This window comes from Bubalus kerabau, chromosome 7 (genome assembly GCF_029407905.1).
Source record: "Bubalus kerabau isolate K-KA32 ecotype Philippines breed swamp buffalo chromosome 7, PCC_UOA_SB_1v2, whole genome shotgun sequence".
Taxonomy (NCBI): domain Eukaryota; kingdom Metazoa; phylum Chordata; class Mammalia; order Artiodactyla; family Bovidae; genus Bubalus; species Bubalus kerabau.
In genome coordinates this window covers 79,188,899-79,260,987 of record NC_073630.1, presented here as the reverse complement: position 1 = coordinate 79,260,987, position 72,089 = coordinate 79,188,899, and the positions used below count along the sequence as shown (strand labels likewise).

General features: G+C 38.2%; 1 pseudogene; it reads right to left on the bottom strand.

Annotated features, from left to right (window-relative positions):
• Window positions 1-34,720: 34,720 nt before the first annotated feature.
• LOC129657083 (condensin-2 complex subunit D3-like) lies at window positions 34,721-61,887 on the bottom strand (annotated as a pseudogene).
• Window positions 61,888-72,089: the final 10,202 nt, after the last annotated feature.

Here is a 72,089-nt window from a genome sequence, read left to right as displayed (position 1 = left end):
CCAATCCATCCTAAAGGAAATCAGTCCTGAATATTTATTGGAAGGACTGATGTTGAAGCTGAACCTACAATACTTTGCCACCTTATGCAAGGAACTGACTCATTGGAAAAGACACTGATGCTGGGAAAGATTGAAGGCAAAAGGAGAAGGTAACAGCAAAGCATGAGATGGTTGGATAGCATCACCAACTCGATGGACATGTGTTTGAGTATACTCTGGGATTTGGTGACGGACAGGGGGTCCTGGTGTGCTGCAGTCCATGGGGTTGCAAAGAGTTAGACACAACTGAGTGACTGAACTGAACTGAAGCTTCAGGATGTATAATTTTATTTTGCCTGAGTTGAGGAGCACAACATAAGCATCTGCGAAAGATCCAGGATTATTGCTTATCTATCCTAAAGGAGAGCAGTCGATCAGCATATCTGCCTACAATTTCCATCCATCTCTACCACCGCCATGCTGACTGTTGAAGTACACTGTGTTGTGCTTAGTGGCTCAGTCATGTCTTTGTTACCCCATGCACTATGGCCTGCCAGGCTCTTCTTTCTATGGGGATTCTCCAGGCAAGAATACTGGAGTTTCTTGCCATGCCCTTCTCCAGGGGATCTTCCCAACCCAGGGATCTAACTCGGGTCTCCCAGACTGCAGACAGATTCTTTACCAAGTGAGATACCATGGAAGCACTAGTGTTCAAATATATCGCCCATTTCACCTGCTGTTCCTTTTAGCACTTTATCTCTCTGTGTAAATTCATCTCATTCTTTTTCAGTCTCTACAAAATTCTATAGAGCAATACTTCTTACTTATATTATACCAGTAATATGGACACCCAAAGATTTTTGAAATACATATTCAGAGTGAGACTGGAGATTGTCCATTTGAGGAAAATTCCCAGGTAATAATGATTCTCATTTCCAAAATTCAAGTGGCAAGTGTGTGTGTGTGTATATATATATATATAGAGAGAGAGAGAGAGAGAGAGTGTATTCTCATCTTGCCCACCATATATAAATAAAATACTTTTACTTTTATTTGGTTGAAATAGTGAAAATCACTATGCATATTTTTAGCATTCTGGTGGAGAAGGTTTATTGTTGATTTTGCTTTATTTTATTTAAACTTTTTGTTTTTTGTAATGGAGGCACAGTGCTATGGATTAAAGCTACCAAAACAGAGAGCTGGTCTTTGTTTTCATGGTGCATGTCTTACAAAGAGACATACATGTAATCCACAAGGCAGGAGTTGAGTTGTATAAGAGCACAAATTAGGAAGTTAATGTATGTGGTAGTCTCAGGTGGATAGCAAAGGGAATCAGCCCCTCATATATTTGTATCAATTCTCTCCCAAAGCCCCTCCAATCTAGGCTGACAGGTAACATTGAGCAGAGTTCCCTGTGCTATATAATATGTCCTTGATCAGTTCAGTTCAGTCACTCAGTCGTGTCCGACTCTTTGCACCCCATGAACCACAGCATGCCAGGCCACCCTGTCCATCACCAACTCCCAGAGTTGACCTAAGCCCATGTCCATAGAGTTGGTGATGCCATCCAACCGTCTCATCCTCTCATCCTCTTCTGCTCCCAATCCCTCCCAGCATCAGGGTCTTTTCAAATGAGTCAGCTTTTTGCATTGGGTGGCCAAAGGATTCACAGGATTATCTTTCAGGATTTGAAATAGCTCAACTGGAATTCCATCACCTCCACTAGCTTTGTTCATAGTGATGCTTCCTAAGGCCCATTTGACTTCACATTCCAGGATGTCTGGCTCTAGGTGAGTGATCATACCATCATGATTATCTGGGTCATGAAGATCTTTTTTGCACAGTTCTGTGTATTCTTGCCACCTCTTCTTAACATCTTCTGCTTCTGTTAGATCCATACCTTTTCTGTCCTTTATCGAGCCCATCTTTGCATGAAGTGTTCCCTTGGTATCTCTAATTTTCTTGAAGAGATCTCTAGTCTTTCCCATTCTGTTGTTTTCCTCTATTTCTTTGCATTGATCGCTGAGGAAGGCTTTCTTATCTCTCCTTGCTATTCTTTGGAACTCTGCATTCAAATGGGTATATCTTTCCTTTCCTCCTTTGCTTTTTGCTTCTCTTCTTTTCACAGCTATTTGTAAGGCCTCTTCAGACAGCCATTTTGCTTTTTTGCATTTCTTTTTCTTGGGGATGGTTTTGACCCCTGTCTCCTGTATAATATCACAAACCTCCATCCATAGTTCATCAGGCACTCTATCTATCAGATCTAGTCCCTTAAATCTATTTCTCACTTCTACTGTATAGTCATAAGAGATTTGATTTAGGTCATATCTGAATTGTCTAGTGGTTTTCTCCACTTTCTTCAATTTCAGTCTGAATTTGGCAATAAGGTTTTGATAATCCAAGCCACAGTCAGCTCCCAGTCTTGTTTTTGCTGACTGTATAGAGCTTCTCCATCTTTGGCTGCAAAGAATATAATCAATCTGATTTCATTGTTGATGTCATTGTTAGTTCTCCATTTTAAACAGAGAAGTGTCTACTTGTCCAAATGGGCATGATATGAAAGTAGTGTGTGTTTACTACCATAAAATAGTTCACAGCAAATTGTGTGCAAAATACATTGAGATAAGATGAGCATCACGTGTACAAGTGAATGAGTTTGTTGTTGTTTGTTTTTTAATCCCTCTCAGTAGGTCACTAATTCCTCAGTTAAGACTATGATGTACCAAATATGTATGGATACTGTTTTCATGATAGAAACCTGGATAGGAAGCAGGGAATGACAGACTGACATTTCTACATATAGATTAACAGTTAATCTAATGGTCATGAAAATATTGCTTCTCTATGGAAGCAGAGAGAAGGATGGGTAAAATATATACCACAAATATTAAACATTAAATACTAAAATGGAGGGTTTCTGAAGACACACTTGAATACTTCATTATTTGCATATTTCAGGTTAGTAATGAGAGAATGGTGTAATTCACACATTCATTCAAGGAATAAATTCTGTATGATATAAGTATGTAGAAAGTATTATTAAAGTTGCCTGATTCTACAATATGTATCTTTTTCTTTCTTTTTTTCTTTTTTACCAGAATGAATCAGTTTCTATTAAATCCTAGAGGGTAGAGGTCATGTCTGACACATCTATGTGTTCTTAGTATTTACCACTGTAATTGAAAGATTGGAAGGTATATGTTATTCATAGATGGATGAATGAATGAGATATTTCCAAAAACATTGTAGGTTAGAAATTCGGACATAATGAAGCTTCTAAATATGTTTAAAGAATGTTTGTTGCTTTTGGAATACATAGTCAAGGAGGATAATGTTTCTCTTTGTTCAAGCTCTGGTTGGGCAAATTATTAGAGATGTTTATAAACAAAACATGTCAGTTATTATTTTACTCATTAAATATCTTAATTGGAAATACATTAAAATTATATTTTGTAACAAAAACAGATTCATTAAGTTTTACTGATTTTCTCCTGAAATATTGTACGAGTCTTTAAATATTATACTCATATTTTGCTAGACTAAAGAAATCTAGAATAACATGACTAATAAAATTAAAAAAAAATTTGTTTTGTATTCAAATGCAGTGAAAATAAAGTACACAACAATTTTAATGAGCTGTAAATCTGTACAAAATAATAATTACTCTTGGTGGAAATGTTTTTCAATTAAGATTTTTATGTGTACCAATTCTAGAATATTAGCTGTGCATTTATTTACCTAGACATTGTGATATTAGGAGTTTAGAAAGTAATCTGATAAGTGAAAAAAGATATTTATTTGCTGAATTTTTAATGTCTCTCAATTTGTTTACCAAGGGAAAATTAGGTAAAGAAATAAAAACATGCCCATTTAATGGACTGCTTTGAATTTATAAAAAATCAATCATTCTCTATATGCTGCAATAGAAGGATGTCCAACATATATTAAATGACATATATTAGAACCATAGAGCATCATTTAATTTCTGTTAAAAAAAAGTAATTAACAATCATTTTTAATTTTTCATTTAGGGGAAGGATAGTTTTACCTTTAACATAAAAAGTATATTTCTCTTTTAGAACATATCAAAATTATAGATGTATTTAGAAACTTTATTATATCACCAGTTTCAGAATTATTTTGATAAATACTCTGAAATTTTTTTCTAAATTTGGTTTGATTACTCAAGAAGAATTATATGAAGTATAAATTTATATGACATGTTAGGTAGGTAGAATAGGATTAAGGAGGCCAAAATGGAAATGGATAAAAGACAAAGAAAGGAAAAGCCCGCTAAAATGGAGCAAAGGAAAGGTCTGATGATCAGAGTGGGAACCTCAGGTGAAACAAACATCCCTCTTGCCTAGCCCAATTTACATTGGGCAGGCTAAGGGGGAGCAGAAAAAAACATATAAAAAAATTGAGCCTCTGGCTTTCTTTGTGTCTTTTGCATTGGCCCAACCTCACACCTAGAGGATGTATTTTCCTTTGCTTGCCAAATAAAGCTGAGCTGTGACACTGGGTCTGTCCCTCGCTTCAAATTTTTGTTGTGGCAAGACAGAACTGAGGAAATTACAAACTCCCCCAACATATACAGTGCCATTTCTCAGATTTAGACTGGCTGAAACAACCTCAGTTTGGCCCCTGCAAGGCAGAGGCCAAACACAGCAGAAGCCCAACTCTGTGAAAGCTCCCACAGTGGAAGCTGAACACGAAGAAAACTCAGCTCAGTGGAAGTGACAGGAAGCCCAGCATGCTGGAAAGCAGGACAGCAAAAACAAACTCAGCAGAAAGCTCACACGGCTCAGTCTGAGATTCCAGGAAACCTCTGGTTGAAGTAGAAAGTCCTCACCCCTATGACTGGAAGGACATATGGCTAACAAAATCTTAATTCCTATATAATCTCTCATTCCTTGAACCCCCCGTGAATAGGTGAGCAATAGTGGATGCACCAGGGTGTCCTGAAGGCTCTACATCTGCTGTGCCTTAGTAGTTGTTGCCCAAGAGGGTGGGGGTTCTTCTGGCCTTAATTTTCTTTGTGTCACAGATCAGGCCAATGAAAACTGTGAGTGCAGGTCAGGTATTTAGCAGATTTCCTGGCAGGTTATGAAGGGGATTCCTTGGCACGTTTTTTCCCTGCTGCTTTTTCCCCCTGTCCTTCAGTTTCCCTTTCCTGGGATTTGAGCCCGGCCAAAACCCATGGTGCCTGGTTTTAGGACATAATGAACTCAGGCTCTTGATGTCTCATTGCAAAATTTCAGTGAGAGACACAGAGATAGGTAAGATGTGCATTTGTTTGGGTTTAGAGAGAAGCATACTCCACAGGGTGTGGGCCATCACAGAGGATGAGTGCAGAGGACATGGAATATCGTGTGGTTAGTTTTCCCTAGTTGGATGATTTCAAATGCTAATAAGTGGGAGGGTCATTTCAACAGTTGGGGAACCACCCACTCCTTGGTCTTTTGATAGTGCCTTAGAAAAATGATGCTGTGAAAGTGCTGCACTCAATATGCCAGCAAATTTGGAAAACTCAGCAGTGGCCACAGGACTGGAAAAGGTCAGTTTTCATTCCAATCCCAAAGAAAGGCAATGCCAAAGAATGCTCAAACTACCGCACAATTGCACTCATCTCACATGCTAGTAAAATAATGCTCAAAATTCTCCAAGCCAGGCTTCAGCAATACATGAACTGTGAACGTCCAGATGTTCAAGTTGGTTTTAGAAAAGGCAGAGGAACCAGAGATCAAATTGCCAACATCCGCTGGATCATGGAAAAAGCAAGAGAGTTCCAGAAAAACATCTATTTCTGCCTTATTGACTATGCCAAAGCCTTTGACTGTGGGGATCACAATAAACTGTGGAAAATTCTGAAAGAGATGGGAATACTAGACTACCTGACCTGCCTCTTGAGAAACCTCTATGCAGGTCAGGAAGCAACAGTTAGATCTGGACATGGAAAAACAGACTGGTTCCAAATAGGAAACGGAGTTCATCAGGGCTGTATATTGTCACCCTGCTTATTTAATTTATATGCAGAGCACATCATGAGAAATGCTGGGCTGGAAGAAGCACAAGCTGGAATCAAGATTGCCGGGAGAAATATCAATCACCTCAGATATGCAGATGACACCACCCTTATGGCAGAAAGTGAAGCGGAACTAAAAAGCCTCTTGATGAAAGTTAAAGTGGAGAGTGAAAAAGTTGGCTTAAAGCTCAACATTCAGAAAACGAAGATCATGGCATCCGGTCCCATCACTTCATGGGAAATAGATGGGGAAAGAGTGGAAACATTGTCAGACTTTATTTTTCTGGGCTCCAAAATCACTGCAGATGGTGACTGCAGCCATGAAATTAAAAGACACTTACTCCTTGGAAGGAAAGTTATGTCCAACCTAGATAGCATATTGAAAAGCAGAGATATTGCTTTGCCAACAAAGGTCCATCTAGTCAAGGTTATGGTTTTTCCTGTGGTCATGTATGGATGTGAGAGTTGAACTGTGAAGAAAGCTGAGCACCAAAGAATTGATGCCTTTGAACTGTGGTGTTGGAGAAGACTCCTTAGAGTCCCTTGGACTGCAAGGAGATCCAACCAGTCCATTCTGAAGGAGATCAGCCCTGGGATTTCTTTGGAAGGAATGATGCTAAAGCTGAAACTCCAGTACTTTGGCCACCTCATGGAAAGAGTTGACTCATTTGAAAAGACTCTGATACTGGGAGAGACTGGGGGCATGAGAAGAAGAGGACGACAGAGGATGAGATGGCTGGATGGCATCACTGACTCGATGGACGTGAGTCTGAGTGAACTCTGGGCGTTGGTGATGGACAGGGAGGCCTAGCATGCTGTGATTCATGGGGTCACAAAAAGTCGGACACGCCTGAGCCACTGAACTGAACTGAATTAGTATTGTCCTGAGGCCTCTGGGTGTGTCATTTAGCTTGCAGTTTGAGGATAAAAGTTTAGTTGAATTTGACTTGTCTTCTTGGACCCATTTGATTTTAATTGTTTTACATTATGCCCTTGGGTTTGTCATTCTTTCAAAAGTTGTGCCCTGCCCCTTTCCCTCCTGTTTCATGCTCTTCTCCTGAGCCCCTTCCGGGGCCACAATGTTGCCTCTACAATCTTCTGGGGGGACAACCAGAAAAAAGCTGGCCTTTTAGAGAGAAATACTGCATAATATCCAGTTCCTCTAGATATCCAGGCCTTCATCTTCCATGTTTCCTACAACATGTGCAGCAACAGCATCTCTCAGTGAACCTGCTAAAAGAAGTCCTCCAAAAGTTTACCAATCTGTATTTAGGCTCTTACGAGGAACAGGTGATTTTTAAAGGACAAATTCATGTCCCAATGTGCATCAGACATCAAGTTAAAGTTACAACAGCTACAGGAACAGGACTCTGCTGCCTGATTAGATGAGATGGTCCAGACAGCCCCCGATACCATTTATAACGGAGAACAGGAGAGGGAGGCCAAGACACAGGAAAGGGAGAGAAGGAAAGAGATAAAGCATGCCCACATGCTGGCCGCCCTCCAGGGAAGCCCTTTGGCAGGAGTCCTTGAAGGACAAGGCAAATGCCTAATCTGTAGACAGGCAGGACATTAGGCCAAAGAGTGTCCAAATGGAGACAAGTCTCCTCAAAGCACTTGCTACAAATGCCATCAATTGGGATATTGGGTGGCACTCTGCCCTTGGGACCCAAAAGCCTCAAAGTCAAGAGCCAAGCCTTCCCTCAGGATGGTTCAACAGGACTGAAGTGGCCCAACCAGCCCACCTGTCACAGATAACCATCATGTCATGGGGCTGGAGCCAAGGGTACAACTGGATGTGGCAGGGTAAGTCCTAGAATTTCTTGGTTGACACAGGCACTACCTATGCTGTCCTTACCTCCTATTCCAGAGACTTCTCCTCCCAAACCTGTACCATTTTGGGTGCTACAGGAAAAACAATTACAAATGATTCATCCAAGGACTTCTTTGTTGCTGGGATGGACAAATATTTGCCCAGCAGTTTCTGGTGGTACCTGGATACTCCCTTATTGGGAAGAGATCTCTTCCTGCCTTCAAACTCTTGCAGCTATTGCCATCCTGATAGAAGATGCTCATGTATACCTGTGGCGGATTCATTTTGATATTTGGCAAAACTAATACAGTTATGTAAAGTTTAAAAATAAAATAAAATTAAAAAAAAATATATGATAAAAAAAAAAAAAAAACTCTCTTTTGGGGGCAAACTAACTATTTTTACCAGCCACCAAGTGAAACAGCTCCTAAATGGGAGAGGCCATTTATGGATGTCCGATCAAAGAATCCTCAGATATCAAGTAGTGCTGATGGAAAACCCACACCTAACTATAACCCTTTGTGAGGTTCTTAACCTTGCCATCCTCCTGCCTACCCCCAAGGGCTCTCTCCCCTTTCACTCTTTCCTAATGCCCCTACTAATCCTTGTTATCACCATATTGATGCTGCTTATGATTGTCCCATGAATTATCAATTGTCTAACCTGCTTTTTCTCTGCCCAAGTCAACAAGCTACAACATGCAGTGCCTGTTCAACACAGATATATAATACTACACCCAGCCATGGAAAATACCACTGATCTTAGATTGGCATTACTATAAGGACTCTGACGCTTGAGACTAGCAAGAGGGGGAGGCTCAATGCCCCTCACCACCCCAGTTCATCAGGAAGTAGCCAGAGAGACCTCAATGCCCCTATTCCTAAAGAATAGGGCCTCTCATCTCTTGAGGGGAGAATGTTAGGTATTTAGAATAGGAAAAAGGAGTCCAAAATGGTAGTGGCTAAAGACAAAGAAGGGAAAAGCCTGTGAAAATAGAATAAAGGAAGGTCTGAGGACCAGAGTGAGGCCCTCAGGTAAAATAAACCGCCCTCCTGGCTAGCCCAATTTACATAGGACAGGCTCTAGGGGAGGAGAAAAAATATATAAAAAGAGGAGCCAAAACTGAGCTGGGGGCTTCTCTTCTCTTCATGTCTTTTGGGTCGGCCTGCCCTCATCTTCAGGGCCTCTCATCTTGCCAAATAAAACTGAGCTGTAACATGAAGCTGTAGCACTGGTCCATCCACTGCTTCAAATTTTTGTTGTGGTGAGACAGAACTGAGAAAAGTGCAAACCCCCCTGACAGAAGTATAAATTCATAAAGAGAAAAATAAATGTAATTAATAAACAATAAATTTTTCCCTATATCTGATGTTATTCATGTGCATATTTTCTAACTTATGGTGTATTTTTTCCATGTGGAGGGAGTTTCAAAAGTGCACATTAACTAGTCTCTGCTCTCTACCTCTTGCAACTCATTCTTTTTCCAGAAATTAGTGACTTATTTAGCTACTGAGTTTAAGAGCAGAACTGGACATTTGTGAAGGCTTGTTATTTCTTTGCTTTTCTCATAGGAGCCAAACTCCCACAGAAACAGCCATTCTTTTCTATCTCCATGTGATGAGTTTCACAAAAGCAGGTGTATTAGAAATGGTCAAACATTACCTGTGACTGGGGAGTCTTTGTTGTTCTGTGCTTAGTTGATCAGTCATGTCTGACTCTTTGCGACTGTCAAGAGTCGCAAGTAATCCACCAGTCGCAAAGTAATCCCTTGGACTGCAACCCACCAGGCTCCTCTGTCCATAGAGATTCTCCCGGCAAAAATACTAGAGTGGGTTGCCATACCCTTCTCCAACTGATCTTCCCATCCTAGGGACTGAACCCAGGTCTCCCACATTGCAGGCTGTTTCTTTACTGTCTGAGCCACCAGGGAAGCCCAACAATACAAATATGGGTAGCCTATCCCTTTTCCAAGAGAACTTCCCAATCCAGGAATTGAACCGGGGTCTCCTGCATTGCCTGCAGATTCTTTACCAGCTGAGTAACCCGGGAAGCCTGTGGCTGGGTAGGGAGGACATCAAATTTTGAAGTTCACTATTAAATCAACTAACTTGCAGATGCTAGCTTTATCTGTAACAATGTATTTTGACCTCACATGTTCTGTTCTTATTTTTACCATGTTTCTCATTTAGTTCAAACTTTAGGTAGAAGAGACATGTTATTTATTATTTCTCTAAGGTCACAAGTGTCTTGGATTCCAGATATTGAAAACATAACTCAAAATTTCTCCCCAAAAAGCTTGTTTTTATGTTTTTTATTTTGTTGGTTTTATCTAATTAGAAAGCTAAAATATATTACTGGGAATTTACTGAGAATAAAATGTAAGAAATGTAATGAACATATTAAAATATAAAAGAATAACATAGAACAAATACAATAGATTATTCCAACACTCAGGAGTAACTTTAGCTAATACACTGTCATAGCATTTTATATTCTTAATTACTATTTTAAACATTTGTGATTATGTCAAAAATATAATTTGCATATATTTTCCCAGTAAGCTTTACTTTAGTTATCCCATTATTGTCTACTATTGAGATGCATCTTCCTTTAAATTTCCCATATGTTAGGGATTTTTGTACATAGTGTTTTCATGAATATCTTTGTGCCTAAATCATTGTTTGAATTTCTTTGCACATAGACCTCATACAAGGAAACTCCTGAATGCAAATTTACATGGCAAACTCAGTTTCCAAAGGAGTAACAGGAATTTAAATTCTTATAGAACTGAAAAATCTTAAATGTTTTCCTTAATTTTTTATCGAAAAAAAACCCGAAGTAATGAATGTTCATTATAGCAAAACAATTTGAAGTTTTAGAAAGATAAAAATAAAACAATTTGAAGTTTTAGAAAATATATATTAACTTATACAAGTTTTATATGTGTTTTTTTAGTTTTAATATAAACCTGGCCTCCCTGCTTATCCTTCCTAGAGAAATAGGATAGCTGCATTTTCCTAGTTAATATATGTTCAGGATTAACTACGGCATTGGGACATACACATTCCACTTGAATCCCTTAAAGTACCCATCTTGTCTAATAATATACAACATGCTTGAAATTGAACTAGCTTAAAAGAAGAAGAAAAAAAAATCCAAAATAACAATTGCAAAACTCAACCTGCTGTGGCTGTACAATCACCCGTGAAATGTCTTTTTTTCCATTTCCCTAACTCATATACCTCAGATCATTAATGGAGCTATTCTTGATACTTCCAGGGTAATATTCAGCATCCCTTAAGTTGAATTATTAGACTAAGTCAGGGAGTATGTATTTTCCTCCCCTGGTCTGATGCATTCAGTGATGTCACTTGGCACTGCTCTCATTACACCAAAGCATTAGCCATATTCCCAAACATAATAGATATTCAACTGTAAATGCTGCTTCACATCTATTAAGTATTTAAATTTAAACACTTTAAAAACAGATCTCAATTTCTTCTCCTTATATAAACCTATTTCCAGATATGTTTATCTAAAACATATCTAGATATGTTCGCTATCTTGGAGAGGGGCAGCACCCTTCCCCAGTTTTATGTGTGTGCTAAGTTGCTTCAGGCATATCAGACTCTGTGTGACCCTATGGACTATAGCCCATCAGGCTCCTTACCCATGGGATTCTCCAGGCAAGAATACTAGAGTAGATTGCCATGCCCTCCTCCAGGAAACCTTCCTGACATAGGGATGGAACCCATGTCTCTTATGTCTCCTTCATTGGCAGGTGGGTTCTCTACCGCTGGCACCACCTGGGAGAGGGGCACCACCCTTCCCCAGTTGCTAAACTCAAATCCAAGAGGTCATCCTTGACTTCTCTATTTTTCTCTTTATTGACTTCTAATCCATATATCAGTTTTTTTCCAAAACATATTTTACATATTTCTACTTCTCTCCAGCTTCTCTGTATTCTTAATCTAATTTACAATGTTGTTAGTTTCTTCTATACAGCAAAGTGAAGCATTTATACATATATCCACTCTTTTTCTCATTTTCCTTCCCAGTAGGTCACCATGGAGAATTGAGTAGAGTTCCCTGTGCTATACACTAGATTCTCATCAGTTATCTATTTTATTAATATATATAGTATATACATATATATATGTATATATATATATATGTCTGTCTCCATCTCCCAATTCATCTCACCCCACCTTCCCCCCTTGGTGAAAGTGAAAGTCACTTAGTCGTGTCTGACTCTTTGTGACCCCATGAACTATACAGTCCATAGAGTTCTCCAGGAGAGAATACTGGAGTGGGTAGCCTATCCCATTCTCCAGGGGATCTTCCCAACTCAGGGGCTGAACCCATGTCTCCCATATTACAGGTGGTTTCTCTACCAGCTAAGCCACAAGGGAAGCCCAAGAACACTGGAGTGGGTAGCCTATCCCTTCTCCAAGGGATCTTCCCAATCCAGGAATTGAATTCAGATTTCCTGCATTGCAGGTGGATTCTTTACCAATTGTGCCATCAGGGAAGCCCTCCCTGCCCACCTTGGTAACCATTCTTTTATTCCTACATCTGTGACTCTACTTTTGCTTCACAAATAAGTTCATCTGTATCATTTTTCTAGATTTTACATATGAATTCAGTTCAGTTCAGTAGCTCAGTCATGTCCAACTCTTTGCAACCCCATAGACTTCAGCACACTAGGCTTTCCTGTCATCACCAACTCCCAGAACTTGCTCAAACTCATGTTCATCGAGTTGGTGATGCCATCCAACCATCTCATCCTCTGTCATCCCCTTCTCCTCTTGCCGTCAATCTTTCCCACCATCAGGGTCTTTTCCAGTGAGTCAGTTCTTGGCATGAGGTGTCCAATGTATTGGAGCTTCAGCTTTAGCATCAATCCTTCCAATGAATATTCAGGACTGATTTCCTTTAGGATTGACTGGTCAGATCTCCTGGAAGTCCAAAGGACTTTCAAGAATCTTCTCCAACACCATAGCTTAAAATCATCAGTTCTTTGTCACTCAGCTTTCCTTATGGCTCCTCTGTCCATGGATTTTTCCAGGCAAGAATGCTGGAGTGGGTTGCATTTCCTTCTACAGGGGATCTTCCCCACCCAGGAATCAAAACTGGGTCTCCCACATTGCAGGCAGATTCTTTCTGGTCTGAAACACAAGGGGAACCTTACAAATGACATATATATATATATATATATATATATATATATATATATATATATATATATATTGCCTTCATCTGACTTCATTCTGTATGACAGTCTCTATATACATCCATATCATGGCAAGTGGCATTATTTTGTTCATTTTTACGCCTAATATTCCATTATATATATGTACTACATCTTATTTATCTACAATTTCTTTATCCATTTCTCTACTGATGGACATTTAGGTTGCTACTATGTCCTGGCTGTTGTAAATAGTGCTTCAATGAACATTGGAATGCATGCATCCTTTTGAATTGCAGTTTTCTCCATATGTATACCCTAGAGTGGGGTTGCTGGGTCCTATGGTAGTTCTATTTTTAGTTTTTAAGGAGTCTTCATACTGTTCTCCATAGTGGCTGTACCAGTTACATTCCCAACAACAATGTAGGAAGATTCCCTTTTCTTTGTATTCTCTCCAGCATTTATTATTTGTAGATTCTTTGGCCAGTTTGACTGGTGTAAGGTGCTACCTCATTGTACTTTTAGAAAAGTGTCTATTTAGATCTTCTGCTCAATTTCTGATTGGGTTGTATGTTTTTCTGGCCATCTATATCCATTCTTTTGATTCTTGGAGCTCAATCTATTGATGAACTTAATTCTAGTTAAGGTAAGTAGAAATAATTTTGCTATTTGTAACTTCTTAGGTTTTGTGTTTAGCAATTCTTACCAAAAGAGAATGCAGGCAACAAAACAGACTCTTAAGGAAATAGGGATTAGAGATGGTTATCTGACATGATTAGAGTAGAAGATAGCAAAAACACTATTGTCATTAAAGGATGAATAACTGAGAGAATGAATACAGATATAGAATTCTCACCTATTGATGAAAACCCATCATTGATGAGTCAAGGTACAGCTACTGAAAACCACTAACTAGCACAGGAATGGTTTAAACTGCAGCCTTATCTGGTCTTTTTTAATGAAAAGTAGTATGTCAATTGGTAAATAGAGAGATACCATTATTGTAAGTGAGACATTTTGGTGGATCTTTATAACCCAGGCTCCTTAACTTCATAAGCTTCTTCTGGCACAAGCTGCCTCCTTACAAATTCAGTGAAGCAGGCCATGCTCTGAAAAACATGCAATAGGATCACCTGCACGATTTGCATTGCCATTCTCCTCATGCCCTATTCCTCTTATCCGTCTATAATTACATCTAGATTTATAACTAGATCAGATCCTAGCTTTCACAGGATATTGTACACAATTTTTTTAACTCAAAAAGAAAAGCCTTTTATATCAGAAGAATCTCAAAATTTTATTTATGTTAGTGTACATCTTGAGACCATTGTAGAAATGAATTAACAGAGTGCTACGTGAGAGAAACTGACTTTAAATTAAACTGACTTTATCAATAAGGGTGCACTAATAATTTCTACCAGAGGTGCCAACTCTTGTTTGGTTGACCAACATCTGGACTCAATGTTGGTAAATAAAAAATGCAGTTGAGTTGTTGGAAATTTTTAGTGAATGAATCCTGGAAGTAAAACCTGAATTGTTGGCTTAAACATCTGATTAGTAAAAATTAAGTAGCATGTCAAATCTTATTCTAATCATGGTAATACCTTAGCAAACCCACTAATGGCATTTGCTAGCTGGAGAGTCCTTGCCTGCAAAATCATTTTAGCAGGTTATACCTGACATATTCAGGAATTTTTTGGTAATCACGTTTGGAATCTGAATTTTGAAATCTTTGGGGAGGGGCTTCATGGAAAATGTCACTTAAACTATGTAACTATTGAAGTATAAAATAAAGCTATTTCATTAACCATGACCAAAATAGCTTCCTTTTGAGTAACACATCACTCAGGGATCTCCCATGTTAAATCTGGCCAAGAGTCATCCTAACATGAAAAGTCAAGACATGGAGAGTGGTTTCAGTAGCCCAGATCCACATTTCACTCAGGTTTCACTATGACCTGCATCCTTAAAAATATTACTAGAGTTTAATACTGAGCAAGACCACTTATTCTCAACGTTAGCCTGACATTCTGTGTTATCTTGATATCATTGGCTATAACTTGAATGTGTAGGTAACAGCAATTTGAAAGGCTGGGAAAATATAGGCTAAGCTCTGGATGTCAGATATCTCACTAGAAATAGAAAATTTACTTATAAAGAAGGGAAGTCTGGATACTGAGGCAATTTGGCTGTTTCTAACAGAAGATAAAGAGAAAGAAATCAGAACCCTTTTTAGGGACTTCTGAAGAAGAATAATGATGGAACAGTCACTTGTCAGAATGATCAAAATTGGATCATAGATGGAATTCTGCCCTGACCTTAAGTGTCCTGGTTGTGAGCTCCCATCTTCCCTCATCTGCTTCAGTCACAATCATGGCAGTTCTTCTGTAACTCACTTTGTTCATCCGCTACAACAGACAGAAAAACTTCGCAGTTGGTTTTCAGCACATTCAACCATTTGTTTTCAGTCATATTTTTGAAAACTGAAGAGTAATTTTGACTGTAGAAATTTCTTCTCGTGCCCTGAATGGCTTTGGTTTTGTTGGTATAGTTTTCAGAAACTTTAATTCCTATTGTATAGTAAGATGTTTACTTTTAATACCAGTTAGCTTTAAAAAAGTTTCTTAAATTTCATTCTTTATTCTTAGTAGTAGTGTTAGATACTCAGTCAAGCCCAACCATGGAATGTAAGATCACCAGGCTCCTCTGTCCATGGGATTCTCCAGGCAAAAAAATTGGAGTGGATTGTCATTCCTTTCTCCAGAGGATCTTATTCTTAACATACTTCAATATACCTCAAGTGAAGAAATTCCAAAGTTTTGACATAACACTGTGCAAGAACATATCTTAAGCATGTTTATGAAATTATTAATTAATATATCAATTCATTGAAAACTATCTATTAGGGGCATTTATGGTATTCTACCATTCTATTTATGGTATTCTGTGAATTCTATGGTATTCTTTATAAAGTGTTTATAAAATGATCAATTTTTTTCTTATCACATGTTTGTAGTAAAACTTCCACATAAAACCCTGACCACACCAATCTTAAATTCTTTAACATTTTGGGAAATACTGAGATGGATTTCCAGAGTTTATATAGATGGAGTACTAAAGAGCTTGCAGGAAATTAATTTACCCTACAATGTAAGAAAGAGATTAAAGTCTAAAAAAAATGTTTTCAAGAACCAAGCAGGGAAATGTATTAGGATGGAATATAATAATTAACAATAAGTCTGTGGGTAATTGAAATTAGAGGTCCAACTTAAAGGTATAAGAATATATTAATACTGCCACCAGTACTAGTTCATAATCTCTCTTGTGGACATAAAGATTTGGTTAAAGGTCAATCGGTCAACAACTGTGTTTGCTCCAGGAGAAAGCTAAAGCACTGTACAGTAAGACAGCAAGTGGACAGATGAGCTCTTTGACTAAGTCAGGTCTCTGTGGGACAGGGAGATTGCCACAGCATTAGCAACCTCAGAGACAGTGGTCCCTGCTGGGTTGGGAGCAGTGCCAACAGCAAGCATGTACTCAGAGCATCCATCGGTGCTCACAGCATCAGGACTCGGCATTTTTCCTGACAAAGATACCTCTAGGAATTGTTGAGCTATAGTGGGATAGCAGTAAATTTGGAACCCATGGCCAAATGATGGCATTAGCTGTCTATGACACCAAAAGTTATTGCCAATGATAATAGAAAAGAGGCTCACGGCCTTCCTATGTGCCACACTCATTCCGAGGGCTTCTACATACTGACTCACTGATTCCTGTGACCTTAGTCCTCTTGTTCAATGTTGCACATAATATATGCTGACCTAAGATTCAAAAGCAGTCTGTGCTTATAAACACTAAGCTATGTTTAAAGAATGTATAAAGAGATATGTTAGAGATTTCCAGGGACTCTCAAAATGAGTTGGAAAGTTTAGAAGTTGGCAGGCATGTGGGTAACATGGAGAAGATATGATAAAGCCAGATAAAGAGTTTAGGGTCATGGATGTAACCTTATCTTTTCTTTTAGGATTGTTCAAGGGAAACATAGGTTATAGCTTATTAAATAAAATGGATTCTCTTAAGTAATTCAAAGATCAATCGTTTGCCTATGAAGATAATACTGACCAAGTTTCAATTATAAAATGGAAATATTTCATTTCATTTTTTGTATTCTATCCACAGGAAAGATAAACAGGAGCCCAGGTTAACATAGAGCTGCATTCCAACAGTTTATAGTTAAAGATTCTCAAAATAAGTTACATCACCTGGAAATCATATTTACTTAAGTAAATAATATTGCATCCATGGCCTCAGGAACAGACTTTTTTTTTTTTTTTTTCACAAGATAACAGATTATAGTTCTAGAACAACATCTATTTCTGCTTTATTGACTATGCTAAAGCCTTTGACTGTGTGGATCATAATAAACTGTGGGAAATTCTGAAACAGATGGGAATACCAGACCACCTGACCTGCCTCTTGAGAAACCTATATGCAAGCCAGGAAGCAACAGTAAGAACTGGACATGGAACAACAGACTGGTTCCAAATAGGAAAAGGAATATGTATTGCCACCCTGCTAATTTAACATATATGCAGAGTGTATCATGAGAAACACTGGATTGGATGAAGCACAGTCTGGAATCAAGATTGCCGGGAGAAATATCAATAACCTCAGATATGCAGATGACGCCACTCTTATGGCAGAAAGTGAAGAAGAACTACAAAGCCTCTTGATGAAAGTGAAAGAGGAGAGTGAAAAAGTTGGCTTAAAGCTCAACATTCAGAAAGCTAAGATCATGGCATCTAGTCCCATCACTTCAGTGCAAATAGATGGAGAAAAAGTGGAAACAATGGCTGAATTTATTTTGGGGGTTCCAAATCACTGCTGATGGTGATTTTAGCCATGAAATTAAAAGATGCTTACTCCTTGTAAGGAAAGCTATGACCAACCTAGACAGCATATTAAAAAGCAGAGACATTACTTTGCTCACAAAGGTCTATCTAGTCAAGGCTATGGTTTTTCCAGTAGTCATGTATGGATGTGAGATATGGAATATAAAGAAAGCTGAGCACCAACGAATTGATGCTTTTGAACAGCATCGTTTTTGAAAAGTAGCATTGGAGAAGACTCTTGAGAGTCCCTTGGACTGCAAGGAGATCCAACCAGACCATCCTAAAGGAGATTAGTCCTGGATGTTCATTGGAAGGACTGATATTGAAGCTGAGAGTCCAATACTTAGACCACCTGATGAGAAGAGATGACTCATTGGAAAAGATCCTGATGCTGGGAAATATTAAGGACAGGAGGAGAAGGGGACGACGGAGGATGAGATGGTTGGATGGCATCACCGACTCAATGGACATGAGTTTGGATGAACTCCAGGAGTTGGTAATGGACAGGGAGGCCTGGCATACCGTGGTTCATGGAGTCACAAACAGTTTGAAACGACTGAGTGACTGAAATGAACGGAACTGAACAGATTATAATCAGTTTTGTCAGACACTAATTGCATGGGAATTACGTGATAAGTACTTTAAAAAAACAGTTTCCAGTTTGTATAATTAATATATTTTACTTTAAAAATAGTGAAATTTATAGACTGTTTACTAATTTAGATTGAAGTCCTTATTACTCAATTAAAAATAGATTAAACTGAATTCACATTCTCACTAAAACCCTCATTAAGTATGTCATCTCTTAGAGTAGTGGTATTCAAATTTCAGAAAAAAATTCCAAACCTTTTACTAAATACTTTTTAGTAAATTATTTTACTAAATATTTAATATTTTACTATTTTATTATTTTACTATTATTAGTTACTAAATTGTTATTAACCACTACTCTAAAATATAAATATGTTAAATTGTATATGGGGTGACTATCCTTATATGGCACATGTTTTATAAGCTTAATCAGAACACTCACAAGTCTTTAAGAGGAAATATTTTTATAAATATATTTCTAATCACAAGAAATTCAGCACATTCTTAACTTAGAAATTAAACCACAAGATAGGGCACTGTTTATTTTTAAATATAAATCCCTTTTTCCAATAATCTGATATTTTCCATCTGTTGCCAATCTTTTATCAGATATGATTAAAATAATCATCATTTTGTCTCATGATATAGCAGATGAAAAGCTTTAACTGGGATATATTAAATGTCCTATCTGCTTTTTTCTCATTGTGTTTGAATCACTGGTGCTATTTTTAATAAGTTGTTTCCTTACAAGAATATTTTAAGATCCTTAGGTGGTTATTCATTTTCAAGATTTATGTAGCTTAAGCTAGCCATTATAACATATAAATCATGTTAATCTGGCATATGTATACTGTACTTTGTCAAAACACAATGAGAGAAAAGAAGCTATAGATGGTACGATTTTCACCTACTACCTCATGGAACTTTACACTTCCTTAAGGATATAACCTATTCTGAACATCACACATGACCTTCTGGTAGATATGGTCTCAGAAAACATTTCATTATCAGTCAAAATATTAAATGTTAGTAAAGCATAATGCCTTTTTATTTTTAAATTCAAAGTTTGTTTTAAATGCATACTTCTCATCTGTGATAAATGCTCTTTAGAGCATTGTTATGTAATTATTTTAAACTATTAGTTGTCTGTAGTAGAAAGAGGGCTCTATTGGTGGCTCAGAAGTAAAGAACTCATCTGCCAATGCAGGAGACGCAGGTTTGATCCCCGCATGGGGAAGATTCCCTGGAGAAGGAAATGACTCCCCACTCCAGTATTCCTGCCTAGGAAATCCCATGGACAGAAAAGTCTGGTGAGCTTCAGTTCATGGGGTCACAGAGTCAGACATGACTTAATGACTAAAATAGCAGCACTAATAGTGGAAAGAAGCAATAAAAACATATTTATACATTGAATATGTCTTTTAAAATATCTTGAAACACTGTACATTCTGTAATCTATATTGTTAGTCACTCTGAAGAGTCAAGACTTCTGCCTAAATAAACAATAATTAACAACATATATTCTGCCTTTAAAATTCTCTTAAGTCAGACATAAAGCATATAAGATATAAAAAGATTTTTGAAAGCAGTAGCATTTTCTAACAGTATTCTTTATGTTGTAATTAAACAATACCTAAAAATATAAAACAGTTATCAATAGTGGTGCCTTAGGTAGTCTGTTTTCAAAACAGAAAATGTGTCCTAAAAAAAAAAAAAAAAGCAAATGTGCCCTATCCAAAAGGCTCACTTCTGTTATTGCAATATATTTAGCAATATTCACTTATATATGCTTTATTTTAAAGATGTTATATATTTCCTTTTATTATTAATATTTATATCTATAATGAGAAAACCTGCTCCTTTGCAGAGGATGAGGTTTTTTAGCAGGGGGATTTGTTATGAACATGAGGGCATCATAATGTGAGCAAAAGGAGAGGGAAAAGGTACTTCCTATCAATGCTGGATGCTTAATAAAAAATAGAGTTCCTTCAAAGGAAGAAAGTTGTCCTTTATCATAGGTAGTGGGATAGTTGACCTCTTCTGAAGAGAAATAGTAAGCTATTTAAAATACTGTAGTCCTTAATAGTATTTTAATCAAATAGCAGTTTGATTGTATTATCTATTTCATTGGTCATGCCTCTGTAACCATTTATCAGTGAGTGCAAGGACTTGCCCTGCACCACTTTCTCAGAGAAATGAACTCCTGTTGTAGGAAGCAAAGGGAAGAAATTCCTTGGTTGGCAATAGAAACTTATCTTTATTATTAAAAGATAGTATTTGCTGGAAACAAAGTAAAAAGTCCCTATAAAAGCCTAAATAAAATGGGCAACATCCTGGAAAATCTGTACCTAAGGCCTCCAATTCCAATGTTGCTTCTGAAAGCCAGGTAAAAGGGGACCTAACAGGTCCAGATGTCCTTCTTAACAGGTGAAAATCTATTACTTGAGGTCCATTTGAGTCACATAGGATCCATTTCATTGTAAGAAAAGATACTTGACTTGAAGTGTGTTAAATAATAGAAATTTGCATTTCCATGTTACGGGTAGTCCATGCAAGGAAATTCCAGACCTGATACAACACTTGAAAAAAATAAGTTCTCCATATTCACTTCTTTGGTCTATTTTTATTTATTCATTTTGGTTATAAGAAAACTGCAGTAGCCTCTGAGTACCATTTCTTTGTTTCAGTTATTGAAACAGAAAGATGGAAAGGATTGTTTATCTGTTTTGCTTGGAGAAGAAAATCATGCCTGGAAGACCTACATCCACTTCCCATAATTAAATGCCAAGCATGTGTCATATGCTCACTCATATGCTAATTACTGGCAAGTGACATAGAGCAAATATGTTTCATACCCTGGCACATGGAACATTGCCACCCCCAAATGAAATTAAAGAGACAAGGAAGAAGTGGGCAACTTTTATTGAAGGGTAACTAATCCGCACTACCTAGCTCATTATTACCTAGCCCATTATTTTTGTCATTATTTTTTTTTCTCCTTGGCTCTCTTTGTACCTTGGGATCAACAACAACAACAAAAATATCTCATGGGCTTTCATGCATTGTTTTACTAAACATCAATTGAGTTTGGGTGCTGGACATTGCAAATATAAATCTTAATACGAGACAGGTCATAGTAGCAGATTCACCTTACCTAGTCTGGAAGACAAGATATAAATAGCAATGAAAGGTCTTCAGTATGAGGGATCTGAGTTTTAAAGCAGAGTAGTTATTGTCTATGTAAAGGTCAGGTGATGAGGAATGGCATTTACAGAGGGACGGGAACAAAATTATGAAGGATACAACCTACAAACAGCTGGTTTTGAGTAGAGGGATTATAAGCAGGTTTGTGTTTCTGGAGAGTGTAGGTTAAAGCTAGAATTTGCTAGATGTAAGGTGGTTGACTGCCTCTTTAAATTAACTTTGTAGAGTTATATATTAATAAGTGATTATGGACTGAATGTCTTGGTCCTTTCCAAAATTTGTAAGTTGAAGCCCTTATGTGATGGTAATTGGAGATGGAATTTTAAGGAAGCAATTCAATTTATGTGAAGTCATGAAAATGGGGTTCTCATGACAGAATGAGTGCCCTTATAAAATGAGACTAGAGAGCTTGTGCTCTCTATCAAGGTACATAAAAAAGCCAGCCATGTGCAAGCCAGAAAAAGAGCTCTCACCAAGAACCAATTGGCCAGAATCTTGGTCTAGGATTCTCTACCATCTCTAGAGCTATGGTAAATAAATTTATATTTTATTTAAGCTACCCAATCCTGGATTTTTAAGATAAGAGCCAGAGCTAAGACATATATATAAAAAATAATTGGGATACTTAAATCACCCAGATAAAATTGAAGAAACTAGTGAATCAACTGAGAGCAGAATCGTAGATAAGAAGCACAGCACAGAGTTATTTAACATCAGCAAAAGTCTTTTAGAACAGAAAAATGAAGGCAATCTACTGCCTGTTATAAACAGGAAAACAAATTCTAGTTATCTAACCATCATAACAGGGATTCCCTTGTGGCTCAGCAGAAAATAATCCACCTGCCATACAGGAGATGTGGAATTGATCCCTAGTCCAGGAAGATCCCCTAGAGAAGGAAATGGCAACTCACTCCAGTATTTTTGCCTGGGAAATTCCAAGGACAGAGGAGCCTGGCAAGCTACAGTTCATGGGGTCACAAGAGTCCAACATGACTTAGCGACTAAACCACTACTACCAAGCATCATATAATGGTAAAGAATACTGAGGTCACTACCTTTGAGGACTAGTATTCCAAAGAAAGAGAAAGGCCATGCTGGCTTTCTGGATAATGTGGCAACAAAGAGTAAGGGGGTGACAACATCTCCTGTCGAATGTTGAGATATGTAAGTTGTGAGGAAAAAATGTCACTGCTAAAAGATCTGCTGGGGAGACCTTGGCCTCTGGGGACAGATAAGTTATAGTTAGAGCAAGCAGGTGATGGGCAGGTACAGACAAGTAGTAAGGGTTTTGGGAAATTTGCTGGGGGGCCAGATGAGGGAGAATATGCCTCTCTTTTCAAGAATATTCTTAGGCAGTTATGACTAGGTGGTAATGATCTTCTTGTGAGATTAATAGTACTGTCTTGTGTATTTTTATCATGGTAATCCAAGTCTATGTCCCAGCCAGTAATGCGAAGAAGCTGAAGTTGAATGGTACTATGGAGACCTACAAGACCCTTTAGAACCAACACGTGAAAAAGATATCCTTTTCATTATAGGGGACTGGAATCCAAAAGTAGGAAGTCAAGAAACGCCTGGAGTAACAGGCATATTTGGCCTTGGAGTACAGAATGAAGAATGGGCAAATGCTAACGGAGTCTTGCCAAAGGAATGCACTGATTATAGCAAACAACCTCTACCAACAACATAAGAGATGGCTCTATACATGGGCATCACCAGATGGTCAACACCAAAATTAGATTGATTATATTTTTTGCAGCCAACAATGGAGAAGCTCTACACAGTCTGCAAAAACAAAACCAGAAGCTGACTGTGGCTCAGATCATGAACTCCTTATTGCCAAATTCAGACTTAAATTGAAGAAAGTAGGGAAAACCACTAGACTATTCAGATATGACCTAAATGAAATCCCTTACGATTATACAGTGGAAGTGGGAAATAGATTTAAGGGACTAGATCTGATAGACACAGTGCCTGATGAACTGTGGATGGAGGTTCAAGACATTGTACAGGAGTCAGGTTTCAAAAACATCCCCAAGAAAAAGAAATGCAAGGAAGCAAAAGGGCTCTCTGAGGAGGCCTTACAAATAGCTGTGAAAAGAAGAGAGGCAAAAGGCAAAGGAGAAAAGGAAAGATATACCCATTTGAATACAGAGTTTCCAAGAATAGCAAAGAGATAATGAAACCTTTCTCAGTGATCAATGCAAATAAATAGAGGAAAATAATAGAATGGGAAAGACTAGAGATCTCTTCAACAAAGTTAGAGATACCAGGGGAACATTTCATGCAAAGATGGGCTCGATAAAGGACAGAAATGGTATGTACATAACACAAGCAGAAGATATTAAGAAGAGGTGACAAGAATACACAGAAGAACTGTACAAAAAACAGCTTAATGACCCAGATGAGCACGATGGTGTGATCACTCACCTAGAGCCAGACATCCTGGAATGCGAAGTCAAATGGGCCTTAGGAAGCATCATTATGAACAAAGCTAGTAGAGGTGATAGAATTCCAGTTGAGCTCTTTCAAATCCTAAAAGATGATGCTGTGAAAGTGCAGCCCTCAATGCAGCACTTTTGGAAACTCAGCAGTGGCCACAGGACTGGAAAAGGTCAGTTTTCATTTCAATCCCAAAGAAAGGAAATGTCAAAAAAATGCTCAAAACCTCACTATTGCACTCATCTCACATGCTAGCAAAGTAATGCTCAAAATTCTCCAAGCCAGGCTTCAACAGTATGTGAACTGTGAAGTTTCAGATGTTCAAGCTGCTTTTAGAAAAGGCAGAAGAACCAGAGATCAAATTGTCAACATCCGCTGGATCATCAAAAAAGCAAGACAGTTCCAGATAAAACATCTACATCTGCTTTATTGACTATGCCAAAGCCTTTGACTGTGTGGATCACAGTAAACTGTGGAAAATTCTGAAAAAGATGGGAATATGAGACCACCTGACCTGCCTCTGAGAAATTTGTATGCAGGCCAAGAGGCAACAGTTAGAACTGGACATGGAACAACAGACTGGTTCCAAATAGGAAAAGGAGTGCGTCAAGGCTGTATATTTTCACCCTGCTTATTTAGTTTATATGCAGAGTGCATAATGAGAAACCCTGGGCTGGATGAAACACAAGCTGGAATCAAGATTGCTGTGAGAAATACCAATAACCCAAGATAAGTAGATGACACCACCCTTGTGGTAGAAAGTGAAGAAGGACTAAAGAGCCTCTTGCTGAAAGTGAAAAAGGATAGTGAAAAAGGTGGCTTAAAGCTCAACATTCAGGATACTAAGATCATGGCATCTGGTCCTATCACTTCATGGGAAATAGATACGAAAACAGTGGAAACAGTGTCAGACTTTATTTTTTGGGGCTCCAAAATCACTGCAGATGGTGACTGCAACCATGAAATTAAAAGACACTTACTCCTTGGAAGGAAAGTTGTGAACAATCTAGCCAGCATATTAAAAGCAGAGACATTACGTTGCCAATAAAGGTCTGCCTAGCAAGGCTATGGTTTCTCCAGTAGTCATGTTTGGATGTGAGAGTTGGACTATAAAGAAAGCTGAATGCCAAAGAATTTCTGCTTTTGAACTGTGGTGTTGGAGAAGACTCTTGAGAGTCCCTTAGACTGCAAGGAGATCCAACCAGTCTATCCTAAAGGAGATCAGTCCTGAGTGTTCATTGGAAGAAGTGATGTTGAAGCTGAAACTCCAATACTTTGGCCACCTGATGTGAAAAGCTGACTCACTGGAAAAGACTCTGATGCTGGGAATGATTAAAGGCGGGAGGAGAAGGAGAAGAGGGACATGAGACAGTTGTATAGCATTACCGACTCAATGGAGATGAGTTTGGGTAAACTCTGGGAGTTGGTGATGGACAGGGAGGCCTGTCGTGCTATAGGCCATGGGGTTTCAAAGAGTCAGACATGACAGAGCAACTGAACTGTATTGAAGTTGTGTATTTACAGGAAAAAGTTTATCAAGCATAGAACAAAAGACTCAGTGGCCTCTCTTAATTCACATAGTTGGTGTTTCTAATCTACTGAATGGAAATTAAATGTATATATTTATTGTTACTTAAGTGTATTTACTGAAAGAGGAACTCCCCAGGTCAGTAGGTGCCCAATATGCTACTGGGGATCAGTGGAGAAATAACTCCAGAAAGAATGAAGGGTTGGAACCAAAGCAAAAACAATACCCAGCTGTGGATGTGACTGGTGATAGAAGCAAGGTCTGATGCTGTAAAAAGCAATATTGCATAGGAACCTGGAATGTCAGGTCCATGAATCAAGGCAAATTGGAAGTGGTCAAACAAGAGATGGCAAGAGTGGACGTCGACATTCTAGGAATCAGCGAACTAAAATGGACTGGAATGGGTGAATTTAACTCAGATGACCATTATATCAACTACTGTGGGAAGGAATCCCTCAGAAGAAATGGAGTAGGCATCATGGTCAACAAAAGAGTCCAAAATGCAGTACTTGGATGCAATCTCAAAAACGACAGAATGATCTCTGTTCGTTTCCAGGGCAAACCATTCAATACCACAGTAATCCAAGCCTATGCCCCAACCAGCAATACTGAAGAAGCTGAAGTTAAACGGTTCTCTGAAGATCTATAAGACCTTTTATAACTAACACCCAAAAAAGATGTAATTTTCATTATAGGGGACTGGAATGCAAAGTAGGAAGTCAAGAAATACCTGGAGTAACAGGCAAATTTGGCCTTGGAATATGGAATGAATCAGGGTAAAATCTAATAGAGTTTTGCCAAGAAAATGCACTGGTCATAGCAAACACCCTCTTCCAAAAACACAAGAGAAGACTCTACACATGGACATCATCAGATGGTCAACACCAAAATCAGATTGATTATATTCTTTGCAGCCAAAGATGGAAAAGCTCTATACTGTCAAGAAAAACAAGACCAGGCGCTGACTGTGGCTCAGATCACAAATTGCTTATTACCAAATTCAGACTGAAATTGAAGAGAGTAGGTAAAACCACTAGACAATTCAGGTATGACCTAAATCAAATCCCTTGATTATACAGTGGAAGTGAGAAATAGATATAAGGGCCTAGATCTGATAGATAGAGTACCTGATGAACTATGGACTGAGGTTCATGATAATGTATAGGAAACAGGGATCAAGACCATCCACATGGAAAAGAAATGCAAGGAAGCAAAATGGCTGTCTGGGGAGGCCTTACAAATGGCTGTGAAAAGAAGAGAAGCGAAAAGCAAAGGAGAAAAGGAAAGATAAGCATCTGAATGCAGAGTTCCAAAGAATAGCAAGAAGACATAAGAAAGCCTTCCTCAGCGATCAATGCAAAGAAATAGAGGAAAACAACAGAATGGGAAAGACTAGAGATCTCTTCAAGAAAATTAGAGATACCAAGGGAACATTTCATACAAAGATGGGCTCAATAAAGGACAGAAATGGTATGTACCTAACGGAAGCAGACGATATAAAAAAGAGGTGGCAAGAATACACGGAAGAACGGTACAAAAAAGATCTTCCCCACCCAGATAATCACGATGGTGTGATCACTGACCTAGAGCCAGATATCCTGGAATGTGAAGTCAAGTGGGCCTTAGAAAGTATCACTATGAACAAAGTTAGTGGAGGTGATGGAATTCCAGTTGAGCTATTTCAAATCCTGAAAGATGATGCTGTGAAAGTGCTGCACTCAATATGCCAGCAAATTTGGAAAACTCAGCAGTGGCCACAGGATTGGAAAAGGTCAGTTTTAATTCCAATCCCAAAGAAAGGCAATGCCAAAGAATGCTCAAACTACCACACAATTGCACTCATCTCACATGCTAGTAAAGTAATGCTCAAAATTCTCCAAGCCAGGCTTCAGCAATATGTGAACCGTGAACTTCCTGATGTTTAAGCTGGTTTTAGAAAACGCAGAGGAACCAGAGATCAAATTGCCAACATCTTCTAGATCATAGAAAAAGCAAGAGAGTTCCAGAAAAACATCTATTTCTGCTTTATTGACTATGCCAAAGCCTTTGACTGTGTGGATCACAGTAAACTGTGGAAAATACTGAAAGAGATGGGAATACCAGACCACCTGACCTGCCTCTTGAGAAATCTGTATGCAGGTCAGGAAGCAACAGTTAGAACTGAACATGGAACAACAGACTGGTTCCAAGTAGGAAAAGGAGTATGTCAGGGCTGTATATGGTCACCCTGCTTATTTAGTTTATATGCAATGTACATCCTGAGAAACGTTGGACTGGAAGAAACACAAGCTGGAATCAAGATTGCTGGAAGAAATGTCAATAACCTCAGATATGCAGATGTCACCAACCTTATGGCAGAAAGTGAAGAGGAACTCAAAAGCCTCTTGATGAAAGTGAAAGTGGAGAGTGAAAAAGTTGGCTTAAAGCTCAACATTCAGAAAATGAAGATCATGGCATCCGGTCCCATCACTTCATGGGAAATAGATGGAGAAACAGTGGAAACAGTGTCAGACTTTATTTTTGGGGGCTCCAAAATCACTGCAGATTGGTGACTTCAGCCATGAAAGTAAAAGACGCTTACTCCTTGGAAGGAAAGTTATGTCCAACCTAGATAGCATGTTCAAAAGCAGAGACATCACTTTGCCAACAAATGTCCATGTAGTCAAGGCTATGGTTTTTCCTGTGGTCATGTATGGATGTGAGAGTTGGACTGTGAAGAAGGCTGAGTGCCAAAGAATTGATGCTTTTGAACTGTGGTGTTGGAGAAGACTCTTGAGAGTCCCTTGGACTGCAAGGAGATCCAACCAGTCCATCCTAAAGGAGATCAGTCCTGGGTGTTCTTTGGAAGGATAAAGCTTAAACACCAATACTTTGGCCACCTCATTGGAAGAGTTGACTCATTAGAAAAGACTCTGATGCTGGGAGGGATTGGGGTCAGGAAGAGAAGTGGACGACAGAGAATGAGATGGCTGGATGGCATCACTGACTCGATGGACTTGAGTCTGAGTGAACTCTGGGAGTTGGTGATGGACAGGGAGGCCTGGCGTGCTGCGATTCATGGGGTTGCAAAGAGTTGAACACGACTGAGTGACTGAACTGAACTGAACTGAACTGAATTGTTTTTAAACAATATTACCTTTACTTGAACATTTTTCTTAGGTTTCAGTTCAGTTCAGTTCAGTCGCTCAGTCCTGTCTGACTCTTTGCGACCCCATGAATCGCAGCACACCAGGCCTCCCTGTCCATCACCAACTCCCGGAGTTAACTCAGACTCAAGTCCATCGAGTCAGTGATGCCATCCAGCCATCTCATCCTCTGTCGTCCCCTTCTCCTCCTGCCCCCAATCCCTCCCAGCTTCAGAGTCTTTTCCAATGAGTCAACTCTTAGCATGAGGTGGCGAAAGTACTGGAGTTTAGTTTTAGCATCATTCCTTCCAAATAACACCCAGGGCTGATCTCCTCTAGAATGGACTGTTTGGATCTCCTTGCAGTTCAAGGGACTCTCAAGAGTATTCTCCAACACCACAAAAAAAAATAAATGTCACTATGTCCCACGTATTATAGAACTCCAGGATGAATTTGAAACGTATACCATAGATTTGAGACTTCTAGTTGACTCAGTGGTAAACAATCTGCCTGCCAATGCAGGAGATGCAGGTTCAGTTCCTGGGTAAGGAATATCCCCTGGAGAAAGAAATCACAACCTACCCAAATATTTTTGCCTGGGAAATCCCATGGACAGAGGAGCCTGGTGGGCTATGGTTCCTGGGATTGCAAGAGAGTCAGATATGAGTTAGCAACTAAACAACAAGAAGAAACCACAGATTTACTCCACAGCATTTGGAGAACAGGTGTTCTTTCCTAAGTACAGAATAAGTAGTGTGCATTTCAGTTCAGTTGCTCAGTCATGTTCTACTCTTCTCAACCCCATGAACCTCAGCACACCAGGCCTCCCTGTCCATCACCAACTCCCGGAGTCCACCCAAACCCATGTCCATTGAGTCGATGATGCGATCCAACCATCTCATCCTCTGTTGTCCCCTTCACCTCCTACCTTAAATCTTTCCCAGCATCAGGGTCTTTTCAAATGAGTCAGCTCTTTGCATCAGATGGCCAAAGTTTTGGAGTTTCAGCTTCAACATCAGTTCTTTCAATGAACACCCAGGACTGATCTCCTTTAGGATGGAGTGGTTGGATATTCTTGCAGTCCAAAGGACTCTCAAGAGTCTTCTCCAACACCACAGTTCAAAAGCATCAATTCTTCGGTGCTCAGCTTTCTTTATAGTCCAACTCTCACATCCATACATGACTACTGGAAAAACCATAGCTTTGACTAGACATGCCTCTGTGGACAAAATAAGGTCTCTGTTTTTTAATATGCTGTCTAGGTTAGTCATAACTTTCCTTCCAACGAGTAGGCGTTTTTTAATTTCATGGCTGCAATCACCATCTGCAGTGATTTTGGAGCCCCCCAAAAATAAAGTCAGCCACTGTTTCCCCATCTATTTGCCATGAAGTGTTGGGACCAGATGCCATGATCTTCGTTTTCTGAATGTTGAGCTTTAAGCCAACTTTTTCACTCTCCTCTTCCACTTTTGTCAAGAGGCTCTTTAGTTCTTCTTTGTCTTCTGCCATAATGGTGGTGTCAGCTGCATATTTGAGGTTATTGATATTTCTTCTGGCAATCTTGAGTTCAGCTTGTACTTCTTCCAGCCCAACATTTCTCATGATGTACTCTGCATATAAGCTAACTAGGCAGGGTGACAATATACATCCTTGGTGTTGTATATGTTTGGGGGTTGGACAAACGTATGATAATATATATCCATCATTATAATATCACAAAGAGTAATTTCACTGACCTAAAACCTCTTAATATATATATATATATTTTTTTTTTACAAAATAATATGTTTATGCATTTTGTCTCATTAGTATCATTCCACTTTACTGTGTTTTCACTCTCCAAAAACAAAACAATTTAAAAGATTACCATGTCTTTTCACAGTGGGTAGAGACACATTTAGAAGACCTTGTTGTGTGTCTCATCATCATTGAAACATTTCTTCCCCTACAGGAATAGTTAACTCAAAAGAGGGAACAGATGGTAGGAGAGACATAAACAGAATAGAATTGATTTGTGCAGGATTGCACCTGGGCAAATCATACCTTTGACCCTGTCTTGGAGAATAGGAGAAAGGAGTTCCAGGAAACATTTTCTCTTTTTCTTGTTTCCTGTCACAGCATTATTAATCATCTTTTAAACCCATAAATTAACTCCAGTGAGTCTTAGAAAGATGATCTTTATCTTGTAACTTAGCCCATGTAAATGTCACCAGATTAAAATCATGCTCATAATCACTCTATAAAATTATAAAGTCTGGGTCTTTACTCTGAAAGCCCTTTTCACTTGTCAAGGTGATAGGTGACCTGATTAATTAAAGTTAGGTCTTTAGGATAAAGGCTTCTGACTACCTTCATTGCTTTAAGCCTTGATTTAATAACTGTCAGCTTTAAAAAATCAGTTTTACATATCAAACAAAAAGTTAGAGATATATCTGGAAATAATATTAAAGCTGGTAAAAAGTATATGTGATTGAATTGTAAAAATTAAAAATATTTTTTGAAATGTTGAATAAAAATCTGGCTAGTGTAAACCACATTTTTTATGTCAATTTATATTATGTCACAATAAGTTTCTGGGTCTAACAATAAATTAAAAATCAGTAACATGGAAAACATCTTTCCCAAACAAGGAGAGAATTTGTTTTGTTTTTCTTTAAAGAAATGGCAATAATCTTTTATCATGTAAGACTCTCAACTGATGGATCAAGAAGACTTGAATCTGTTTAAGAAAACAAAATTTTAAAGCTTTATGCATATTTTCAGGTTTTATTTTAATATCCAAAATTTAAAATCATCTTATGTCTCTTTAATGACCCCTAAAACTGAAGAAGTAAACAGACGCCAGGAAATAATATGCTGTGTAAGCTGACTTTTGCAGCCACAAAATGGCTTGAACTTTTTTTTTCTTTACTATGTTTTATAGAAATGCTTGTGGTAAAATAAGAGGTGGCATTCTATTGGAGAAAACATATCAACATCAAGCTCTTTACTCACTCACTATGAGAATATTTGTTTGTTTATTCATTTGTTTTTGTTAATGTTGTGATTTCCTAGATAAACATATGGTATCCACTTCCTCTTTTTAGACTTTTAGCATCTTTATTACATAGATGTGATCAAGGTCTTCCTGCAGAGAGTGTCTGAAAACTAAGCAAGAGAAGATGAAAATTTCATTGTTTTAATACTCCCTGCTTTTGACATTTTAAACAGGATTTGGTTAATACCTCTAGTTCACTTCCCATAAAGTTTAAAAAAAAATACTTTTCAAGATAGAATCCAAAATTATTTTGTTACAGCTGAAATAACAATTCATTTAACTGGCAATTTGAAGTCTGGTTATGTCAGAAAAGATAGATGATTAGGAAATATATATTAATCTAAAACAAATCCTATTTGAGGGCTAAATCCTAAGTAATCCATTATGTAGTAATCCATCTTGTACAGTTAGATTCTCCTTTCTCTGCAATTCCACAGAACTGGGCTAGCTTTCTTTCTCAGTATCATAGTTGTCCATTTGCCAGGCACCCTTCCCATTATACTGTTCCTCTAGGTCATGAGCTGTGTCTTATTCTTTGTAGAGATTCCAGTACCTGGATAGTGAATGATTGAATAAATAAAGGTATGAACACAAAAGTAAATAACATCAGGAAGAAAGATTTGAAACATAACTTGGGGTACATGATTATTCAAATGTAAAATAATGTATGGAAAATGATAAATTTAAAAAAAAAGAGTAGTGAAATGAATTGTGTATAACTTTTTTTTCTAAACACTGAGTTATGGGAGTTGAATTAATATTTATTGGACTATTTGTTAGGCTTCTTGGATGATCTAATCAGTCAAAGAAGGAATGGGGAAGGGAGAAATAATATAAGGATGACTCATTGGAAAAGACTCTGATGCTGGGAGGGATTGGGGGCAGGAGGAGAAGGGGACAACAGAGGATGAGATGGCTGGATGGCATCACTGACTCGATGGACTTGAGTCTGAGTGAACTCCGGGAGTTGGTGATGGACAGGGAGGCCTGGCGTACTGTAATTCACAGGGTCGCAAAGAGTCTTGGACACGACTGAGCGACTGAACTGAACTGACCTAATCAAATTTTATTAATCAGGGTTGAATTTTAACCACAGAAACTTATCTAGCTTGTGCATTCAAATAAAGCTGAAAATCAGTTTTCTGCCATGTAAACTTTGGACTTTTTTTTTTCACGCTTGCTGCTGCTGCTACGTCACTTCAGTCGTGTCCGACTCTGTTGGACCCCATAGACAGCAGTCCACCAGGCTCCCCTGTCCCTGGGATTCTCCAGGAAAGAACACTGGAGTGCCATTTCCTTCTCCAATGCATGAAAGTGAAAAGTGAAAGTGAAGTCGCTCAGTCCTATCCTACTCTTAGCGACCCCATGGACTGCTGCCTACCAGGCTCCTCCCTCTATGGGATTTTCCAGGCAAGAGTACTGGAGTTGCCATGGCCTTCTCCGTTTTTCACACTTAACCTTAATCAATTCAAAGAATTAATGGTTGTGAATTGTGGTACTGGAAAAGATTCTTGGGAATCCCTTGAACAGCAAGGATATCAAACCAGTCAATCCTAAAAGAAATCAACCCTGAATATTCATTGGAAGGACTAATGCTGAAGCTTCATTTGAAGCTGAAGCTCCAATAGTTTGGCCATCTGATGCAACGAGCACACTCATTGGGCAATAGAACATGAGATGATTGGATGGCATCATGGGCTCAATGGACATATATCTGAACAAACTCTAGAGATAGTGAAGGAGAGGGAAGCCTGGAGTGCTGTAGTTCATGGAGTTTTAAAGAGTTGGACACAACTTAGTGACCAAAAAACAACCACCTTTATTTATTTGAACAAATTTCGAAATGTTTGCAAAATATAAATAACATTAGAAAAATATTAGGGCTTCCTAGATGGGTCAATGTATAAAGAATCTGCCTGCAATGCAGGTGATGCAGAAATATATTATACATAGGATTTTGACATCAGATATAGAAAGCTAGGTACAGCTACCAAAAGCTGGGTTTACAGAAGAGAAAGCTCAGGATTAGGACCAGAATAGAACTTAATAGAATAAGCCAAATAATTTTCAAATATTTAAATTTGTATTAAATGCATGAGGCATTTCTCTAGTATCTTACAGTTCCAAACTAAGTATTGACCAGCCACACAGGTGAACAGATAGGTGGCCTTGGTTCTCCTGATGGAAGCTTCCAGGGAGAGGTGGTCAGTTGCCTTTTTCTTGCAGGCCTCACAGTCCAACCTCCTGGGGGCTGTCACATTCCACTGGGAAGTCTGGGATGGCTGTGTGGTCTGCAAGTCAGGCAGTGACAGACACAGAATGTTGTCCTCAGGTTTTGTCTGCCTCTGACTTCCCAGGGTGGGCCTACTGGACCAGGTTGGGAGGGTCTGGCCTCTGGGGGAAAAAGATGAACCCAGTGAGAGACATAGCTGATTTCCTCTCAGAACATGACATTCTGGATGGTCCACTCAGGGGTCCTGATCCCTCGCTTCCTTTCGAGGTCAATAGCTCCTCTGGACTCCATCTCTAAGCCCTTTAAGGATTCACATTGCCCAGCTTACCCAGGCTCTCAGGACACATGTCAAAGTTTTATAGCTCTACTCTCTAGCCATAAGACCAGCTGCATAACTCCCCACATTTCTTGAAGGAATTCGGGATGATGTTGGTGCTCACTGACATGAGCCTGTTTTTGGACACCAGTAACAGAAATGCAGTCATGTGGGTAGCGTGGGCCCTGCATGTGGACGGATGATCTGCAGCAGTGACCATGGAGTCTTTCTTGGCCAGCAGGAGTTGACATTGTCTCCAAACTTGGAACAACCTACCTGACCTGTGTCTCCTTGGAACCTGAGGCCACCCTGTCTGCGGCTGTCTACCTCCCCAGCTCCTACTCCTAAGTCAGCTGCTCTTAGTAGTGCCTGGTGTCCTACTCAAGTTTTATGACCAGCTGCTTGTCAACTGTAAAAAAAAAGTCCTTGATTTCATCTCAGTAATCCCACATTGCCTCCCTGAGGTAGTGCATGAGTTCTCAAAGAGCTGGGATCTTGTTTTTCTCTAGGGCAGACTTCAGGGAAATGATAATTGGAATAATACTTTCTAGGAAATTCCTCCTTTGAACTTAAGCAAGCTCCTTCTGCACCTCCTACATGAACACTTTGGCTTGGGCCAGGTCCTCTTCCTCCACAAGCTGGTCCTTGTCTGGTTTAGCCCTCAATGCCTGCAACCTGATCTCCTTCAAACTGAGCACCTCAAATGTGTCTGAGAGGAGTTTGCTGTCTTCTGTGTCCACAGGAGGTCACTGTCAGTGAAGTACACCAGGATGTAGCTGAAGATTCTGGAAGTGATGTTGAATCCCTGCTCATCAGTGAAGTAGTGTTCCAGGAGAAACTTGTAGATTTTCATCTACTTTTCCTTGTTCATATTCCCCTTCAGGGAGACTAGCCACTTCTCTCTCTCCACCTGGGGGAGCCTAGTGAAAGTTTTGTGTTTCTCAAAGTTATTGAAGAGGAAAATGCACTCAATGAGGTGCTGGAAAAATATGTTTGGGTTCCTCTTCAGGAGCAATGGGCCAGAAGGACTGCCCTGGTGCTGGTGACCTCTGGGTTCAGGTCTACTAGTGTGCTGATGAAACAGAGGAGCAGGCAACACTTTCACTTCACCAAGTCCTCCTGCAGGGGTCGGGTGAACAAAAGTAGTGTCTGCTTCTGGAAGAAAGTGTTCAGGTCCTTCAGATGTGTGTGGATGTAGGGGATGTACTTGTTTGTTGGGGCTGTGTAGTGGACACAGAGGTCACATAGGATTATGTTGTTGAGAACATTCCTGCCTATGCCCACCTTCTAGCCCCTCTTTCAGGCTCATGCGAGTCATGCCTTCTGTGATCAGACAAGCCATCATCACCTTGGGAAAGCTGTGGTTACAGCATAAGGACCTTGTCAAGAATAGTGTCCCCATCTTGTGTGAGAGCTGGAGGTGGGCATAGACAGGAGCTCTCATTGTCCATCACAGCCAGGATAACCCCCTCCAGCCAGACCTTCTGTAGATGGACACACCAGGATTGACCATCAGCAGCTCAGTAGAGATCGCAAAGCCTGATTGTTGACAGACATGGTGATACCAAAACACTGATTATGCAGGAAAGGAAGCTTGTCTCTCATACACAAGATGGCACAGTGTTTCAAGATGTTCACTAAGACCTGGACTGCAGATTTCCTGACGTTGGTCTTCTCATCACTAACCGTGTTCCTCAGCATCATCATGAAATCCTCTTCTGTTGAATTTTTCTGAGCACTCTTTTGGTGGCTCTCTACTCCTGAAACTGCGGGAGTGTTATCCAGAAATGCCTGCATGCTGTCCAACGGGGATGTAACAGAGGACTCTAGGCCATGTGCAAAACTGGACACAGCCTTGCTGTGGACCATTGGGTCCTTGTCTATACAGCGGGCAAACAAGATTTCCTGAACCAAGAACTTATGCTTCAGGAACTTCTCATGCTCAAGGGGAAGTGGGTCATCCACCTCTTGCCAGGTAGTTCCAGAAGAGCCAAGGCAACATCTAGAGTGAAACCTGGAAAAGACCTTAGCATCTGGTGCTAATTCACAAATTCGGGCCATGAAAGAAGCATATTCCTTACAAGGACACTTGTTGAGCAGCTGGCCCAGAGGATGAGCCACATGGGTTTCAGTTCAGTTGCTCATTCATGTCCGACTCTTTGTGATCCCGTGAAACCACAGCACACCAGGCTTCCCTGTCCATCACCAAGACCCAGAGCTTGCTCAAACTCATGTCCATCAAGTCGGTGATGCATTCCAACCATCTCATCCTCTTTCGTCCCCTTCTCCTTGTGCCTTCAATTGTTCCCAGCATCAGGGTCTTTTCCAATGAGTCAGTTCTTTGCATCAGGTGGCCAAAGTATTGGAGTTTTAGCTTCAGGATTAGTCCTTCCAATGAATATTCAGGACTGATTCCCTTTAGGATGGACTGGTTGGATCTCCTTGCAGTCCAAGGGACTCTCAAGAGTCTTCTCCAACACCACATTTCAAAAGCATCAATTCTTTGGTGCTGAGCTTTCTTTATGGTCCAACTCTTACATCCATATACAATTACTGAAAAAACCATAGCTTTGACTAGATGGACCTTTGTTGGCAATGTAGTGTCACTGCTTTTTAATATGCTGTCTAGGTTGGTCTAGCTTTTCTTCCAAGGATCAAATGTCTTTTAATTCATAGTTGCAGTCACCATCTGCAGTGATTTTTGAGCCCAAGGAAATAAAGTCTCTCACTGTTTCTATTGTTTCCCCATCTATTTGCCACGATGTGATGGGACCAGATGCCATGATCTTAGTTTTTTGAATGTTGAGTTTTAAACCAGCTTTTTCACTCTCCTCTTTCACTTTCATCAAGAGGCTCTTTAGTTCCTCCTTGCTTTCTGCCATAAGGGTGGTGTCATGTGCATATCTGAGATTATTGATATTTCTCCTGCAATCTTGATTCCAACTTGTCCTTCATCCAGCCTGGCATTTCACATGAGGTTTTCTGCATAGAAGTTAAATAAGCAGGGTGACAATATACAGCCTTGATGTACTCCTTTCCCAATTTTAAACCTGTCTGTTGTTCCATGTCCAGTTCTAACTGTTTCTTCTTAACCTGCATACAGATTTCTCAAGAGGCAGGTCAGGTGGTCTGGTATTCTCATCTCTTGAAGAATTTTACACAGTTTGTTGTGATCCACACAGTCAAAGGTCTTGGCCTAATTAGTAAAGCAGAAGTAGATATTTTTCTGGAACTCTCTTGCTTTTTCGATGATCCAATGGATGTTGGTGATTTGATTTCTTGTCTCTCTGCCTTTTCTAAATCCAGCTTGAACATCTGGAAGTTCTCAGTTCACATAGTTTTGAAGACTTGCTTGGAGAATTTTGAGCATTACTTTGCTAGTGTGTGAGATGAGTGCAATTGTCATAGGTTTGATATTCAGATTTATTGAACACCTTGCCACAGATGTGTTGTAGGACTGGATGTATATAGTTTCTTTTAGTTCACCCAGAACTTACAAGCTGGATGACCAGGTTTCTACTGCTGACAACTGGAGACATGATGGCAAGGGGGCTGTGATGGCAGTCTTTGCTAACTTGTCTCATTAATATTATGTAAAGCATTTGATGGAAAACACATCTGAGAATCTTGTTTCCTTCTCTTGAATAGGGAAGCAAAGCAAATACAACCCATGATAGGCCAGTTCTGGTATATATTTTGCTTCATGGAGATTTCCAGCTCGCATAACATGAAATTCATGAACAACTGGTTCAAAACTAGCTAATGCAACAAAGACTTTCTACACAATTATGTATACACTCTGGCTTCTCTTTTAGGGAGAACTTGGGAAGAAGTCTTGAAAGCTCTTCAAACATGAAAGGTGGCATTTAGAATTTGACAATGGTCTTCAGAAGAAGAAGAAAAAATCTCTTCATCTCCTTTGTCTCTTCATCCTCTTCTTTAGTAACCTCATCCATCTTTATCACCTCTTTCCTGCAGGGCTTCCCTTTTCCTTCTCTTCTTTGGATTGGCCTCAGTGTTCTTTGGTTGCTCTTTTTTCTTTTCTCATCTAAGCTGGATTCTTGAGCCCACTCCTCTTTAGAATCTGAACATATTTATCAAACAGCAGTGGGTGGAAAACTTGATTGAATTACCCTGTCTGCTACTTCCAGAACAAGAAGATAAAGCCCAGCAGTGTGAAGGTTGAATTCCTGCTGTTGAGCACTGTCATTTTTCTTAACCACCTTATGAATGAAGTGATTAAACATGGCCATCAGCATGTTGTGGGAAATTCTGTTCTCCCCAAAAAGGTCCAAATGCTCTTATTCTAAGGACACTGGCTTGCCTTTTTGGAAGTTTTTGGTCTTCTGCCTGTGTTCAAAAGGTGTTCTGTAGGAGCTGTTCCATATGCAGATGGATTTCAGATGTATTTGTGGGGAGGGATGTGCTCTTCCTGTCTTATTCCTCTGCCATCTTGAAAGTTGTTCTGGACTTGTTTTTCCTAAAGTACTCTCTATTATTTTATGTAACAGGGTCACAAGGCAGCCTGCATTCGCTTATGTATTTCCTGCAAGATAACCAGAAACATGAACTTGTTCTTCCTTCTATTTATTTTTTTTTATTTAATTAACATTTTAATTCTTAGTATAAGGGATAATGTAACTTTCCTGAACCTATTATATTAAATATTCTCATGGTTGTAATCTGTCATTAAAGGATTACATTAGAAGATAGCTGGTAGGAAACACACTGAGGAAAAAAAGTTGTTTTTAACTAAATTCTAGAGAACCTCTGTTGCTGAAATTTGATCTTTGGAATACTGGAATAATATTACTATAGAATATGTTAGTACTGGAATACTAGGAATAGCAATTACTATGGAATACTGCATAGTAATTGTTAAAGCTTATTGAGCATAATCCAGGGATAGTTTTATGCTCTGTAATGACCAAAATGCGAAGGAAATCCAATAAAGAATGGATATATGTATATGTATAGTTGATTCACTTTGCTGTACAGTAAAAAATACAACAATAGTGTAAAGCAATTATACTCCAATGAAAATATATATGTATAAATAGATTATTTTTGATAAATTAATACAATGAAACATAGTTTTTAAATTCATGGATGATGGAACTATTATTTTCATATCCTAGCTTTGCTACTTGCATATTATTTGGAGAAAATTGCTATGCATTCTCAAAAATAATCCCAATTTATAAGATAATGCTACTTTTTGCTCAAGTTTATTACATTGTCATAAGATACATTTCAGAAAAGGTACATAAAATGCCTATGGATCATGTGGAGGCATACAACCCACAATGCCTGGCTCAGAATAAATGTTCTATGAGTAGTGTGTATATACTCAGCCACTTAAATGTCTAGAGATTTTAAAACATTGGCCCAAATCATACATCTTATATGTTACACTTTTAAACCATATCAGATAATAAAGTCCTCTTCTGTCTCTACAGACTGTTTTCCACTATTCTCCACAAGCTTCTGTAATATATGAATTTGAAAATTAGCAATCCTCAAAATGAAATTTAGGAAAGTTCTCTATCACTTAGCAACAGGGATTTTTCTAGCACCTCAGGTTATCACAGGTTATATCAATTCAGGTCAGTCACTCAGTGGTATCTGACTCTAGGCAACACCATGAATCTCAGCACGCCAGGCCTCCCTGTCCATCACCAACTCCCAGAGTTTATTCAAACTCATGTTCATCGAGTCAGTGATGTCATCCAGCAATCTCATCCTCTGTCGTCCCCTTCTCTTCCTGCCCCCAATCCCTCCCAGCATCAGAGTCTTTTCAAATGAGTCAACTCTTCACATGAGGTGGCCAAAGTACTGGACTTTCAGCTTTAGCATCATTCCTTCCAAAGAAATCCCAGGGCTGATCTCCTTCAGAATGGACTGGTTGGATCTCCTTGCAGTCCAAGGGACTCTCAAGAGTCTTCTCCAACACCACAGTCCAAAAGCATCAATTTTTCGGCACTCATATTTTTCACAATCCAACTGTCACATCCATACATGACCACTGGAAAAACCATAACCTTCAATAGATGGACCTTGGTTGGCAAAGTAATGTCTCTGCTTTTGAACATGCTATCTAGGTTGAACATAACTTTTCTTCCAAGGATTAAGTGTCTTAATTTTATGGCTGAAATCACTATCTGCAGTGATTTTCGAGCCCCAAGAAATAAAGTCTGACACTGTTTCCACTGTTTCCCCATCTATTTCCCATGAACTGATGGGACCAGATGCCATGATCTTCGTTTTCTGAATGCTGAGCTTTAAGCCAAATTTTTCACTCTACTTTTTCACTTCCATCAAGAGGCTTTTTAGTTCCTCTTCACTTTCTGCCATAAGGGTGGTGTCATCTGCATATCTGAGGTTATTGATATTTCTCCCGGCAATCTGATTTCAGCTTGTGCTTCTTCCAGTCCAGCGTTTCTCATGATGTACTCTGCATATAAGTTAAATAAGCAGGGTGACAATATACAGCCTTGACGTACTCCTTTTCCTGTTTGGAACCGGTCTGTTGTTCCATGTCCAGTTCTAACTGTTGCTTCCTGACCTGCATAGGGGTTTCTCAAGAGGCAGATCAGGTGGTCTGGTATTCCCATCTCTTTCAGGTTTTCCGCAGTTTATTGTGATCCACACAGTCAAAGGCTTTGACATATCAATAAAGCAGAAATGGAGGTTTTTCTGGAACTCTCTTGTTTTTTCGATGATCCAGCAGATGTTGACAATTTGATCTCTGGTTCCTCTGCCTTTTCTAAAACCAGCTTGAACATCTGGAAGTTCATGGTTCACATATTGCTGAACCCTGGCTTGGAGAATTTTGAGCATTACTTTACTAGAGTTTCAAATGAGTGCAACTGTGCAGTAGTTTGAGCATTCCTTCGCATTGCCTTTCTTTGGGATTGGAATGAAAACTGACCTTTTCCAGTCCTGTAGCCACTGCTGAGTTTTCCAAATTGCTGGCATATTGAGTGCAGCACTTTCACAGCATCATCTTTCAGGATTTGAAATAGCTCAACTGGAATTCCATCACCTCCACTAGCTTTGTTCATACTGATGTTTTCTAAGGCCCACTTGACTTCACATTCCAAGGTGTCTGGCTCTAGGTGAGTGATCACACCATCCTGATTATCTGAGTTGTGAAGATCTTTTTTGTACAGTTCTGTGTATTCTTGCCACTTCTTAATATCTTCCGCATGTGTTAGGTCCATACCATTTGTGTCCTTTATCAAGCCCATCTTTGCATGAAATGTTCCCTTGGTATCTCTAATTTTCTTGAAGAGATCTCTAGTCACTCTGTTATTTTCCTCTATTTCTTTGCATTGATCACTGAGGAAGGCCTTCTTATCTCTCCTTGATATTCTTTGAAACTCTGCATTCAGATGCTTATATCTTTCCATTTCTCCTTTGCTTTTCAATTCACTTATTTCACAGCTATTCGTAAGGCCTCCCCAGACAGCCATTTTGCTTATTTGCATTTCTTTTTCTTGGGAATGGTCTTGATTCCTGTCTTCTGTACAATGTCATGTACCTCTGTCCATAGTTCATCAGGCACAATATCTATCTGATCTAGTCCCTTAAATCTATTTCTCACTTCCACTGTATAATCATAAGGAATTTGATTTAGGTCATACATGAATAGGAAAAGGAGTAAGTCATGGCTGTATATTGTCATCCTGCTTACTTAACTTATATGCAGAGTACATCATGAGAAACACAGGACTGGAAGAAGCACAAGCTGGAATCAAGATTGCTGCGAGAAATATCAATAACCTCAGATATGCAGATGACACCACCCTTATGGAAGAAAGTGAAGAGGAACTAAAAAGCCTCTTGATGAAAGTGAATGAGGAGAGTGAAAAAGTTGGCTTAAAGCTCAACATTCAGGAAACTAAGATCATGGCTTCTGGTCCCATCACTTCATGGTAAATAGATGGGGAAGTAGTGGAAACAGTGTCAGACTTTATCTTTTTGGGGGTTCCAAAATCACTGCAGATGGTGATTGCAGCCATGAAATTAAAAGACACTTACTCCCTGGAAGGAAAGTTATGACCAACCTAAATAACATGTTCAAAAGTAGAGACATTACTTTGCCAACAAAGGTCCGTCTAGTCAAAGCTATGGTTTTACCAGTAGTCATGTATGGATGTGAATGTTGTACTGTGAGGAAAGCTGAGTGCTGAAGAATTTATGCTTTTGAACTGTGGTGTTGGAGAAGACTCTTTAGAGTCCCTTGGACTGCAAGGAGATCCAACCAGTCCATTCTAAAAGAGATTAGCCCTGGGTGTTCTTTGGAAGAAATGATGCTAAAGCTGAAAGTCCAGTACTTTGGCCACCTCATGTGAAGAGTTGACTCATTGGAAAAGACACTGATGCTGGGAGGGATTGGAGGCAGGAGGAGAAGGGGGCAACAGAGGATGAGATGGCTGGATGGCATCACCGACTCGATGAACTTGGGTTTGGCTTAACTCTGGGAGTTGATGATGGACAGGGAGACCTGATGTGCTGGAATTCATGGGGTTGAAAGAGTCAGACACGACTGAGATACTGAACTGAACTGAAGTGAACTGATTGGTCTAGTGGTTTTCCCTACTTTCTTCAATTTAAGTCTGTTTTGGCAATAAGGAGTTCATAGTCTGAGCCACAGTCAGCTCCTGGTTGTTTTTGATGAGTGTATAGAGCTTCTCCATCTTTGGCTGCAAAGAATATAATCAATCCGATTTTGGTGTTGACTATCTGGTGATGTCCATGTGTAGAGTCTTCTCTTGTGTTGTTGGAAGAGGGTGTTTGCTATGAGCAGTGCGTTCTCTTGGCAAAACTCTATTAGCCTTTGCCCTGTTTCATTCAGTATTCCAAGGCCAAATTTGTGTGTTACCCTAGGTGTTTCTTGACTTCCTACTTTTGCATTCCAGTCCCCCATAATGAAAAGGACATCTTTTTGAGGTGTTAGTTCTAAAAGGTCTTGTAAGTCTTCATAAAACCTTTCATCTTCAGCTTCTTCAGCATTACTGGTTGGGTCACAGGCTTGGGTTACAGTATATTAAATGGTTTGCCTTGGAAACGAACAGAGATCATTCTGTCATTTTTCAGATTGCATCCAAGTACTGCACTTTGGACTCTTTTGTTGACCATGATGGCTACTGCATTGCTTCTAAGGGAATCCTGCCCACAGTAGTAGATATAATGGTCATCTGAGTTAAATTCACCCATTCCAGTCCATTTCAGTTCACTGATTCCTAGAATGTCGACATTCACTCTTGCCATCTCCTGTTTGACCGCTTCCAATTGGCCTTGATTAATGGACCTAACATTCCAGGTTCCTATGCAATATTGCTCTTTACATCATTGGACCTTGCTTCTATCACCATTCGCATCCACAACTGGGTATTGTTTTTGCTGTGGCTCCACCCCTTCATTCTTTCTTGATTTATTTCTCCACTGATCTCCAGTAGCATGTTGGGCACCTACCAACCTGGGAGTTCCTCTTTCAGTGTCTTATCATTTTGCCTTTTCATACTGTTCATGGGGTTCTCAAGGCAAGAATACTGAAGTGGTTTGCTATTCCCTTCTCCAGTGGATCACACTCTGTCATTCCTCTCCACCATGACCTGCCCATCCAGTGGCCCCACAAGGCATGGCTTAGTTTCATTGAGTTAGACAAGGCTGTGGTCTGTGTGATCAGTTGACTAGTTTTCTGTGATTATGGTTTCAATGTGTCTGCCCTTGATGCCCTCTCACAACACCTACCGTCTTACTTGGGTTTCTCTTACCTCAGACATAGGGTATCTCTTCATGGCTGCTTCTTACCTTGGACGAGGGGTATCTCCTCATGGCTGCCCCTCCTGACCTTAAACATGGAGTAGCTCCTCCCTGCCCTCCTGCGCCTGTGCAGCCGCTGCTCCTTGAACATGGGGTAGCTCCTCCTGGCCGGTCCTGCGCCGTCGCAGCCTGGCGCTGTAGGCCACGGCCCCTGACCTCGGACGTGGGGTAGCCCCTCTCATTATATAAGGTTAGATACAGGTTGCTGCTGCTGCTGCTAAGTCGCTTCAGTCATGTCTGACTCTGTGCGACCCCATAGATGGCAGCCCACCAGGCTCCCCCATCCCTGGGATTCTCCAGGCAAGAACACTGGAGTGGGTTGCCATTTCCTTCTCCAATGCGTGAAAGTGCAAAGTGAAAGTGAAGTCGCTCAGTCGTGTCCGACTCTTAGCGACCCCATGGACTGCAGCTTATCAGGCTCCTCCGTCCATGGGATTTTCCAGGCAAGAGTACTGGAGTGGTGTGTCATTGCCTTCTCTGAGATACAGGTTATATAAGGTTATATACAGGTTATATAAGAATGATAAATAATATTTGTCTCTTATAAAGAATGAAAGTTCTCAGCAGTTTATATTCTCTAGTAGTTGCTTATACGTTCTGCTTCTTTTATTTTTATGATTCTTAAATTAATTATTATTATTGAGCAAGTAGGAAGACAATTATCAAATGTAGTTTTGTCTTCTTAGAACAAACACTTTAAAATGCTCCTTTTAAAAAACAATTGCAATTTTAAATTCTCAGATGACTCATCCATTTTCTCTCTTACTTTTATTTAATAGGGGGAGGAGAGAGGTTTTATTTTTTCTTCTTAAAGAATTTTTTCATTGTTTTAATTTGAACAGTATTCCTGTGAACAAAATGTTGGAGTTTGGGATACGAGAAGGTAGATAAACTATACCAAGTTCCCAGATTATAAACACCACCTATACAATAAAAGATATTAGATTCACCTGGCTCAGACAGTAAAGCGTCTGCCTACACTGTGGGAGACCTGGGTTTGATCCCTGGGTGAGGAAGATCCTCTGGAGAAGGAAATGGCAACCCACTCCAGTACTCTTGCCTGGAAAATCCCATGGACTGAGGAGCCTGGTAGGCTACAGTCCATGGGGTCACAGAGTCAGACACGACTGAGTGACTTCACATCATACAATAAAGGAAAGGGAACACTGGTGTTACATATTAATCATTTCATATGTTCCATAGAAAAATATAGAATAATAACAACTGTATTTTCTATCCCAGGTGGTAATTCCGCATTGCTGCCAACATCTGCTGGAACATCAAAAAGGCAAGAGAGTTCCAGAAAAGCATCTATTTCTGCCTTATTTACTATGCCAAAGCCTTTGACTGTGTGGATCACAATAAACTGTGGAAAATACTGTAAGAGATGGGAATACCAGACGACCTGACCTGCCTCTTGAGAGACCTGTATGCAGGTCAGGAAGCAACAGTTAGAACTGGACATGGAACAACAGATTGGTTCCAAATAGGAAAAGGAGTTCGTCAAGGCTGTATATTGTCACCCTGTTTATTTAACTTATATGCAGAGTACATCATGAGAAACACTGGGCTGGAAGAAGCACAAGCTGGAATCAGATTGCCAGGAGAAATATCAATAACCTCCGATATGCAGATGACACCACCCTTATGGCAGAAAGTGAAGAGGAACTAAAAAGCCTGTTGATGACGGCGAAGGAGAGTGAAAAAGGTGGCTTAAAGCTCAACATTCAGGAAACTAAGATCATGGCATCTGGTCCCATCACTTCATGGCAAATAGATAGGGAAACAGTGGAAACACTGTCAGACTTTCTTCTCTTGGGCTCCAAAATCACTGCAGATGGTGATTGCAGCCATGAAATTAAAAGACGCTTACTCCCTGGAAGGAAAGTTATGACCAACCTAGATAGCATATTAAAAAGCAAAGACATTACTTTGCCAACAAATGCTCATCTAGTTACGGCTATGGTTTTTCCAGTGGTCATGTATGGATGTGAGAGTTGGACTGTGAAGAAAGCTGAGTGCCAAAGAATTGATGCTTTTGAACTGTGGTGTTGGAGAAGACTCTTGAGAGTCCCTTGGACTGCAAGGAAATCCAATCAGTCCATTCTAAAGGAGATCAGTCCTGGGTGTTCTTTGGAAGGAATGATACTAAAGCTGAAACTCCAATACTTTGGCCACCTCATGCAAAGAGTTGACTCAATGGAAAAGACTTTGATGCTGGGAGGGATTGGGGGCAGGAGGAGAAGGGGACAACAGAGAATAAGATGGCTTTCTGGCATCACTGACTCGAGGGACATGAGTTTGAGTGAACTCCAGGAGTTGATGACGGACAGGGAGGCCTGGCATGCTGCAATTCATGGGGTCGCAAAGAGTCACATAGACTGAGCGACTGAACTGAACTGAACTGAATCAGAGTTCAGTTATGCAGTTAGTATATTCTTACTATTGCCTTTTGATCACCAAGAAAATGGCTGTTTTAAATTTAAAGACTCAAAGAATTCAATTACCATATAAATAGTAGGAAGAAATAAAGCTTAATATACAGCTCGTTTATTATTATAAGATAGACATTGCTTCTATAATGCAGTGTAAGTCAAACGAACTAATCTTATTTACTAAAGCAATAGTGACTAGATTTACATTGTCAGATAAGACACCTACAGACACAAGATAAAAGAAAGTACATATACAAAAAATGGAATTATAATCTAACATCAAGGGATTTTTCTTTAAAACATATTAGCTTGGATAATCAAGAGTTTTTTACTTCATCTTTAACATTTCTATTAGTATGAACTTACAAATAGATATATTTCAATGAAACAAATTAACAAGATAGGACAAATGAAAGAATGAATCAATTAACTATAATATTCAATTCCATTAATAATTTTCAATAAACGATTTACAGTTCATTTAATATCACTGGGGCATAGTAAGGCCACAGGTTTTCTAATGTGTTTTTGTTGCTGACAATATGCTAAATGTTCTCAGAGATTTGCAAATTCCTAACTCATGGTCAACATTTTGTTGAAGTTTATTGTCTTATTACTGTCAGCAATTTTTTCTAATTCCATTTGTTTACACAAAGCCTAGCTGTCTGACTACAGAGGATACTAAAAATCTTCAGTCCATAATTTTTTATGTCTGAACACAATTATTCATCTTACAGAAATATGATGAATCTCCTAAACGCCTAAAATATAACTAAGTAGCAAAGCAAGCCTGATGTCTGGGACCATGAAAACAGCTGGTTTTATACTGTTTTCTGCTACACTCTGTTCTTTCAGTTTTAAAGAATCTGTTAAAGAGTCTGTGGACTGTTCTGTTGGGATTGTCCCTGTGGACTTGAAGCAGTGAAATGGGGACACCATGAACATGGAATACACTGACACTTCTCTTATAAGTCTCTCATTTACCTTAAGATAGGGAATGGAATTTATATTATAGGTAGTGTCTGCTATTATACGTGGGTTTCCCAGACAGTTTAGTGGTAAAGAATCCACCTGCCAAGCAGGAGACACAGGTTTGATCCCTGGGTCAGGAAGACCCCCTGGAGTAGGAAATGGCAACCACTCTAGTATTCTTTGCCAACAAAGGTATATCTAGTCAAAGTTGTTTTTTTTTCCCAGTAGTCATATATGGATGTGAGAGTTGGATCATAAAGAAGGCTGAGAACTTAAGAATTAATGCTTTTTAACTGTGCTGTTGAAGAAGACTCTTGAGAGTCCCTTGGACAGTGAGTAGATCAAACCAGTCAATCCTAAAGGAAATCAATCCTCAATATTCATTGGAAGGATTGATGCTAGAGCTCCATTACTTTGGCCACCTGGTGAGAAGAACTGACTCATGGAAAAGACCCTGATGCTGGAAAAAGTCAAAGGCTGGAGGAGAAGGGGTTGACAGAGGATGAGATGGTTGGATGGCATCACCAACTCAATGGACATGAGTTTGAGCAAACTCTGGGAGATGGTGAAGAACAGAGAAGCCTGTCATGCTACAGTCCATGGGGTCGCAAAGAGTCAGACATGACTGAGTGACTGAAAAATAGCAATCAGTATTCTTGCCTGGGAAATCCTATGGGCAGAGGAGCTTCAAGAGCTACAGTTCTTGGAGTCTCAAAGAGTTGGACACAATTTAGCAACTAAACAACACATTGTGCATGATTTTTAATGATAAGTAAATGGATACATAGAATTATTTAGACAGAAAATGAGATTTGTATGAGATCTTACACCAAACCTTGAAGATAGGTATTTCTTTGCTTTATACTTCAAAATATATTAATATTAATTTTTAAGAATCTCAGATGAAGCATAGTTAATAGCATTATTTCCTTTTACATGAACGTCTAAAGGGAGTGCACATCGTTCAACCCCTGTTCATGCATTGCTACATTTTAGGTAGGAGTTCTGGTTGATTGAACTATAGAAAGAGAATTAAACAAAAGAGATTATACATGGATACTTTTGCTGGAAAAAAGTGTGGTACTTAAGTTGTTTCTATGATTCTTTTGAATTTTGCCAAATTTGGGTGCTACAATATCAAAGATCACCACAGTCAGATTTCCACAGTCAGTTCAGTCACTCAGACATCTGACTCTTTGCAGCCCCATGGACTGCAGCAGGCCAACTTACCTGTCTATCACCAACTCCCAGAGCATGCTCAAACTCATGTCCATCAAATTGGTGTTGCTATCCAACCATCTCATCCTCTATTGTCTCTTTCTCCTCCTGCCTTCAATCTTTCCCAGAATCAGAGTCTTTCCCAATGAGTCAGTTCTTCGCATCAGGTGGCCAAATTACTGGAGTTTCAGCTTCATCATCAGTCCTTTCAATGAATATTCAGGACTGATTTCCTTTAGGGTTGACTGGTTGGATCTCCTTGCAGTCCAAGGGACTCTCAAGAGTATTCTCCAACACCACAGTTCAAAAGCATCAGTTCTTCGGCCCTCAGCCTTCTTTGTGGTTCAACTCTCACATCCATACATGACACTGGAAAAAGCATAGCTTTGACTAGACATACATTTGTTGGGAAAGTGATGTCTCTGCTTTTTAATATGCTGTCTAGGATTCGATGGATGTGAATCTGAGTGAATCCAGGAGTTGGTGATGGACAGGGAGGCCTGGCATGCTGCAATTCATGGGGTTGCAAAGAGGCAGACACGACTGAGAAACTAAACAGAACTAAACTGAATTGAAGGTTGGTCATAACTTTTCTTCTAGGGAACAAGCCACCATCTGCAGCAATTTTGGTGCCCAAGAAAATAAAGTCTGTCATGGTTTCCATTGTTTCCCCATCTATTTGCCATAAAGTGATGGGACTGGATGCCATGATCTTAGTTTTTTGAATGTTCAGCTTTAAGCCAACTTTTTCACTTTCCTCTTTCACTTTCATCAAGAGGCTCTTTAGTTCTGCACTTTCTGCCATAAGGGAGGTGTCATCTGCATATCTGATATTATTGATATTTCTCCTGGCAATCTTGATTCCAGCTTGTGCTCTATCCAGCCTGACATTTTGTATGATGTACTCTTCATATAAGTTAAATAAGCAGGGTGACAATATACACCCTTGACATACTCCTTTTCCTATTTGGAAACAGTCTGTTGTTCCATGTCCTGTTTTAACTGTTGTTTCTTGACCTGCATACAAATTTCTCAGAGGGCAGGTCAGGTGGTCTGGTATTCCCATCTCTTGAAGAATTTTCCACAGTTTGTATCATAGTCTCTCTAAATTTTATTTCAACAATAAAAAATAGTGTTACCAAAAGTGGGGTCTGGCTTCTCACAGCTCTAAAGTCAATAAAGAGGCAAGACTCATAGAAAGGAAAGGAAAGGAAAGGAAAGGAAAGGAAAGGAAAGGAAAGGAAAGGAAAGGAAAGGAAAGGAAAGGAAAGGAAAGCAAGTTTGCTTTAACTTAACTTTAAAGGCTGGCAACAGAATGTGGGGGACATTCCTGTCCAAAGGCTGACTTCCCCTACTGACAATCAGCATTCAAGAGATTTTAGAGGCAGAGGGAGGGGCTACATGCAGAAATGGCACAGTCAGCTCTCACAGTCATCTTAAAATTGGTCATGTTCTGATCTGATGAGCATCATATTGATTTTTTTTTCATTTCATACATCATATTTTACATGTTTCAATGCCATTCTCCCAAATCTTCCCACCCTCTCCCTGTCCCACAGAGTCCATAAGACTGTTCTATACATCAGTGTCTCTTTTGCTGTCTCGTACACAGGGTTATTGTTACCATCTTTCTAAATTCCATATATATGCATTAGTATACTGTATTGGTGTTTTTCTTTCTGGCTTACTTCACTCTGTATAATAGGCTCCAGTTTCATCCACCTCATCAGAACTGATTCAAATGTATTCTTTTTAATGGCTGAGTAATACTCCATTGTGTATATGTACCACTGCTTTCTTATCCATTCATCTGCTGATGGACATCTAGGTTGCTTCCATGTCCTGGCTATTATAAACAGTGCTGCGATGAACATTGGGGTACACGTGTCTCTTTCCCTTCTGGTTTCCTCAGTGTGTATGCCCAGCAGTGGGATTGCTGGGTCATATGGCAGTTCTATTTCCAGTTTTTTAAGGAATCTCCACACTGTTCTCCATAGTGGCTGTACTAGTTTGCATTCCCACCAACAGTGTAAGAGGGTTCCCTTTTCTCCACACCCTCTCCAGCATTTATTATTTGTAGACTTTTGGATCGCAGCCATTCTGACTGGTGTGAAATGGTACCTCATAGTGATTTTGATTTGCATTTCCCTGATAATGAGTGATGTTGAGCATCTTTTCATGTGTTTGTTAGCCATCTGTATGTCTTCTTTGGAGAAATGTCTATTTAGTTCTTTGGCCCATTTTTTGATTGGGTCATTTATTTTTCTGGAGTTGAGCTGCAGGAGTTGCTTGTATATTTTTGAGATTAGTTGTTTGTCAGTTGCTTCATTTGCTATTACTTTCTCCCATTCTGAAGGCTGTCTTTTCACCTTGCTAATAGTTTCCTTTGATGTGCAGAAGCTTTTAAGGTCAATTAGGTCCCATTTGTTTATTTTTGCTTTTATTTCCAATATTCTGGGAGGTGGTTCATAGAGGATCCTGCTGTGATGTATGTCAGAGAGTGTTTTGCCTATGTTCTCCTCTTTACAATATTGTACTGGTTTTGCCATATATCAAAATGAATCTGCCACAGGTATACATGTGTTCCCCATCCTGAACCCTCCTCCCTCCTCCCTCCCCATACCATCCCTCTGGGTCGTCCCAGTGCACCAGCTCCAAGCATCCAGTATCATGCATTGAACCTGGACTGGCGACTCATTTCATATATGATATTATACATATTTCAATGCCATTCTCCCAAATCATCCCACCCTCTCCCACAGAGTCCAAAAGACTGTTCTATACATCAGTGTCTCTTTTGCTGTCTCGTATACAGGGTTATTGTTACCATCTTTCTAAATTCCATATATATGCGTTAGTATACTGTATTGGTGTTTTTCTTTCTGGCTTACTTTACTCTGTATAATAGTCTCCAGATTAATCCACCTCATTAGAACTGATTCAAATGTATTCTTTTTAATGACTGAGTAGTATTCCATTGTGTATATGTACCACAGTGTTTTTACCACACTTAATCTTCAGTTCCAGGGTCAGTTTTTCCTTTTCTTTGAGGCAAGTTCTCAGAATTGTGGCAGCTTGGAGAAGGCAATGGCACCCCACTCCAGTACTCTTGCCTGGAAAATCCCATGGATGGAGGAGCCTGCTGGGCTGCAGTCCATGGGGCCGCTAGAGTCGGACACGACTGAGCGACTTCACTTTCACTTCTCACTTTCATGCACTGCAGAAGGAAATGGCAACCCACTCCAGTGTTCTTGCCTGGAGAATCCCAGGGATGGGGGAGCCTGGTGGGCTACCGTCTATGGGGTCGCACAGAGTCGGACATGACTGAAGTGACTTAGCAGCAGCAGCAGCATATCATGGCTATAGTCTGGTCATCACGTAGTTAATTTCTTCACCTGGATAGGGGGAGGAGAGTGGATTCAGTATCTACATGACAGCTCAAAAGTCCTGTAGACACGTTTATCTCAGTTGTGGCCTAGAAGTGGAGGGGAGGACTAAGGAGCTATTGTTTTGTTTTGTTTTTTTAATTTTATTTTATTTTTAAACTTTACATAATTGTATTAGTTTTGCCAAATATCAAAATGAATCCGCCACAGGTAGACATGTGTTCCCCATCCTGAACCCTCCTCCCTCCTCCCTCCTCCCTCCCCATTCCATCCCTCTGGGTCGTCCCAGTGCACCAGCCCCAAGCATCCAGTATCGTGCATCGAACCTGGACTGGCAACTCGTTTCATACACGATATTTTACATGTTTCAATGCCATTCTCCCAAATCTTCCCACCCTCTCCCTCTCTCACAGAGTCCATAAGACTGTTCTATACATCAGTGTCTCTTTTGCTGTCTCGTACACAGGGTTATTGTTACCATCTTTCTAAATTCCATATATATGTGTTAGTATACTGTATTGGTGTTTTTCTTTCTGGCTTACTTCACTCTGTATAATAGGCTCCAGTTTCATCCACCTCATTAGAACTGATTCAAATGTATTCTTTTTAATGGCTGAGTAATACTCCATTGTGTATATGTACCACAGCTTTCTTATCCATTCATCTGTTGATGGACATCTAGGTTGCTTCCATGTCCTGGCTATTATAAACAGTGCTGCGATGAACATTGGGGTACAGGTGTCTCTTTCCCTTCTGGTTTGGAGCTGTTGTTTAATGGGCACAAATTTTCAGCTTTGGAAAATGAATGGTTAGGAAATGGTGGTGAAGTTTTCTAAAAAATGTAAGTGTACTTAATGCCAGTAAAGTGTACACACATTTTTTTTTTAACATGGTAGGAAAAAATACTATATTTTCCTCTTAAGGCTGAGATAGAATAAAGTTCAAAGATAGAATTTTAAAATCTCATCCTTTAAGCTTGTACTATTTCTTTCATTATTGTGTAGAATTATCTGTATCTGTTTGGGATCACTCTTTACATCCATTTTAGTTAACAAAAATCTTGTTATTTGACCCCATTATTTATCTGTAATGACTGCAAACTTTCGACTAATTTTAAACAAATTGCAAGAGAGTTCCAGAAAAACATACTGTGGATCACAAGAAACTGTGAAAATTCTGAAAGAGATGGGAATACCAGACCACCTGACCTGCCTCTTGAGAAATCTGTATGCAGATCAGGAAGAAACAGTTAGAACTGGACATGGAACAACAGACTGGTTCCAAAAAGGAAAAGGAGTATGTCAAGGATGTATATTGTCACCCTGCTTATTTACCTTATATGCAGAGTACATTATGAGAAATTCTGGGCTGGAAGAAGCACAAGCTGGAATCAAGATTGCGGGGAGAAATATCAATAACCTCAGATATGCAGATGACACCACCGTTATGGCAGAAAGTGAAGAGGAACTAAAAAGCCTCTTGATGAAAGTGAAAGAGGAGAGTGAAAAAGTTGGCTTAAAGCTCGTCATTCAGAAAACAAAGATCATGGCATTCAGTCCCATCACATCATGCAAATAGATGGGGAAACAGTGACTGACTTTATTTTGGGGGGCTCCAAAATTATTGTGGATGGTGATTGCAGCCATGAAATTAAAAAACATTTACTCCTTGGAAGGATAGTTATAACCAACCTAGACAGCATACTAAAAAGCAGAGACATTACTTTGCCAACAAAGGTCCATCTAGTCAAGGCTATGGTTTTTCCAGTAGTCATTTATGGGTGTGAGTATTGGACTATAAAGAAAGCTGAGCGCCGAAGAATTGGTGCTTTTGAGCTGTGGTGTTGGAGAAGACTCTTGAGAGTCCCTTGGACTGCAAGGCGATCCAACCAGTCTATCCTAAAGGAGATCAGTCCTGGGTATTCATTGGAAGGACTGATTTTGAAGCTGAAACTCCAATACTTTGGCCACCTGATGTGAAGAGCTGACTCATTGGAAAAGACCCTGATACTGGGAAAGATTGACAGCAGGAGAAGGGGATGACAGAGGATGAGATGGTTGGATGGCATCATCGACTCAATGGACATGAGTTTGGGTAAACTCTGGGAGTTGGTGATGGACAGGGAGGCCTGGAATTCTGGGGTTCATGCAGTCTCAAAGAGTCAGACACAACTGAGCAACTGAACTGAACTGAAACAAATTGTAGCCAAAATTTAGAATATGCACAAAAAGTGTAATGTTAAAATAGCAGCTAGATTAATTTATAAAGTAGTTCCTCAAAGGTACAAATATTTTCAAAGTCTTATTGATAGCAGGCTACAGAGAGAAAACATATTATTGCATTCATATATATATATATATATGTTTTATCTCAACATTTTTATATAACAAAAATAATAGGCATATGAAACATTTTAAACTTTTGACAATTTTTACTTTAATATTACAACTTGTTTAGATGAAGTTTTTATGTTCCTAATAATTGCATATATTTACTTCATATTTTTCTAATTTACTAAGTGATATGTTTATCAAGATCATGTGTTATACCAAAACTTGTGCTTGTGTTATTACAAAAATGATTTGTCTGAATTTTGAGCTTTCCAACTGAATTTATATTAATAATCCCAATGACACAAGATGTTTCATTTTAACCAGAGTGAAATTCCAAAAGATTTTTGATTCCATGAATTAGTTTAAAAAATTAAATCATTGTTGGAATTAATTTGGCTTCTTTTTTATTTGAAGACATAATATTAACAATTTGTAAGTTCTGTGTAAACTTCTGCTGCTGTAATGAAGCCTACCAGTTAACATCTATGCATCACTTACAACATGTTCAAATAAATAATGTTATTGCAGGAGAATAGTTATTTAAGTGAAAAGTAATGTTTCATAAAGATACATATGAATCTAACTTCTATAATTGCACTTGGGAACAGGCCCCGGCCCAGGTGGCTCACTTGGTAAAGAATACACCTGCCAGTGCAGAAAATGCAGCTTTGATCCCTTGATGAGGCCAATCCCCTGGGGAAGGAAGTGGCAACCCACTCCAGTATTCTTGCCTAGGAAGTCCCATGGACAGAGGAGCCTCCTGGTTATAGTACATGGGATCCCAAAGGGTCAGATACAACTGAGCAGACATGGACACAATGGTATGTTCAGAGATGATGACTTAACTATCTAATTAGATGAAGACCACCTACTTTACGGAGGATAATCTGCTTTACTCAAACTGATTTGAATGTTAATGTCATTCAAAAAGTTTACCTCCTTAGCAACATCCAGACCAGTGATTGACCATATATCCAAGCACAGTGGAGTTGTCAAGTTGATGCATAACCACAAGGTCATTGAATGAAGTAGAATTGCTGCAATGAATATAGAATGTATTTCCAAAAAGAATAATATATTTATTTCTTGATATAACTGCCTCTTCAACCATGAAAGTAGTTTTAGGTTGAGAAAATGGGAGGCATGAGTCTTATTCTTTTGATTTAAGTAAGCTTTAGCAAAGTAGGTCTTGAGGGTCAAATTCCATTAACCAGCTTTTTTGTAAATAAAGTTTTATTGGAACAGCCATTCACTTAAGCATTGTGCACAGCTGCTCTCATGCTACAAAGGCAGAGTCCAGTAGTTGTCATGCAGACTTGGTGGCCCAAAATCTAAACTTGTTACTACATTTTTATTTATAGAAAATTCTAATCATTTGTCTAGAATCAAAACATACATGTGTTACCCAAACATCCTAGAATTTTAATATGAAACAGATAAGATCCAGGAAAAGTAAAGCTATAATATTCATCACACTTTCCCTCTGTCAAACAATGGGGAATAACTTCAATTGGTGGTAAATTTGTGCTGTTTGTAATTTTGCAGTAATTATAGTGTGTGTTTGAATGAATTGGACATGAGAATGTCTTATTACCTTTAGAAATTGCAACCAAAGTTTTCAAGGGACTACTTTTGTATTTGAGATGTTATTGCTCATTGCAAGAGCTTTACTAATATATATATATATATATATATATATATATTTTTTTTTTTTTTCTTTGTAAGGCCAGAGTTACTACTCTCAATACTTGCAAAATGGATCCTTGGAACAAAAAAATGAATTATGTGAACTGAGTGGGTTATAAAGTGTGACCAGATAGGCTGTTAGGAAATTAATTCTCAACTAGTTTTCTGGTTGGAGGCAACTTATGCTTTTTAATCGCTAACTTGCCACATCCCACTATATTTTGCATAGAGAATAATACATTCAATAATTTGGTTTCAAAGGCTAATGTGGTCATGAAAATTCAGTGTTTGTAGCCACTTAAGCTAATTGTTCCATTGAAAATATAATGAAGAAGCCATAAAGGAATTTCATAGATTTTTCAAAGTGCTGGAGCAATAAATGATCCCTCGTGGTTCCTCTTTGAAACATTATTTTCTGTGCTTCACAGCTCTTACTAACAGAATGAGAAATATCTGGAATGTATTTATGCATTAAAGGAATATGGACATTCCTGGCCAAGGCACAGATGGTAGAAATTAAAGTTCATTCCCCGGGACAGGATTCAGTATATGAATACAGAGATGCTGATAAATGATTTAAAAAGTTGAAGTTTACCATAGAGTGTGAAATCTTTCTAAGAAACATGTGAATCTATAACAGTATTGCCAGGTGATTCTCCAAATATGTTTTCATATATCTCTTAAAAATAGATTACATTTATTTTTAAGATATAAAATTTTTAGCTGGTACTTAACACCATTTAGAAAGTAATAAGCAAAGCATGTATGCCAATATGGATTAGGAAAAACTAAAATTGCTTACATTAAAATAAAAGATTATATTATATCTAGTACTTAAGCTAAACTGCTGTTGTTAAAGCCAAATATTAGCTCCCTCCATTAAATCAAGCCCACTGGTTTAGAAACATCTAGTCTGAATTCAGATCATCAGTATTTCGGTGACCATACTAAGAATTAGGCATGAATTTTGTTGTTTCTTGTCATCAAAATTAATCTGCTAATTCTTACATAAAATAATGTAATATTTATAGTATATTTTAAAATGTCTTTTATAAGTATATATTACTTGCCAACTATGTATTTAAAGCATTGGCTTTGGAAAGGAAAAAGAATGCAGAATTCTAGGATGACTGCCAATGACCAAAGCCATTGAATAACCCTTATTATTTTATGTAAGCAGAACCTCTGAATATGATGGAATATCACTTCCATGATTAAGTTATGTTATATGACACACAAAAAAGTAACCTGATATTTTGAGAGACAAGAGCAAATTAGTAAAAAGAATATAACATTAGGCAATTTTCTTAATCCAGAAGAAAAAATAAAGTAATAAAAATCCATAACTTACTCTTTTCATCAAATTGTTATTTAATTTAGCTATAATTTATAAAATAAATTGTTGGTTCTAGATATTGATAAATAATGGAAAATGAAAAAAATACATCATCCCAACTTTTGCTTCATTTTCAGTAAAAGTTTAAAAAGAATATCCTGAGGTTGCTGAAATTGCTTTAGATTTTTTCTTTTATTCTCATTTATATATTTAGTTAGATTGGTTTCTCCTATGAGTGATGATAAAATAAAACATAGAAACTTTCACTGTAAAGTGTCAGATACTGTATCATTGCCATCAATCCAACTTAGGTAAGACAAACAAGCAAACTCATAACACTTTATATGCATAATTTCAAAATGTGCAAATATACCTTAAATATTTCTTTTAATATTAAAAATATACCTTTTCATTTATGACATTTTAATTAATTTATTTTAATAGGAAAATAATTACTTTGCAATATCATGATGTTTTTTTGCTGTACATAGACATGAATCAGCCACAGGTGCATCGCAGAATATCAAACAGTTGTGAATATACAACCATTTTCCCTATTGCCTATGTGCTTATTTTTAATTTTTATGATAAGCTTTAATTTCATTTATTGAAATGCAACTTTAACAGTAAAATTTGGGGTTTGTAATTTGTGTATATTTTTCTAAATTTCATTTTCTAGTTCTTAGTTTTTTTGCTTGTGTATGTGTCTTATAGTAGAATTAATCCATGGCTTTTCTTCATGGACGAAGAAAATCTGGCTTTTCTTTATGGATGGTTTTAGAAGCAATATCCTAGACTTTGGCATAATTTTTTAAAAGTTATATGCAGATTATATTTATATAACTTGAAAGTCATATCTGGACAGGACCCTTAAACACAGGATTGACTCCAGGACTGCAACAGGACTGAAGTGCTAATGGTGCTTCAGGCATGGATTTAGTTGTGAAAAGCAGGTAAGAATGGATGTACGAGTTGTACTTGATATTTATTACAAATAAGTACAATGAAGATAACTCAAGCATAGTTATCTATGCTTGAAAATAAATATCTTAAAATATATTCAAAAGCTATTTTGAATAAAATTTAAAGTGATGAGTATCTAAAGAAACTGCTGAGTTGCACAGGAAGTTCTCTGAGCTCTCTCCTAAATGGCCATGTACAACATTTACAGGGAGAGATTCATACTTATCCATTAATGCCAAAAGTGGTATACAGCAATAAATCCAGAATATTCAATTACCTTTACTTGGGTTTGAAGAAAGCAGTGGAAAACATTAGTAGATTTGAGGATCACCAAAACACTGGCCTCTAAGGGATAAAAGATATTGGTAGAAAATTCTTGATGAACCTTACCACCCTGGACCCCTAATAGTCCATGCAGAATAGGCATCAAGACGTGAGGAAAGGAAGCACTGGCTTTGTTGCTAGACATTAAAGATGTGCATTTCCTAGAATGCCCTGAAAATTTAGGTCTTCATTATTTGTTATTTTAACAAAAGCAATAGACAGTCTCAAAGAACACTGAAAAGCTTACCAAGCAAGAATTGTGCAGATAATAGCCCATGAAGATGGAAGTTGGGAGGTTAGAAATGCATAGCTTGCATTCTGTACCAAAGAGTGATAGCTGATATGAATTTTAGAAGTGAAAAAATTCTCTCCTTAGAAATGTGAGCTCAGATTTTGTATGTGAGCCTGCAGCAGTTGGAAGCCCTAGAGCATTTTTGACTCCAGGAATGTTCTTCTCTCACTTTAACTGCCAGCTCCTGGTGGAATGAGACTTGGACTTTGCAGGTGAAGCTCAAGGACAAAACCAGGAATCACAGTCTGGGATATGTCAAAAATCAAATCAGATGACAAATGCCGAAGATGAGTCCTATCCATGGGAATATATGGCCAACAAGAGTCAAAGGAATGGACAGGAATTAAAAGTAGGGAATAAGAGAAAGAAATTATAATATTAATAAAAAATAACAATGACAATAATAATGCCTAGCATAAATTGATCACTTGTTCTAAACATTGTCCTAAGCACTTTATGTATATTAATTCATTTAATTCTCTCCATGTACTTAAAAGATGGAATTTGTTATAACCAATCTTTTGTTTACAGATACAGAGACTAGATATAGTGAGGATAAAACTTGTTCTTATTCAGATAGAGAGCAGAAAAACTAATGTGAAATTGACTTAGAGATATTTACCCTGGTTACACTTGTGAAAGGATGCTGCTGCTGCTGCTGCTGCTAAGTCACTTCAGTCGTGTCCGACTCTGTGCAACCCCATAAACGGCAGCCCAACAGCCTCCCCTGTTCCTGGGATTCTCCAGGCAAGAACACAGGAGTGGGTTGCCATTTCCTTCTCCAATGCATGAAAGTGAAAAGTGAAAGTGAAGTCGTTCAGTCGTGTCCGACTCCTAGCGACCCCATGGACTGCATCCTACCAGGCTCCTCTGTCCATGGGATTTTCCAGGCAAGAGTACCGGAGTGGGGTACCATTGCCTATTCATTCAAAAGATAAACAATGAAGCAGGTAGAGCAGCTATTTGGATTTAGTTTGTAAAAATGTGTGAACAGCATACTAAGTACTTCAGATTTCATTATGTTTCTCTGCTCAAGTAACTCCATAACTCCTTTTTAATAAGAAATAAAGAATTGTCTAATAATTAGAATTTTTAAAATCCATTAGCCACCACAAGAGTTCTTCATTACTACATTGTTGAACATGCTTATGCAGAGTCTAGAAGTCTGTCAAGGGTTGTTTTAGAATAGAATCCTACATTATTTGAGATATTTTTAATTATAACCTCCAAGTTAGAGACCTTAAGATCCATTCTGACCCAAGGTACTTTTATTGTCTCTCAAACAGATATCCTATAATTAAATATATGACATTACAAATTTTTGAAAATATTATCCTGTATTGTAATATAACATGCTATGTGGGATTTTACTCAAAATTTAGAATAAAAATCACATGCTCAGATACCCTTTCAACCATCAATGTAATTTCAGTTTACTTAAAGGAATCTTTGCATAATAAAAGAATAATTACACTGAACTCCTATTATGTTTGTGTTAAAGAGATATGAGATGTAAACTCTGTTGTGCTTTCTCATTTTCTAATCCTGCCAGCTATTACTGATTATTTAAAGCCAATATATAACTTAAACTTCTTTTCATCTCTAGTCATCAATGTGCCTTGATATCTGTTTTTGAAACATTGTTAACATTCACTGAGATAGCAACCAGAATAGAGGAAGCATAAATTTATGTTTGCCTGTTGGATAATAAGAAGACTTAGGTTAGGCAAGAGTGTTAGATATTGAATTTGGTTTTGAGTTTGCTATGCCTGAAAGACAAAGAAGTAGGTGGTTTGGTTTTGCCTGAAGTTTTGTTGTTTTTTTTTTCCATAGAAAATTATAAATAGTCTTCAATTCAGTTCAGTTCAGTTCAGTCGCTCAGTCGTGTCCGACTCTTCGCGACCCCATGAATTGCAGCATGCCAGGCCTCCCTGTCCATCACCAACTCCCAGAGTTCACTCAGACTCACATCCATTGAGTCAGTGATGCCATCCAGCCATCTCATCCTCTGTTGTCCCCTTCTCCTTGAGAGAATGTTAAATTTCAAGCGGAGTTATAGATGTGCAATGCATCCATGTATAGATGATAATTAAGAGAATAGGAGTGAGCTTTCCCAGAAAAAGAATACAGAATGATTTGAGACCCTGGGAGAGAGAATAGGATATAGCACATTGTGGGGAAAGTGCTTAGCATCGGCAGAGTCCTTCCTCAGTTGGAGAAGCAGATATGGTTTAGCTGTAACTATGGAATCTTGGGAGTTAGGAGATAAAACTATTTCTCCTGTGTCTGGTCTTAGACTCACGGGATTTGAAGTTAAACAGACCCAGGTTAAATCTGAGTGTGACCATTTCAGTACACTCAATTTTATACTACTTACCTGTATATAAATCTACTATTCTTACCTGAGCAATTGTCTGTCCTCCTCAAAGAGTACATGCTCATCCTTGCCACTTTTCACATATACTCTCTGTTTTACACACAGGAACTAACAGACTGTTTTAAAATATAAGAGATTTTGTTATTAATCTTGCTTAAACGCTTTTAATAAAGCTTGAAGTCCTCATGGTGAACAAGTTCTACATGATCTGCCCTCCCCCAGCCCCTCCCTCTTGCTGTATCAGCCACACTGTCCTCCTTGCTGTTCCTTGCACCCTTGTACTATCCAAACGCAAGCCTGCCTCAGCACTTCTGCAGTTTGTTTTCTGGCAGTAATCTTCTTTCCCAGATGATTGCATCTCTCCTAGTTTTTACTAGGTTTGGCCTCATATGGGTACACACACACACACATATATCATATATATATATATAAAAGACGGCAGGCTCATTCATTGCCCTCTAAAACATTTATCTGCTTAATTTTCTTGATGGTACTTATTGTCATTTAATATGGTACATATTTACTTGTTTAGACATTATCTGTCTTCTCCCACTAGAATGTAAACTCTTTGAAAGGATTAACGTTGTCTGGTTTATTCATGACTATATCCCCTATGTCTAGAACAGGTCCTGTAAACACTCCATAAACATATATTGAATATGTAATAATAGCTAATGCTGATAAAGCATTAATTGTATTCCTAGCACAGTTTTACGTGTCACCTGTATATCAATTCATTTGATCCTTGCAATGAAGATAATATTGCCCGTATGTACCATTATTATTCCTGCTTAGAAATAGGGTCACTAATGCACAAAACAGTAAAGAAATGTGGTCAAAAACACAAACAGTTAGGGGCTGAGCCAGGAATACTATCCAAGCAGCCTAGCTTTAGATTTTAAACTTGTCATGAAAGCAGTAGTGGGGATGGATAGGTGGATAGATCTTCTAAAAACAGCTATATAACATTGTATACCTTCTCTAAGCCTCAGTTTCCTTGCCTGTAAAATGGGAATACTTATACAATTATCTACTTTATAATGTAAATGTCAGTTATTAACATTATGATGAAATGATATATTAATAATAGCACATCAATTTACCTCTCCCAGGCTGGGTTTTTCACATTTTATAAGTAATATTAGGCCAAAGGAACAGTAAATTTCTCCTGTTACCCGAGTAATGTCGTTTTAAGAGCATGGTCTCTTGAACCAGAATGCTGGGATTAAAATCTAGGTTCCAATGAGGTGGAGAATAATGTTCATTTACAACTGGACATAGAAATGCTAGCCTTACCTCTGGGGATGCCTGCATATCTGACCTTGACTTTTGGCTAATATCAGGGCAATAGAATTTATAATGGGCTGTTTATAAGGTGCAAAACTCCCATGGTGACACCCAGAGCTGGTTTGTTGGTTGGTATTTTTCACCTGACTTCTGTGGTTAGACTGCCGGGTTTGACTAGCTGGTCAGAGGGGCATGAAAAGACCCCATTTCTGGGGAACTTGTGTCCTGAGCTATTCTGAAGCCAGGAATCAGGACACACACCAAAAAACTGGTTTTTTAATGCAGAGACAAATCATGCCCATGTGTTCATAGGACCTTAATGAGATTTTCCCTGGATGTCTCACATTCTCAGTGCTTGTCTGTATACTCTCATTCTGTAGCATTTAAATAAAACTTCATTGTGAGTATGCTCTGGGAAATTTGATAAGTCCTTCAAAACATACAAATGTATGCAGTCTTCACAAATAACAATTGCCTGTGTTGTTGAACAACTTAAGTTTTTTCTCTGGTACTCAGTTTTTCCTCTACTAAACAGGGAAACATTATCTTACATACCAGGATGATAAAAGTTTAATTTAATTACATATACTTCTCATAAAAGTATGTAATACATAGGAGAAATAAATGTTATTTTTATACACTTGATTCTTTCAAAGTCAAACATTATACAATGGCTTGACTCTGTGCTGATAGTAAAGATTATTTAAGGTCATACTTGCAATCTAATCTTGGCACTTCCAAAAGTACATTTGAATGTTATCATATAATTGTGTATTTTTGTTAACACTTAAAAATGTGGTGAAGCATCACATACACTTGACCACTATTCTTGACTTATCTATAACAACACAACATATTACCTAGGAGAAATGGACAACATGAAAAAGAACCAATTGTGAAAATGTCAACTGAGGAGTAATTTTCTTTAAAGCAATCTCATCTTTTAAATGCAATAAAAACTAGGAATTATAAAATAATGAATTGTTGAACTACCTCTTAAAATTTCATTTATCCAAACCCTGCCCAGTCGCTTACCAGTTATGACTTAGGAGAGGGAGTTAACCTCTCTGTGGCTCAATTTTCTCCCTTATAAAAGTAAGAAAAGTAATAGAGCCAAATTCATAAATTATTGTGAGAATTCAATGAGATAATCTATATAACATTAAGTGCTCAATAGATACTCTACTTTCTTTTCATTTAAAATTGGTGATTTCAGAATTTCAGAAGAGCAAAATTAAAAAGTTGCAATTTAGTGTGATAAAAAGCATTTAGTTTCTTAAATTTATTCATGTATTTAAAAAGATACAGTGAGAAAGTACCGATTATATCATACTTATTATTTGATTATTTTCTGTGTTTATTATGGGCCAGTAGTCTGAAAGATGAAGGAATAAAATGCTGAAAGATAGTCACAGTCCTTCCTCAGAGAATTTATAATAAATAAGTAACTTAAAGAGTGGTAAGTATTATAATAAAAGAAATGCCATGTAGCAGTAGCATATGTAGAAACATATAAACTATTATTAATACCTTGGAGACTTCAGGAAATCAACCAGAGAAAATTTGTTCATTTGTGACTTGAAGGACAGGTAGATATTAATCCTGTGGCTTACAAAGTTAATAACATTTATAGATATCCAGACACTTAATACAAGTTTGTTTATTTCATGGATTGGGTGAAGTCCAGAATGTCTGGAGAATAAATTAACAGCTAATAGTTTCATAGCTCAACAAGAAACAGTTGATGCAATCTAATTAAAATAAGTCATTAAATCAAGTTTTGTCATTAATAAACATTTATATATCCCACATTTTAAACTTCCTTTATGACTAAAGCAATTCCATTAGAAATTATTTTACAGCAATTCTGGGTGCAAGTTCAGTTCAGTTCAGGTCACAGTCATGTCTGACTCTTTGCAACTCCATGGACTGCAACACTCCAGGCCTCTCTGTCAAACACCAACTCCCAGAGTTTACTCAAACTCATGCCCATCTAGTCAGGGATACCATACAACCATCACATCCTCTGTCGTCCCCTTCCGCCTTCACTCTTTCCCAGCATTACGGACTTTTCCAATGAGTCAGTTCTTCGCGTCAGGTGGCCAGAGTACTGGAGTTTCAGCTTCAACATCACTCCTTCTAATGAATATTCAGGAGTGATTTCCTTTAGGATGGACTGGTTGGATCTCCTTGAAGTCCAAGGGACTCTCAAGAGTCTCTCCAACACCACAGTTCAAAAGCATCAATTCTTTGGCACTCAGCTTTCTTTTTTTTATTTTTTTATAGTCCAACTCTCACATCCATACATGACTATTGGAAAAACTATAGCCTTGACTAGATGAACCTTTGTTAGAAAGTAATGTCTCTGCTTTTTAATATGCTGTCTAGGTTGCTCTTGGCTTTCCTTCCAAGGAGCAAGCATCTTTTAATTTCATGGCTGCAGTCACCATCTGCAGTGATTTTGGAGCTCCCCAAAATAAAGTTTGTCACTGTTTCCATTGTTTCCCCATATATTTGCCATGAAGTAATGGGTACAGTTGCCATGATCTTAGTTTTCTGAATGTTGAATTTTAAGCCAACTTTTTCACTCTCCTCTTTTACTTTCATCTGGAAGCTCTTTTGTTCTTCTTCACTTTCTGCCATAAGGGTGGTGTCATCTGCATATCTGAGGTTATTGATATTTTTCCCAGCAATCTTGATTCCAGCTTGTGCTTCTTCCAGCCCAGTGTTTATCATGATGTACTCTACATATAAGTTAAATAAGCAGGGTGACAATATACAGCCCTGACATACTCCTTTTCCTATTTGGAACCAGCCTCTTGCTCCATGTCCAGTTCTAACTGTTGCTTCTTGACCTGCATAAAGATTTCTCAACAGGCAGGTCAGGTGGTCTGGTATTCCCATCTCTTGAAGGATTTTCCACAGTTTGTTGTGATCCATGTAGTCAAAGGCTTTGGAATAGTCAATAAAGCAAAAGTATGTTTTTCTGGAACTCTCTTGCTTTTTCAATAATCCAACAGATGTTGGTAATTTGATCTTTGGTTCCTCTGCTTTTTCTAAATACAGCTTGAACATCTGCAAGATCGTGGTTCATGGACTGTTGAATCCTGGTTTGGAGAATTTTGAGGATTACTTTGCTAAAGTGTGAGATGAGTGCAATTGTGCAGTAGTTTGTGCATTCTTTGGCATTGCCTTTCTTTAGGATTGGAATGAAAACTGACCTTTGCCAATCCTGTGCCCACTGCTGAGTTTTCCATATTTGCTGGCATATTGAGTGCAGCACTTTCACAGCATCAACTTTTAGGATTTGAAATAGCTCAACTGGAGTTCCATCACCTTCACTAACTTTGTTTGTAGCGATGCATCCTAAGGCCCACTTGACTTCACATTCCAGGATGTCTGGCTCTAGGTCAGTGATCACACCATCTTGATTATCTGGGTCATGAAGATCTTTTTCTGTACAGTCTTCCATGTATTCTTGCCACCTCTTTTTAATCTCTTCTGCTTCTGTTAGATTGATACCATTTCTGTCCTTTATTGTGCCCATCTTTGCATGAAATGTTCCCTTGATATCTCTAATTTTCTTGAAGAGGTCTCTAGTCTTTCCCATTCTATTGTTTTCTTCTATTTCTTTGCATTGATCGCTGAGGAAGGCTTTCTTATCTCTTCTTGCTTTTCTTTGGAACTCTGCATTCAGATGGGTATATCTTTTCCTTTTCTGATAGCAAGAGATTTTCTTAATTTTTCTTCATATGACAGTGTCTTTCTCCTGCATTCCTAAAGAATATTTTCACTAGATATTTATGGGTTGCCCATCTTTTCTTTCAACATTTGAAAAATGTTATTTCCTTCCAAACTCTTGGCTTCTGATGAGCAATCCTCTGATATTTAATTTGTTACTACCCTATAGATTGCACATCTTTTCTTGCTGGCTGGTTTAAGATTTTTCTTTTTCTTTTGTTTAAAAAAAAATGATTCTTATTTTCTGGTTATTTATTTCTTTGAATTTATTTATTATGATAATTATTTTGGATTGTACTAAGCTTCTTATATCTGTAGACTTAGGAGATTAACAAATCTAGAATGTCTTCAGACATTAACAGATCTAGAAAGTTTTCAACCATTCTTTCTTCAGTTTTTTCATTTGAATATTTCTCCTTTTTCTTTTCCTGGAACACTAATGGCTATGAATGATCTGTCAGAGTGTTGCTCAAGTTCTGATCTGGGCTGCTTCAAATTGCTTATGTAGACAAAGGTCCTGACCAAAGTGTCTTGTATATACTCAGTGTAGCTTTGAAGAAGATATAGATCAAGATTGATGCTTTTTACCAGTGCTAATCTAATTGTTCCAACACTTTCATTGAATTATGTTTGAAAATCAACTGACAATATACAAGTAGGTCTAGTTCCTGTCTCTATTCTCTTCCATTGATCTATGAATTTATCACTTTAATAAAATTATGCTGCCTTCATTATTATAATTTTATAGATCCTTAAATTATATGTACTTCAACTCTTTTCTTCTTTTTCTAAACTGTTTTTACTATTCTAGTTCTTTCACTTCTTCACAAAATGTTTAGATTCACATTGACAGTTTATGCTAAAATATTGTTGCTTACAGGTTTAAAAGCTGCTGATATTGCATAGAAATTGCATTTATTATAGAATTATTTTTGCATTTAATTTATGGGTTAATTAGAGGAGAATTGACATCTTTATAATGTTGAGCAATCTGATCCATGAACAAAGAATACTGCTCTACTTATTTAGTTCCTGCTTAATTTGCCATATAAATGTTTTACAGTCTCAGTAAAAAATATGATTAGTGTTTCATACTTTTTGCAATGCTACTGTAATTTAAAAAATTCTAATTTTCAATTGTTCTTTGTTATCATAATTAATTATATACATTAATCTTGTATCTAGTATCCTTGATAATATAACACTACTTGATAATAGACCTTTTTGTAGATTCTTTAGAATGTGTTGCATAGAAAATCCTGTCAATTGTGAAGAAAAATAATTTTCTTCTCACTTTTTTTTCTGTTTTTTATTAAAATTTTCATACCTTATTGCACTGGATAGAACTTTTAGTGCAATATTTATGAAGACTCACATCATTATTCTGCTCCTAATATTAAGGGGAACATAGTGTTTCATCCTAAAGGTCAGGTTAATTATACATTCTTCAAGGACACTATTTATCAGGTTGAAAATGTTCACATTAATTCCTACCCCCTTATAGATTATTTCAATGATAAATTGATGTTGAATTTTGTCAAATGCATCAGTTGAGATTATAATATTTTTTTCATCTCCAGTCTGTGGTTTGAGCTACATTGATTGATTTTCAGATGTTGAACAACCTTAAGTTAACAGAGCAGACTCCACCTTATCACCGTATAGTATCAGCTTTCCCTTGCACTGCTCTGCATATCCTTAATACAATCTTGTTGAAGAAATACATAAATATTTATATTTATCTATATTTACTAATATTTTGTGGAAGTTTTTGCATTTATGTCCATTAAAGTTATTCTGCAGTTTTATTATAACTCCTTTTTTTGGTTGGAAATCAGGATAATTCTTACCTTGAAAAAATCAATTGGACATGTGTTCCTACCTCCTTCTCTAATGTAAAAAAGGGATTGTTTCTTAAATACTATATAGAATTAATGAGCAAGATTATTTAGGCCTAGAACTTTCTTTGTGGGAGAGTTTTTAAATATAAATTTAATTCATTTAAAATGAGACAGTTTGGATTATTCTTGAATTTCTATTGATGCTTTCTATAATTCAAGTAACTTATACATTCATACACATTGTCAAACATTTTAACATGTTTCTTTTTAATCTCCCCTTAGTTTTCCTTTAATATCTGCAAAATATTTATTGATGGACCAATTTTATTCCCAGTATTGGTAATTTATTTTTTTTTAACATTTTGAAGTAATAGTAGATTTACAGAAGAGTCACAGGAGAGTTCCTGTGTATTCTTTACCCATCTTCCCCTAAAGCTAACATTTTACATAACCATTGCATAGGAAATGGCTACCCTCTGCAGCATTCTTATCCGGGCAATTCCATGGACGAAGGAGCCTGGCAGGCTACAGTCCATGATGTTGCAAAGAATCGGACATGACTGAGTGCGCACACACACAGCATGGTTATCAAAACTGAGGAACTGACATTAGAAAAATACTACTAACTAAAATGTTATCTGTATTTAAATATATCTTTTATGACTCCAGGGTCTAATCCATAGTCTTACTTGGCATTTAGTTGTCGTGTCTCCTTGATCTCCTCCCATTTATGGCAGCTTCTCAATCTTTGTGTTTCATGACCTTGGCACATTTTAAGTGTCTTTGTCAGTTATTTTATAGAATATCTCTAAATTTGACTTGTCTTATATTTCTTATGCTTATTTAGAGCTAATGCATTTTTGGTAAGAATATCACAAAAGTGATATGCTCTTTCTTGGTGATTTGTATCAGAGGTACATGTTGTCAATATGAAGAGGAGCCTGGCAGGCTACAGTCCATGGGGCAGCAAAGAGTAAGACATAACTGAGCACAACCAGAACAGTGATGTTGTAATTTCTATAAATTTGTGCCAAAGAATGTATCTTCTCCATTAACTTGCCCCTCCCTCAGTGTTAACCTGTTGCTTTTTGTTACTTAGTGCTTGCCAGTATGCTTTTGGAGAAAGTATCCTTGCCTCATGTGTAGGATTTTCTGTGTTTCCTCCCGTCTTCCCCATGAGACTCAAATTTTTGAATCTGTAGTGGGTTTTGTGTGGGAAAAAGTGTGTTCCCCTAGAAAAAAGAGATTTCTAATCATATTGATATAGGATCCTGAGCTCTAGAATATTTCTTGATACTCCCCTAAGTTTTTAGGGTGTTTTCTTTTATCCTTCTCCAACTCATAATCAAATTTCACTTGCATCTGACAACAGCAGAATCTGTTGCTCTTCTCTCTGGTGAAGGCTTTTCCTCAGTATGAGAAGTGAATGCACAAAGAGGGTAGAGTTTAGAATCTTTCCAGCACCAGCAGTAAATTCCTTCCTGCAGGCGTTGAGGGACAGAGATTCTCTTTGGGTTTATTCACTACTCTAGTCTTTCTTATAAGCTTCTAATGTAGATCTGTGACAAGGAACCTGCAACTGACTGTGATTTACCTCTTTTCTGGGGCTCCACGGGGTCCTATGGGCTTCCCTGGTAGCTCAGCTTGTAAAGAGCTGGTAAAGTTGGTAAAGAATCCACCTGCAAAGCTGGAGACCCCGGTTCAATTCCTGAGTCTGCAAGATCCACTGGAGAAGGGATAGGCTACCTACTCCAGTATTCCTGGGCTTCCTTGGAATCTCAACTGACAAAGAATCTGCCCGCAATGTGGGAGACCTGGGTTCAATCCCTGAGTTTGGAATATTCCCTGGAGAAGGGAACAGCTATCCACTCCAGTATTCTGGCCTAAAGAATTCCATGGACTGTGTAGTACATGGGGTCACAAAGAGTGAGACACAACTAAGCGACTTTCACTTTCACAAGGGGTCCTATACTGTCACTGCAGATCACATGCATTCTTTTCACATTTCTTTACATTAGTTCTGTTTAGTCTTATTCACTTAGTATCAGTCGTGTCTTCCTCTTAAGTTCTCTCACATGTAAATCAGTCCCTGGCGTCCATATATCTCTCCAAATTTATATTTTTTGTAGCCATTTCTCATTTATCGAGTGAGATTTTTCTTCCAGCTTTTTCATTCCAAAAGGAAAGGAGATCTTTATTTTTTTAATTTAAATATGGTTATAATTGAAAATAGCTAATAGCCTAATTTTAAAACAAATAGCCTAATTCTTAAAACAAATATATAATAGAATTTGGATGTTTATTATTTCCCCAGAACTTTTGCTAATGCAGCTAAGATGCAACAAATCAATGTTTCCAAGAGAAGTTTTTACAAGATAAACTTGTTTAAACCTACTTAAAAGAATTACCTCTAATCATGACAAATTTTTCCACATGCTTAGAGTTCCAAGACCTTAAGATCTTTGTCATTTATTTTCCCATTAACCAGTTCACTCTATGGGCAGAATATTCTGGGCATCGATAGCTCAGTCTCTCCTCTGTCTCTTACGATCTTTGCACTAATAGAAATCATGGATTGTCTTCTACTTCTCCATATTACAAATGTAACTAGCCAGACTACATATATGGAGACCAATTCTTTGGCTTGATATTGTTAGTAATTCAATAGATGTAATTCCTTAATTCCTTGAATTCAGTTATAAGGCCCATTTGTATTCCATACTAACTGCATTCTCTAATCCAATTGCTATAAAAAATAGTGGTCATATTTTATTCCTTACCTAATTAGTTATTCTTTTAAAAATTTTTAATACTTTTTGAGCCTCAACAGGGAAGAGGTGCTCTGTTGGGGACACCAATATCTTTTGCATGACTGTAGACTTTGTAGAGTAGGAAAACACAAAGTATATAGAAGTGACTTTTTGTGGAATCTAGCTATGTGTCTTTGGACCTTATAGGATTTGAGTGGAGCTTTGATTTTAATGATTTCTAGTGCCTGACAAGTTTTAAGCCTTGGGCTTTATGGTATTTTGAATTTGGTGGTGAGTCCTGTTTATGGAAGAAGCTTTGTTCATGGTTCAATGGCTATGTTTAGAAAAGTAAAGAAGTAGGAAAATGTAAACAAATCTTGGGGAAGGTGTTGGGAATGCAAACATGTAAAGGTAAATGAGTTTATGTGAGCAAAAGCAAATGCAAAAGGAAAAGAGGGATGAGTGGCTACTTTGGGGGCTAGAAAAGAATTTCATATATACTGCAGGGTACAGAAATCAAAATAGGTGGGCACAGATCCAGAGATAATTCAATTATAAGAAAAGTAGATGGGTGACCTCTCCAACACCAGGTAGCCAAGAGAGTAGCCACAATTCCAAGGGTATGTGTGCAAGCTCAGGTAGTGTAAATTTGCAAGCTGTTGCTAATTTGCAATACAGGTGCAGTATCTCCTAGGAATATTTGGCTGAAGCAAAGATTTGATGGTAAGAAAATGGATATTTTCAGTCTTTTTAAGCATTTATGATGTGCAGAATAATTTCAATTGCAGTTAAAATGCAAGGCATCTGAGCGTGCTTGTTCTATGGAGCACAGGGGAATTTCCAGCTTTAAATTGTTAGAGCTAGGCTTATGTAGACATGACTAAGTACACTGAATCAAATTCCATTCTGCATTCTGGGCCATAGAGGATTCTGTGGAGGGA